We start from the raw sequence: 71,574 nt of genomic DNA, 5'->3' as shown, positions 1-71,574 counted from the left end.
AGATGATGAAATCCAGACATTTGTGACAACATGGATGGACATTGAGGGTATTATGCAAAGTGAAATAAGTCAGAGGGAGAAGGTCAAATACCGTATGATTTCCTTCATTAAGTAGTAGATAATAACAACAATAAACAAACACATAGAGACAGAGATTGGATTTGTGGTTACGAGAGGGGAAGATGGGAGGGAGGAGGGCGAAAGGGATAATTCGGCACATGTGTGTGGTGATGGGTTGTAATTAGTATTTGGGTAGTGAACACGATGTAATCTATGCAGAATAGAAGTATAATGATGTACACCTGAAATTTACACAATGTTATAAACCAATGTTACTGCAATAAACAAAAAATTAAAAAAAAAGAAAACAGAAACACCAACAGCACATCTGCTGAGTGTGTGTGTGTTATGTTTGTGTGTCTCAGTGTGCACCTGTGTATGCATGTATTTACAGAAAGGGCAGGGTCTGAAGTGAGGTGGGAATCGTTTATTCAGACACATTCTTCTCCAGCTCGTCCAGGAGTTACCATCTCCGGAGAAACAGTGCACTAACAACCTGGTGTGTGGGGGCAGGGGGAAGTGGGTGACTTGACGAATGCTGAGCAGGCCCCCCAGCCCGAGGGTTAATCAGCCCTTCAGATGAGAGCCGTCCTGTTCCTCCAGTTTCTCCTTTCACCCGCATTGTGATGAAAAGAGTCCAGAAAAGAGATGGTGGTGACTGAGCCTGGCAGGTGGCAGGTGGCAGTGAGGATGGAGAGAAGTGGATGGATGTGGGACATAATTTGGAGGTAGAATCTACAGATTCCATGGTGGCATGAATGTTAGGGAGGGAGATGAGGGCGAGTGTCAAGAATGGTTCCCAAGTTATGGATTGGGCAAATGGGTACTTGAAGGTGCCATTCACCACGACAGAGATCGCTGGGAAAAATTAGGCTTGGAGAAGGAAAGAAAGAGATAAGCTGCTTTAGACTTGTTAAGCCAGAAGAGGATGTGAAATCAAGGGAGGATTTTTTTTTTGCTGGTGATAGTAAACACTCTGCCATGTTTGCATGCAATAGATGGAGAGATTGAAGAGGATGAGAGAGGCAACAGCAAAGGGAATAAAATTCTCGCAAGACTGAGAAGGGATGGGATCAGGGACTCCATGCGGAGGGACTGCAGCTGAGAGACTTGAGCCCAGAAAGAATGAAGAAGACGAGGGTCGAGGCAACAGGTCTGCGGCTTCAGTAGCCAGAGCCTCATCTGACGGCTTCTGCTTTTCCAGGGGAGTGTGAAGCAAGGGCATCAGTGGAGAATGAGTGTGGGGAGGTGAAGCTTTAGAAAACACTCAGGTGAGAAATAATCATTTTAGAGAATGGAAAAGTCATCCTACTGGAAGAAATAGTAGGACTGTAGGGCAGTGTGGAGTATTCATTTGTGTTAATGATTATGAATTTATAGTGACACCAGTCTGCCTTGTTTTCTCCAGAAATATTCTACTGAAATAAGAGGATTAAATGAGTTGATTCATATAGAGTGCTTACAGCTGTGCCTGGCCCACAGCCAGCAATCAGTGTGTATTAGCTGTTGAACAGTAGCAGCAGCAGGGTAGCAACAGCAGTGTAGTAGTGCATTAGCTCAGGCAGGGAGAAGGCAGATGGTGAGGTACCCAAGCTTGTGTGATGAAGAGAGACAGGGGCAAGGGAGTTGAGAATATTTGCAAGAAAGCGGTGATAATGATGGACCATGGAAGAGAACTTGAATAAAAGGGTTGATGGATTGGAAGAACTCCATAAGTCAAAAACTTTCACAAATAGAAAAACGCATCTTAAAATGTATATGGAATCTCAAGGGACCCCGGATAGCAAAGACAATCCTGAAAAAGAACAAAGTTGAAGGTTTCACACTTCTTGATTTTAAATCTTACAAAGCAAAAGTAATCAAAACATAAACACAGATATATAGATTAATGGAATAGAACACCCAGAGATAAACCCTCACGTATATGGTGAAATGACTTTTGACAAGAGTGCCAAGACCATTCAAGGAAGAAAGGACAGTTTTTTCAACAATTGATGCTGGGAAAACTGAGTATTCATGCAAAAGAATGAAGTTGAACCCTTACCTTACACCATATACGAAAATCAACTCAGAATGGATCCAAGACCTAAACATAGGAGGTAAACTATAAAACTCAGATGAAAAACAGGGGAAAAGCTTCATGACATGGGAGTTAGCAATGATTTTTTTGGATGTGACACCAAAAGCACAGGCAACAAAAGTAAAAATAGATAATTTGGACTTGATCAAAATTAAAAATTTTTGTACATCTAAGGATACTATCAACAAGTATTGATACATGCAGCATTATTCACAATAGCTAAGAGGTGGAAGCAACTCAAGTGTCCATCAACTGATAAATGGCTAAACAAAAGGGGGTACATGCATACAGTGGAGTACTATTTAGCTTTAAAAAGCAAGGAAATTCTGACATATTCTACAACATGGATGAACCTTGAAGCCATTATGCTGAGTGAAATAAACCAGACATAAAAAGGACAAACACTGTATGATTCCACTTATGTGAGGTCTCTAGAGTAATCAAACTCATAGAGACAGAAAGCAGAATGGGGGTTTCCAGGGGCTAGGGGGAGGAGGAATGGGGAGTTAGTGTTTAATGGGGACAGAGTTTCAGTTTTGCAAGATGAAAAGAGTTCTGGAGATGGTTGGTGGTGATGGTTGCACAACAATGTGAATATACTTAATGCCACTGAACTGTACACCTAAAAATGGTTTATTTTTTAAAATTTTTTATTGAATAAATTTCACATGTAACATTGTGTATGTTTAAGGTGTACAGCACGTTGCTTTGTTACGTTTGTTTATTATAATATGATTACCCATGTAGCGATACTTATCACGTTACATAATTATAGTATAATATTATTGTCTATATTCATTATACAGTGCATTAGATCTCTATAGCTTTAGAAATTAAACCATTTCTAATAGTAAATTTTATGTTGTGTATATTTTACCACAATAATTTTTTTTTAACAGTGAGAATCAATAAGCTAGTGAGCTAGAAAGAATAGGAGGTTGCAGCCAGATGTTGGCTTGTTTGGTTTTATTATTTTGGAGCTGGAACAGTTTCAGATAATTAGAGTCTAGGGTGTGGCCGTGGGAGTGGGCGGCTGAGGGAGAGCAGAGTAAAATGTTCTTGAGGGAAAGAGATCAAGGAGCTAAGGCTGCAGTGTTAGCATCCCTGTGAGTGAGGAGAGGATGGGATGGGAGGAATCTGACGGCCCTGGAGGACAGGGATGACCGCGGGGGTGGAGGAGCGCCAGCCTCTCCTGCAAGGGGAGGGAGGCTACCGTCTGCCAGGGTAATGTGCAAACCGGGAGTACATGGGCTGTAGGAAAAAGAGCAGCCTCCGCTGAAATAGATGCAAGGAAAGTGGGGTCCTGGGCAGAACCAGGTCTCTGTTAGGGTGAGGAGGTGAAGTCAGGAAGGGGAGGGGTGCAGGGGCGAGGAGAGGCTGCTCCGCCATCCCATCCTGGTGGGATATCTCGGGAGATCCCAGCCACCCCGTCAGCTGAAGGAGTCCATGTTCGTCTTGGGATTGAGCTCCCTGTCCTTGGTTCTGCCAGCTTTGGATTTCGCACACTGCACACTGGGACGAGAATCTGCGCCAAAGATCTGTTTCATGACTGCTCGAGAACACATTTCACGACGAGGGATCAAGAATGCAAACACATGTGAAATCTTGGCAGAGCTACCACCAATTTGAGATCAACTATAATCTGGCCCCAGGAGCCACATTGGAGGACAGAGTCCTAAACACGCTTCTCCTCCCTGCCCAGACAGCAAGTATTGGCCAAGTCTCTCCTCACACCAGAAGAAAGCCACGTCCCGAAGTCAGTGTAAGTCATCCCTGAGTGGACCCCGCCACCCAGACACGGATTCAATCCTCCAGGAGACAGCGGGGCCTTGTCTCTCCTGCCAAACACCGTTCACACAGCCTCTTGGTTACTAGTAAACCCACCCTGCATGTGCCAATTCATCGTCTTGAATAATTAATCCAGCACATATGAATAATTAAGGCTCCGTTGACACCTATAGCTGAGAAATCGTACAGTCAGATGGCTTTTTCACGCAGTGTGACAGAAGGAACCAAGAATTCTTTGACAAAGCTACCATGACAGAGTAGAAAACATTCATCCAGGTGTCCAGTCCCTTGGGAAGCCAGATGAGGCCACAGCCACCTGCTACCTACCTATTGGCTAAATTACTCAGTTCCATGCTGTTATCATTTTATAGGCCACTCCTTCTGGAGCTGGTGGTTCCTCTCGCTGTGTGGGGCTTCTGGCTTCCTGGATCCCTGTTCCTGCAAAATCTTCTAAGTTCCAGACCCTTCACTCTTTGTAAGGAGAGCAAAATTTACGAGGGCTTTACTATTAAGAAGGTGGGTATTCACATTTCTTGGAAAGAAGAGAACCATGTGCCAGTGCTGTGCAAGTTTCGCTGTTTCCTTTCACTCATTCCTCTTGAACAATTTTGGGAAGAAGCTGGTAAACAAAAGCGTGCCCAAAGGCTCAGGGTCGAGCTCCTTCCTGCTCAGGGGCTTTCTTCATGTTGTTCCCTCTGCCGGGCTGCTCTTCCCTACCACCCACCCCTCACTTATCCTCCCTCCACATTTCAGCTTAACTGTGGCCCACTCAGCCCCCCGGGGCCACATGGGGATTCTCCGTGGTCCACGCCCCAGCTGGACAGGCAGCCCCATTGTAATTAAACCCTGCATGGTATGCCACTCTGCCAGAATGCCAGTTCCCTTGGGGTTGGGGGCCTCGCCTGCCTTTTCAGGCTGGTAACCCCAGGGACCAGCACAGAGTAGCTGCCCTACACATACTATGGGATGGCTAAATGTGGGCAGGAATGAGGGTTTAAACCACATCTGTCAGACTCCAGAGCCTGGGTGCTCTGAGCACACCGAATCGTTGCAGAAAGAAGGGAGGGAGGAGGAGGAGGGCCTTCTGAGGTCGTGACCGCAGCTCCACAGTGCTCTATACAAACTGAAATCGTAGTGTCCTCCTGGAAGCTTGCAAAGGCTGCAGCTGGAGGTGGCAGTGCTGGAGGCCGGGCTTCCTAACAGGCTCGCCCTAAGGCCACGTCCAATCATCAGGGACAGTGGTTTCTCAGGAGTCCTGAGGCGAAGCTTGTCATCCATCTCGTCACAGCTTTGCTAAGACAATTCAGCGCTCTATGTCAGGGTCAGCTTCTGGGTGGGATCAAGATGCTGAATTCCCCGCTCCTCCCCTGTCCGCAGACTGAGCCCTGTAGCTCTACCGTCAGAGCCTCTCCCCTTTGTTTGAGACTTCCATACCCAAGGAAGGGACGGCTCCCTCCGCTATCATGAGGCTTTGGTACCTCAGGGTAGCAGGCAGTCTGACGGCAGATTTCACGGAGGCGAAGGGAAGCTAGGAGGCCTGGAGTGAGTGACTGTGCCTGTGAGAATGGGGTGGGGAACGCGGGGTCAGAGAGCAGAGGTGCCGAGGTGCAGAGACGGCGCAGCCAGCGTTCACCCACGAGGCTGCAACTCCACACAGCGCCGGAGGCTCTTCTGTGAGCATGAGCAGTGATGAACAGAAGCTGGTTAAATCAAGACAAAGGGTCGGTCGCCCTTTCTCTCCACCGCATTCCTCTCCTGTTCCTCGAGCATATTGCTCAGACACATGTGAGCGTTTTCATCTGAATTATCCGCCACAACATAAGAAACGCCCACCCAGTCAGGCCGACGGTCTGTCCAGCCCCAGGTAGAGCACAGGGGGACCCACGAGAGGGCAGCGTTTGTCCCAACCTCAGAAACCAATACTCTCTTGTGCCCATTTTTCAGTTTCCCTCTGAAACCAGTTGTAGATATGTAGACTGCAAATCGTTTTAACCCTTCTTATTCTCATTTAGAAATATAAATTTGTATTTATGAATATGAACAGCTTGCTTCATCTTTAAGGAAATAAATATAAGTTATTCTAGACCAAACTGTAAAATAAATTGCTCCAAAAATCAGTGTCTAGTAACAGAATCTATCATCTATTGACCACATATTATTTTCCAGACAGTGTGCTAAGAGTTTCACATCCCTTACTTCATTTAATTCTGGTAACAAACCTGTGAAGTAGTTATGATTCTCCCTGTTTCCAGCTGAGTAAACTGAGGCTCAGAGAGGCCATGTGACTGTTCAGAGTTCCATGGCTGTTCAGCAGTGTAGCCAAGATTTGAACCCAGGTCTGTCTGGGTCCAAAGACTGTACAACTACTACACTCTCCTGCTGCTTTTGAACGTTATCAAAGCAAATTTGACCCTTATCATTAACACACAACTGTGAAAGAAGAATTGTAGTAATAACTACTTCAGCACTAAAAGATAATCACAATTATGAATGTTGACTAAGTGACAATAGAATAGCACTTGAACTATTCTAGTTAGGGTAATTAGGAAAGAGCGTGAAAATAAGACTGGGCCTGGTGACTTTGTATATGAGAAGAAAAAAAACCAGGCTCAAGAAAGAACAGGTGGTCCCCCAGCATCAGCCTGCTCACAAACCCACCGAGACCGACATAATCTTGGCGCTGCTCAAAGACAAATTTTAAAATTGATTATCAAAAAGATAATAAAGTAAATGGTGAAGTCTAATTAAGCCTCTTGGATTTTAAGAAAAGATTTGTGAAAATGGAATTTCCTAGGGGTGTTCTATTTAATTCATCACCAAGAGTGGTTTTTACCTCACTGTGACAGAGCCAGCCACACAGAATGGATTACGCGGGCTCTAAGCTGTGTGTTTGGGGGCTGGGGGAGACACAGGCTTGTAAACAAATCACACGAAGTAATAAATCTACTGGAAGTCAGAAGCCCCACTCGTGGCAATGCAGTGTTCTGAGGGTGGTGGACGACAGGGCAGCATCTGTGGGCCGTGGGGTTGCAGGGGCCCACGAGCCACAGCATGAATTGTGGCAGCAGGGTGTCTTGCAGGAGAAAGGCAGGCTGGTGAGGCTCCACACAGAACAAGCTGGATTCAGGAAGGTCCCCACCCTGTTGGGGGCCTGGATGTTCCAGCAAACCCAGACTCAAGTCCAGGCTCCCCAGTGGACAAATGTGGGAGGGGCTGGAGCAAAGCCAGCAGCTCCCGGCCCGTGTGTTCTCCTGGGCACCGGTCACAGCCCACCTGCTGCTGCGGGAGCTTCTGATATCCTGATGCTCCCCCGGGATGAGCTGGCACCTTGCGAATCTAAACTTTCACCTTGCTTCTGATGGCCCGAGAAGCACACCCAGGGCCCTCGTCATCCTCAGGTGCCACACCCAACTGTTTTCCTTTAGCCGATAAGCCAGACACAGGGAAAGTATTATTTACACTTCCTCATTCTTTTTTTCTTATTTTCTTTCTGGTGAATGAGAGGAGAAATTCTTTCTGATGAGGGACAGGTGCAAGTCCTCCTCCACCTCTTTACCCCCCACTGGGACTATTGCAGATCAAGTTGAGCCAGATTCCCAGAGAGAATAAATATTCCCTGGGGGCACTGTGGGTGTTTAGGGAAAAGATATCAACCGGCTCAGGCCACAGTGACATGCTCTCTCAACAAATCATTGTTAGTGTCTTGCATGTGCAAGTATCTTTCTAGGACTAGAAGGATGGAGGCGAGCAGGACTCACTAGGTCTGCGATCTCATTTAATCACATCCAAGGGGCCCTGAAAGAGTTCCTGGACTTTCAAACTGCTCAACTCCTGCCTGGATGCCAATCACACACCAGTGGAGTCGAGCTCTAAAGAAAGAAGCTCCTGGACCACGTCTCAAATCTGAGCTGGGAGCACAGACCAGCCTAACGGATAGAGCACGCAGACCTGTGTATCCCGCCTCACCATCAGGAGTAGATTGAAAGCTCAAGCTGGTCTGTGAGTTGCCTGCTCTCTGGAAGCTAACCAGAGACAGCAATAGTCAGGGGCTCTTTCTACAGTGGTCACAGAACACCTTCAAGTGCCCTCCATTTCTCCTTTTCCTCCTTCACACTGTGTTTTGTTTTGTGTCCTCAAGTGATAGCTGACGTCTACTCAGGACCAAGACGGCACCTGACACATCTCTGCACTCAGGGCCTGGGGCAGTCCCCTGGACGTAGCAGATGCTCAATAAACGTTCCTGCTCTTTCTCCTCCTCTTTCTGCTCCTGTCAAGGTCCCTCCATGGTTTCTCAGGCCTGGACGTGGGTGCCAACAGTCATGTCACGTCAACACTCATGCCTCAGGGGCTGGGAAGTCATTGTCAGCTGTCTGCCTAACTCTCAGAGGACTAATTTCATGGATTTTATTGCAGGCTTCTCTCTCCAAAACAGCAGACTCCCAGACTGACTCAATCGAGTCAACTCCACTCATGAAATGAAAAGAATAAATTGGGTGGGGGATAAGGATCAATCAGACTCTTCTCAACCAGTCAAAATTTCAAGTCACTGGGGAACTTTTTAATCCAATCATCCAACTGTTCCAGTGTGTCTCTGAAAGCCCTAGTTTTGAAGTTGTCCCTGTCCATTTAAACACATTAGCAGCTGAAATTGGCAAAAATCAAACCCTCCCTACTGGGTTGCGTGGAATGCCAGAGGGATACCTGTCATTAAGCTCCCTTTGAGGGAGAGAAAGCAAACTGTTCAGAAAATGAAAATGTACTTTCCAAACCACAACAATGAGGTGCATCCTGTTGGGCAGCAGCCCTGCCCGGGACCCACAGGCTCCATCACTCTCACTAGCTCTCTCTCCAGGAGAAATGGACTTCCGTGGAGAGAAGCTCATATTCTAGACCTGAAACTCGGTCACCAGCTGCTTCACACTCAATCAAGGGCCTGGAGACCATAACTTATTTATCTCCCATGCTAGCACACAGCCTTGCTTTATCAATAAAAGGGAACAGAGTGATAATCTCAAGTACTTAAAACAGAGAATTGAGATTAGGCCTTTAAGAGATGTGCTGGACTGATTACAATAATGGCTCCAACTTGTTCCTACCTCCCCATACCCATGTCCTTGGTAGTATCTTCCCACATTGACTTTGGGCTTAAGCCAATGCGACAGCAACAAATGTGATGGAAACAGACTTGAAAAGTACCTGCACACTGGGGCTTGTCCTCTTTCTGCCCTTGGAATCATAAGTTGCTGTGTGAAAAAGCCTAGGCTAGCCAGCTGGAGGATGAGAGAGCCCGTGGAGCAGAGACGATGAGCCATCCCACCGAGCTCTCCTATACCAGCTCTGCCCCAGCGAGCTTAGCCAAGATCAGCCACTCCTGGTCCCAAACAGCAGTTAAGCCCAATCCACATTGCTGGCCCACAGAACTGGAAGCTAAGTAAACAGCTATTCAGCCATTAATTTTGGAGCTAGTGTTATGCAGCAAAAGCTGGTACAAAGGCTAATTTCCTTCATAAAAAGAACTCTTACCTACATTTCACATCCAAAAACTCCTACAAATCAATAAGGACCTTAGTCTACAAATACATTCTCATTCATGAGAAGTTTTGTATGCTCAGGTATATGCTTTCTTCTTATTTTGCAATGTCAAAATACTTGAAACAATCTTTCTTTCCATCAGTAGAGGCCTAGCTATATGTACATGCATTGTTGGTGGGTATGCAAACTGGTATGACTCCTGTGGAAGGCAATTTGGCAATATCTACCAAATTATAAATTGATTTACCCTTTAACCCAGCAGTCTCACTTTGGGGGAATTGTCCTACAGATATACCTACATGTGTACTGTAAAAAGGTTATTCTCTGCAGTATTGTTTGTAATAACAAAAGATTGGAAACAACCCACATGTCTAGCAACAGGGGACAGGTCAGGGTACATTCACAGTGAAAGTTGTGCAGATGCCAGCCAAGAATGAGGAAGGTCTTTCAGAAAAGATAGATAGAGGTCCTCATGATATCCTGTTAAGTAAAAAGCAAGGCGTAGAGAAGTGTGCATAGTATGTTAACTTGTGTATAAAAAAGAATAAGAAAAAATTTGTATATAATCATGTATGCCTATATTTGCATAAAAACTCGATCCCCAGATGACAAATAAATAAAAGTGGTTACCAGGGTGGGGAGGGGATTCTGGAAAATGGGCAGATGGTTGACAGGAGCAGGAAGGAGAACTTTTACTCTACACCTTTTTATCCCGTTCAGGTCTTTGCCCTCATTGTTCCACCAAAACTGCTCCTGTGAGGGTCAACAGTGATTTCTGCTGCGCTAAAATCCAAGTTCTTTTCTCCATCATCACCGTTCTTGATTATCAGGAGCATCAACACACTTGATCCTTTTCTGCTCCTTGAAACACTCTCTGTCTGGCTTCCGGGACCCCACATTCTCTTGTTTCTCTCCTACCTCACTGGCCCTTCTCCCTCTCCTTTTCTGGTTCCTTCTCTTCTCTCTCTCAGTGCTGGAGAGCCGCAGGGCTCAATCCTCGGAACTCTTTCTGTCTATACCCACTCTTGCAGTGATCAAATCCAGTCCCATGGCTTTAAAAGTTCCTCTTTCATTTTGAAATTCCCAAATCTCCACCCTCAGATCTGTTCTCTCTCCTAAACTCCAAACCTAAATAATAGTAATAATCATCTCAAATTTAATATATCCCAAACAGATTTCCTACTCTTCCTTTCCAAAACCTGCTCTGCCTTCAGCATCTCAGTTGAGAGAAACCAACTGATCTGGTGCTGAGGCCCAAAATCTTGTAGTCAACCTTGAGTCCTCTCCTCTCCACCCCATGGCCAATCCGACCACTGCTGACTGCTTCCCATGTTACCACACGATCTACCATCATCTGCCTGGAGATGCAACACCTTCTAACTAGTCTCCCTGCGTCCACTCTGGACACTCAAGCCTATTCTCCACCCAGCAGCCGGAATGACCCTAACATAGATCAAAGCCTGTCACTGCTTTGCTCCAGTGGTCCCTGTCTCAGAGTAAGGCCAATGCCTTATAATGGCATACAAAGTCCTCATGGTCACCCCCAAGATGTCCCCATGGCTTGCTCCCTCACCTTTGTTCCACTTTCACCTTCTCAGGTGCACCTGCCTGACCACTTTCAACCACCTTCAAACTCTTCATCCCTGTATATCTTTCTCCAGGTTTTCCAGTTTCCTTCTAACAAACATTCTGTATAATTTACTTATTTTGTCTATTGCTGGCCCTCCAATAGGAATAAGCTTCATTGTTCACCGCTATATTCCTAGCATCTAGAACAGCAGCATGTGGTGGGTGCTCAGTAAGTATTTCTTGAAAGAACAGTCAGTGGGTGAATGGACTGATAATATTTTGAAATATGTGAATGGTTTACCTATCTACAAAATTAAATTAAAAGAGAAACAAAAAGAGAGAAAGTTTTATGGGGAAATAAAAGAAAAAGAAAAAAAGTTGTTTAGCTAAACAAGTGCATTTAGGTAAAAAGAATGAGACAGCTCTATGAATAATCTCCAGACTAAATCATTGAGTGAAAAAGTCAGGTGCATACATTTAAAAAAATTATCTTCATATATGCTTCTGGAGTGTATCCAAAAACCTGGCTATAATAGTTGTCTCTAGGTCAGGAACTGGGTAGTGTGGGACAAGGGTGGGCAGGAACTTGCTTTTCAAGGAGCATTCCGTATTTTTTTGAATTTTGTACCATGTGCAAATAATACCTGCTCAAAAAATAAAATAAAATTATAATAGAAGATTGCCATTGTGAGTTATATGCCAAAATTAACGCTTAATTGATTAGAACTGGGTTATATAAATTCTCCTTGAATAGGAAGAAGGGATTCCAAGACTTCACTGTAAGACATATCTGAGCGTATTCAAGTGTCTGAAGAAAGAATGTGTCTGGGAGAAGGGCAGTCAGCCACAGTAGCGCTGCAGAAGCAAACTTGTTCAGTGCACCATCCAGTGGAGAAATCTTGACCAACCCAACCAACTTTGAGTGCTTGGTCCCGTAGTAAGCCATAGTTGTTCCATCCAAAAGGACATAGAGTATGGAAACATACGTGCCCCATCCTCCCACCAACACACTTCCTGGAGAAGCGTTCCCCTGCTGAGCAAGGACATTGTAGGACTGAGAAGAGGGTCCTCCATCCCACAGCCCCCATTTGAACACTTCAGTCACATACAGGCTGCCTGCCGATAGGCAAGGCCATCCTGATGTTGGAGATGTTGCTGCTCAGATGCCCACTGGTGAGGTTGTCTGTATGGTCTCTTCATTCAACTCTGGGGATTCCAATAAACTCATTGTCTGTCTACGACAAGTTTTCACTTGGCCTTAGAGAAATGAGAAAAAACACTTTTTTTTTTTTTTGAGGAAGATCGGCCCTGAGCTAACATCTGCCAATCCTCCACTTTTTTTTTTTGCTGAGGAAGACTGGCCATGGGCTAACATCCATGCCCATCTTCCTCCACTTTATATGGGATGCCGCCACAGCATGGCTAGCTAAGCGGTGCGTTGGTGTGTGCCCGGGATCCGACCAGCGAACCCCAGGCCGCCACAGCAGAGTGCTCACACTTAACCTCTTGCGCCACCTGGCCAGCCCCGAGTAGTCACTTTTTTAAACTGTTAATTTGTTAACTTTTTGTGGTGTCAAAATGCCTTCCATAAAATTCTAATGGCTTGGTACTGATGATATTTCTAGTGGTATTTAATGAATTCCTTCTCTTCTCATTTCCATATTCACAGAGCCAGCTTAAGAGCATTATTTGACTTTTCCCACTTGTAGGGAATGAATGCACTGGCCAGCCATGACTTCTAAGTATTCTGGTTTCTGGATCAGTTGTTTCTACTGTAAATAAGTAAATGTTCCGGCATTGTGGTGTTTGGACATCTGCCTCAAGACTGTTTAACGTGAATATGCCCACAGGAGAGAGATTTGCTCTCAGGTTTACTATTCGTAAGACCGAGAGCAGCCCCTAGCTTGCGGCAAATTCACAACACTCTGCCAACTCCCACTGCTCCTATGCTCGCCCGCACCCCCAAAACAGACAGGAGCAAACGATAGAAGGCCTAACACTTTGCCCAGAAGTCTAATAAAATTCAGCATGTCTAAGATATGATATGCTGCACATCAGCCAAGCTCTTTAGTCATTCACACTTTCTGATTAGAAGGAAAATTTAATGAGTTTGTGCAGATCACCTATTTCTGAAGACACATTCTTATTGACCACGAATGCTAAATTATACAGACTCCAGAGGAATTCTTTAGTTATTGTCTAAAAAGTATATGCTCATATTTGTTTGGTATTTGCATAAAGAAATATTAGAAGGATACACTAGAAACTAATCAATGTTGGGAGGGATAGGATAGGGACAGGAATAGGAGTGATACTTTCTGTGGAAAACCTTTTAAATCATTTTGATTATTGGACTGCAGGAATATATTACCCATTCAAATAAGAAAACTTAACGTCTATATCTATATGGAGCCTTGAGGCATACAGACATGCCACGTTTTTGGTTTCCTCTGTGCCCTCAGCAGGGGATACATCAGATCCCTCCCTAGACCAAGGAGTCATAGGGATTAGTACGTGTGATAACCACATCTTCTAGTTCTGTATTTGATGCTTAGGTATCATGGGACCTTGCTGACCTTGGAGGGACTGCCCCTCCCAGGATAAGCCAGTTCCTAGAGATAGTAAACAACTTGCCTCTGAGTGGGCCTTTTGTATGCAAACCAACCAATCCAGAGCCCACGCCCACCACCTCCTTTATGGGCTCTCACACTCTGACCACTGTCCACCTGCCCTCATCACCCCAGGGCCAGGTACCAGACAGCTAGGGGCAGCCCTGTGCCCCGGAACCCACTGAAGTTCTTCAACCTTCCCCTGCCTCACCTGTTTCTCCCTATAGAAACGACAGTAAAGTGGGAAGTCCAGAGTTCCTCCCTCTCCCTCTGCCTCCGTACTGGCTCGGTGCTTCCCCATGTGGCCCTGCATGGCGTGATGTGCCCCCTCCTCTTGGGATCTGTGAATAACAAACTATCTTTTCAATGGCAAGCATCTCCTGACCTGTTGGCCTTGCCATACCTGAATAATAATAAAACCTACATTTTAAAACAGGATGAGCCTAGAGTAAAATACTGAGCTGCTGGAGGTATATTAGCACAGCCAACCTAGGACACAAATTTCACTTGCAATAAAAATGCTTGTAATTTGACAGGACACCCTTGTAAATGAAGACCAAGAATGCATTCTGTTCTCAGGAGGAGAACGTGGGAAGCTTAGGACACACGGCTCAGGGCAGTCTGGCTGCCAAGATCCCTGCGTGTATTTCTATTAATGAATGTCAGCGCCCTGAGAACTGTGCGTTTGTTAATGAGCCCCCAGCCTGCTCAATTACCAGGTAGCTTGTGCTTGTCTGCTGTCCCACGAGGACAAGCACTGCCCAGCAGCTCTATTCTGCAGGCACCATCAGAGGGCAGACCTAGATCATGTCTTCGTTGCGCATCTTGCACTTCAAGCAAGCCTCATATGCGAAATCCAGCATCTACTTACAAAACAGTCAGAGAGAGGACGATTCCTCTGTCTACACATAGCGTTTGCTGAAGGTTCCTTTTAAACAGAAAACCTAAGCGACTTAAATTAGATTTGCCAAAAAAAAAGAAAAGAAAAAGCTGTTTTAATTGCCCACCACTTTGCAGGAGCCTACTTAATGTAATAAATGAGTTTCAAAAGTGTAGTCCTCACACAACGGTCGGTAATAAAGTGTAGGGTCGGGACCACCACTGCCAAGGGGCTCCCGGTCACCAGAACAGCATAAGGGACGTGTCACTGAGCCAATAGGGAGAGAAGCAGTTTGTTCTAAAGCAGTCTCTGGAGACATGTGTTGGCCAGAGTGTAAACTTCATGCAGGAACTGGAGCGCCTCTGGTGTGGATTCTCTGGCCTCATGGCTCAGAGGCTGGAAATTCCTGATTCTTTTACTTGGTCAAGTTTCTTATTATTGTTTTTTGCAACACTTCAAAACTGGGATGTTTCACATAAAAAGTCAGATTTCTAGCTAGTTATTGAAAAACCATTACTGAAAAACTGGGAGCTCTGGCCACACTGGGCCCACATTACCAGGTGAAACAACCAGCTAAGCTGAGTGGCTATGCTATGCAGTGCATGAGCTCTCCGTTTGCCACAGTCCCCACTGCTCCATATTGGCCTTCTCACAGTGAGGAGTGATGAATAAATGAAAAGCAATAAGATATATTGGAGTATATGAGAAAGCCGTTTGGTCTAAAACTACTTCAGCCTGACCTTGTTTTCCAGAAAGGCCTGATGTGGCCTGTTGAGCATGCATTGTACATCTGCTTTAACATTCACAATGTCCCAAAGACGAGAATGATGCCCTTAAAGATAGGGGATTGCCTCCCCATCATATCAGCATTTCTTTAAGGATAAGCATCTGTTCCCAGAAACTAAGGATTGATAGCCGACCTGCCGAGCTCACCTTGTGACCACTGACCTGCTGATCACTGACCTGCTGCGCTGCAAAGCTTCTCCTGACAGTGGTGAAAGAGATTCTCCATCACATGTGATGTGTGCTCTTTGTTCCAAGACAGCACATAGGCACTCTGTACACTCTGCTTCTTCCGAGGGCTTCCTTCCTTGGGGAAAGTTGTTGTCTCCCAGGCTACAGTCCTCAAACTGGCTCATACAATAAACTCACCCCAGTGTTGATTTATGGATTATGGATTATTTGCATAGACACTAGTAACCATTTATCACTGCACTTAAAGAAATATTTATCTGTACTTATGGTTCTTTCAAATGTGGGAACTTGAAGAATGGGTGTAGAAGACCACGTTTTTCCAGAGACAAACAGAAGCCAGATAATGCTCTTTATGTGTTATATAGGAAAACAAATACCCAAACCTCTGACCCCTACTTCAGAGACCTCACTGTGCACTGACTGGAAACAGTGAAGCTTCCTGAGTGAAAGCCAAGAGGGGGCCTGGGAAGCCGAGTGTGGGTCCCGACGGCAACACAATCCAGCAAGCAGACGGCTCAGGAAGCTGCCATCATAGCAGCCAGGGAGAAGCTCCCCTGTGGACCACGGATAACGAGGACAACTCAATGACGAACAACGGAAACTTCCGTGGCAGTTAACTGAACACGGTGACCGAGTCCAACGTTAACTGCCTGGCAAGAAGCCCTATCCTTGTGCAGAACTGAACTTCACCCTTCAAGAGAGGAAAGACGACTAGTCAACCCCCATCAGCTACCCAACAGCCTGCGTGAAAGCAGGATGCATTACATTTAACGCAGCTGAAGGCAGAGGGGAAATGCAAAATCCCCGGGAACCGCATGTGCCTGCAGCTGGGTCACAGCAGAGGTTCCCTGCGGCTGCCGAAGAACAACATGGGGATGGGCAAAACCCCAAGTCAAAAAACACCCGAGCTGTCTGTTCACTCTTCGGTTTGGATAGATTATTCCCCAGGGTGAGAACAGAGCACATTTCCTAAATAACCATGAGACAAGTGTGCCCAGTGCCAGCCCTGAGGGGGCAGTGTCTGGTTTTCACCCCTCCCCGAGCCACACCTCTATACAGGAACACCTCAGACTGATAAAAGTAGAGTAATGTATTTTATTTAATTAAAATAGATTAAAAAACAGACTGTGTAAGAGAATTACGATTCTCAATAATTTACCATTATTTACACTAGCAAATGCGGGTCGTTAGTAGACATGGGAAGAAGATAAGCAGGCAGAGCTCAGACCCTCCCCCAGGACAAAGAGAGACTGAGGAAGACTCCGGCTTCCCTCCTGACCCATCCTTTCAGGTCCATATGGCCATCACGTCAGTGAAGCTTGCTGAAGAGCACAAGAGCGGAACCTCAGATGGCCCGGGTGGGTCACAGTGCTGTTCCCCTCACTGGAGGCTAAAGGGACGCTGGCAGGCCAGGCAGGAATTCTCCTCTTGAAGAGAATCATTACCTCAGTCCAGGCTCAATGGGCCCCCGACCTCAGTGATCTCCCCTGACCCCATAGTCCAACTCCCCATTCACAATCAACCTTCTGTAAACACCCCCTTCGGCTGACACAAAGCCCACAGTTTCCAGATAGAAGATGAAAAACAGAAATGAAAGCCCCATGTGCTGGTTCCCAGGGAAATCCTGGATCACCTAACTACCCTGTCTATGCCGTCCAGAACTTGACGACGCATCCAAATCTCCCCAGACATGTTTTGTGCACTTGTGTGAGGGAGCGGTGGGGAGGGAGGGTGCCGGGCGGCCCGGGGCCACCATGCCAAGAGGAAGCTTCCTCCCCAAGAAACAGTAACAGCGAAGGAGGAACCCAGGGAGGCCCTGGGGGTCCTGCAGGCACTTGTGGCTCTCCCACACGAGGTGGGAAGCGTCTCAGGAAGGCAGAAACGGGCTGGTGGTGCCCCATGGAGAGAAGCCCCCAGTGAAACAGCAGGCTGCGTGGGACTCCAGTGACCTGATCCTGGCTGCTGGAGACCTTGGGGTCAGCTTGACCCGGGTAAACCCCGTGCTCCGCTCGCAGGACACCCGGGCCTCCGGCTGCGGCTGCTGGGTGGGGCCTGGGAGCAGAGCCAGCTCGTTCACTGCAGGCACCGCCTGACGCAGGCCTGGGGCAGCGGCTTTGGCCGCTGGGGCCAGTGCAGTGGACTGCAGCAGAACCAGCAGTCAAGGGCTGGGGAGGTGGGGGCCCAACGGAGACTCAGTCCAAAATGTCCGTCTCGAAGGGGACCAGGTGGTAGTAGGACAGGTTGGTGACATAAGCTGCTGGGTCATCGCCATCCTCCAGCTCTGAGGTAAACTCACCGCCATTCTCAAACCTGAAACAGGAAAAGAGAGGTGAGGGCTGGGGCTGCTCAGGGACCCCTGACCCCCACTGAAGGGGAGAAAGAAAGGGCAGAAGGTCGTTGGAAGGAGGGTGTTCAGGGATGAACGCTCTCACAGTGCGCAGGCCCAGCGGACCAAGGGGCGTGGTCTCCTCAGTGCATGTGTAGGAAGAACCATGCTTACAAATCAATTATGTGACACGGACTGGACGTTAACGTCTGTTACAGCTCTGGTTCCCACTGCCTTAGAGACCGCTGTCTGTATTCCTTCACCGATTTTCATGGAGACATTCATTCACTCATTCCCAGGGTGACTGTTTTTCTCTATCCACGGATTGTTCTGTGTCACGTTTGGGACACAACCGTGAACGAGACAGGCAAGGCCTGCCTTTGGGAGCAGGAGCCTACCACGTGCTGGGCCCTGCACACCACAGCACAGATGAGGGAGAAAAGCCACTGTGATCCTGGGCTCATCACCGCACTGCATCCTCGGGACACGTGCACACGTCACTGAGGAGACCAGGACTCAGGAGTTGGAAAGGAGCTGGGAGAGTGGTGGGGGGCAGCGGAGGGAGGGTTCCTTCTCGGGGGAGCCTTCATTTGGGTGTGTGTATTCAATGTGGGGGGTTGACGGTGGGGAGGGGAGGCAGGAAGAGCTCAGGGATGAACAGTACCCCAAATGCAAGGGACACAAATACATTCCTGATCTTGATTGCCCCACGAACTGAAAGCATTTCCATCCCGTCTAACCCAGACGTGGGCTCCTATGCTAAAAAGAAGACTCCAAATTTTTAAAAATGCATAACAGAGAGAGAAGCACATGAAGGACATTCTCCCCAGGAAGAGAAGCAGAGATGCTGCTGTGCTTTTGCCATTTTCCTCAACTAGGAAGCAGTCCAGACAAAGCGGCCAGCAGGGGTGGGCGGAGGAGCCTCAGTCCCACAGCCACCTGTCCCTGCACTGATGCCTGGCGCTTGAAGGCATCGCTGACTGTAGACAGTTGTAGGAGCTCAACTACATCTGGAAGGCTCTAGAGTGACCAGGAAGGACACGAATTTACCTAACCTCACAGTAATGGGTGTCTGACTCGGCTACACCGGCCGGGAGCCGCCTGCGAGCAGAGACGTGGGCCCTGCCCCCGCATCCAGGGCACCCGGGGCAGAATCCCGCTGACTCGGGACACGGGGCTCCGAGGGGGGGCGCGCTGCCTCGAGATCCAGGCTGCAGGTTAAAAGTCGAGGACGAGGTGATTATGGCTTTGAAACTGCACAGAAATGGCGGCAGAGGTGGGTTTTCCTCTAACTTCACAGTGAGGGGTGTGTGTGATGTGGGGGCTCCCTGTGTTTGTGCCCCACGCGGGAAGAGCTCAGGCCCAGCTTCCCTCCACGCCTTCCTGCCCTGGTGGCCCGAGGATTTGGAGAAGGAGATCTAACTGGACAGAGAAGTGTGTGCAGCCTGCGAGGTAGCGTGTCTCACGGAGACAAGACCAACTACCCAACTTTATAGAGGACATTACATCCCTTCTCTCAAACCAACACTGGACTGAAACCACAGCGGGACTCGTGGGTGCGGGGAAAGGCTCAAGGGCGGCAAGGGCCAGGGCCAGATGCTTCCAGGCCCCGTCCAGACAGCTTCCTACCCCTGGCTATACCTCTTGCCCCTCAGATCTGATGACCCTGAGAACTGAGGACAGGAAGGGAAGCTGGGATGCTCAGGAAAATGCATCACCAGGCTGAGTCCGGGGTCCTTGTCCATCCCCCACGGCCTTTGGCAGGCTTGGCAAATACTCTGCTCCTAAGCTGTAAAGACAGTGTGGGGGCTCGCCTCAGCCCTGAGGTGAATTTCTGGGAGCCGGCGACCCCTCTAGCCAACCAGGATTGTCAGCAGGCAGAGGCCCCACTGTCCGCTGAACCACATCTCCATCAGGCACATACCCATTCCCTGAGTGCAGTGGGGTCTCTGGTCCTGGGTACTGGTTCCTACCCTCCCCGGGGACAGCGTGGGGACTGCCTGCTTGGCTCCACGGCACAAGTCCTAACAGCAGGACAACGGCACTGCACTCAGCCTCGGGGCTAGGCAGTCACCCTTGAGTACCACTGAGAATGGCTGCGGCCAGGAGATAAAGCCTCCAGTTCCTCAAACGTTATCTCTCTGTGATCCCATCCCCATCGCCCCCCGCCCCCACTCTCCTTACAGCCCTGTGGACTGTGAACAAAGAGGGCTCCTGAGATAGACAGCGGCTGACCAGGCCATGCTGCCCTGTGCAGGCTCCCAGGGAGATGCTGGGCCCCGGGGCAGGTACCCGCTGACCGCTCCCGAGCCACTCAGGGGCGGCCGTGTCTTGTTGGGCTTTCCTGGGCTCACAGAGGTTCTCCCCGTTCTTTCTCTCTGGCCTGCAGGCGTCCAGGCGCAAGCCGCTGCAAACTGAGGAGGTGCCGCCCCATCCACGAGGGCCCCAGGCTCGTGGGGAAAGTCACATTTCCGCCCTTGCTTTCTCTCCGGTGTCTCTCCTCAACAAAACTGTTCACAGTTGAACTGACTTCTTACGTCTGGCCTCGTGGCAGGGTGCAGAAGACCCCTCGAGGCCCCTTGGAGATGGAAAGCGTTCCCCTGGGAATACTGGGGGGGTCAGAGCTAGGACCTGCAGTGACTGCTGATGAGGGCAGGTCTTCACCTGTCTTCTCCACCAAGATAAGCAGCTCCTCCCATGAAGCTGAAGGACCTCTCCTTCCCGCCATCCGTCTAATACACATCAACCTTGTACCACCATGTGCCAGCCCGTGTCAGCACGAGGACCCTCAGGTCATGAACGAATGAGCTCTCTACATACACGTGACAGGTACGATGTCGCCTGGTGTCATGGCAAGGCAGGCAAAGGGACAGGGCACTACAGAGGAGGGCCACCCCTCAGGCTTGCCAGCACTCCGTTTACACCCGCATTTCATGACATCTCCATTGTGAAGGATTCTTGTGCCATCTACCCAAGAGACATCTGAGAAACAGAAAGTGGGAGCTGCTGGCTAGAGCCAGGTCCATGGGCCTGACAGGGTTCCCACAGAGCCTCACCATGGAACAGGGTCCAGCAGAGGAGGCTCAAGCCCCTGCCGGAGCCCAGGCACATACTGGGGTCACGCCTTGTCCTGCAGTCGACTGGCCTAGGTGTGTGTCCCGGCACGTGGGTCTGTCCTAGTCTATTTCTATTTGTGGCTGAGAGGGTGGGACAGGACCTGAGGCTCCCGGAGGCCCCTGAACCCCGGTTGTGCTGCTCATGAGCCACAGGGAGACTGTGCGAGCGCGGAGCTTCACACTCAGCATCTGAGCGCTTCACATCGGCCGCGAGCACAATGGTCCCACGTGAGGATGAGAGACGCCAGGGGAGGCGAAATCACTTCCTGACGCTCACACAACCAGCAAGGGCCCGGGCTTGGCCTCCATGGTCACAGAAGCCAAGTTGTGACATCACTCAAGCTGCCGCCTGCTAACTCCCAGGAGACGACCCGGAAGTGCCCCAAGGATAAGCGTGGCTGCACCTCATGGGGCCCTGGTGTCAGGCTTTCCCAGAGCTCTCTTCGTGTCAAAGTTCTGTTCTCGGAGGGAGGAAGAATGGAGGAGGCAGTGGTGTCTCTGGCTGTCCCGCCTTCACTAATCAGACACGTCCTCCTTCCCTCAGAACAGCCCAGCTGGGCCAGGCCCTGCCCATGGGCGTTGGGAGAACCTCCAGCCCTGCGACACCAGGCTGATGTGCAGGCGACACTTCCCCCCTCCCAGGAGACCAGGCCCTTGGAGCGAGGTGGCTTGTGGCCCCCACACCCCTCAGGGCCCAGCACAGACCAGTCCCTGAAGCCTGGCAACCTCTCCTCAAGGCCCCTCACAGCCAGCCACTTAAAGGAACTCTGTTCCCACACGCTGATGAATCAAGGATCTCGCTGTCCTCTAGAAAAGGCAAACACCCTAAATCAGCATCCAAATACAGGTAGGGTGGCTCGGTGTTTGGCCACATCTGCTTCCTTCCTACAGAGCCCCGTATGGGCAGTGACCCGCAGCCCCTGGCACCAGCCGACAGCTCGGGATCCTTCTACAAAACTATATTCAAATCACTGTACTTACAGGTGTTCCGGCGGGTCCACACCCAGGTGCTGGTCTTTTCCGTTTGGTATACTGTGGTCGATAACGATTGTTTCCGTATTTGCTAAACAAAATCCATTGGACCTCATGATTTCTGAAAATGAAAGCAATAAGGTAAACATTCAGGAGGGGTCAGATTTTGAAGTTTGGGGCTTACACCAATCTCCCTACCTCCGCATCCACCTACTGTCCCCCTTTCTCCCCTACACTTTAAGAGAACGCTCTGCACCCCCAAGGCCCAGTCTGGAGCTCTGCCACACAGATTCAGGGGCCAATGTCCCTCCACAGGAGCCACATCTGCTCACCCTGTGCAAGGCAAGAGGTGCATCTCTCCCCCAGAAAGATGCTCTGGTTGTCCGAACGCCCTCTCCATGCACCCTTCCCCGTGGGTTTAAAACTGGGGTAAAAGAGTACTGAGCTCATGTCTGTTGGTCTGTGTTGGAGTCCAGGTCCGTCGCACACTGCCTTGGGGCTCTGTACCAGTTACCCGATCTTTCTAAGCTCTCACCTATGTCTGAGACACATGGGATAACACCATCTATTGCCCTGAGCTGCTGTGAACATCAAATGATATCCATGTGCATTTTAAACCAAATAGGCAACTTCACTTTTTCACTTAATAACTCTGTAGATAAATGGATTTTTTACCAAAAAGCACAAGTTCTGGTAATTTAAAAAAGCCAACAAAGAAAACGTCTTCATAGGTCCATGTTGGCTGTATGGTGTTAGCTTCCGAGGACGGAAGTCTGCTCACCCACTGCTGGAAGAAGTGGGAACAGGGGTGCCTGAGCAGCTGAAACTCCTGGGCTGGAAGCGCAGACTGCAGCTCAGCCCACCAATGAGCCCCATGATCCTGGGACTCAGTATCTTCAACTGGGAAATTCCAAAATTGTATTGAATGATATCCAAGGATCCTTCCAACTCTAAAATCCGATGAGCTCCCAGATTCCATCACGTCGTCTGGTCCATTTAAGTAGAAGTAGCAAGTGCGGCTTGACTCGCTTCTAATGTCTGGTGTAGCTTTTAGTTACATTTCCCGAGGGACTGACTCTGTCACTTCCCTCGGCAGATGACAGACACTCCAGGAACAGATCTGCAGCCATGACGGCCCTCCCTGGTGTTGCCATTCTCCAGCTCCCGGAGAGGTGGGCTCACCTCCTGACCTCAGCTCTTAGTCAGCTCAGGCTGGGACCCTTGTTTGTCCTCCCAGATCAGGCCCTCTACTTACTTCATCTTAAAAAACATGCCTAAAATATCCTCCAAAGTCCTGGTGCATTCTCAGATCCAAACGATTGTCATCTTCCATTCAGGGCCTAACACACGGAAGCACACAGCTCACACCAGCCCGTCCTCCCCTCCCTGCATGGCACCGGCGACAAGAACGTCCCTCAGGGCCACGGGCTCAGCGGGCACTTGATGCTATCGCTGCATGCGGGACTGTCTTCTTTACTTTTTCTCTTACCTCTTACCATAATTGAGATTATTTTATTCCCATGTATGGATTTGCTTTTTTGTTAATAAGTGAAATTAATCTTCTGTTTATTGTTAATCTTTCTACGTATTTGGTTCTCAGTTCTTCGAATTCCTCTCCATATGAAGAGAATTAGGGAAACTATACAAAAACGAACAGAGAAAAATCAGATTTCCTCCTCATCCCACAGGATTAAAATGACTATTCATCAATCAGATTTGCCAATTAACTTCAGAAATTTCCACCTGATTTTCTGAAGAAGTGACAGTTCATGTGTCCTTGGTCTTTTGGCATCACCAGCCTAGTTGGTCACACTCCGCGTGACATCGGCACGTGCTCTCCTCTGTGGAGCCCCCCGGAGGCTCCCGCCTTCCTGCTCGAGAACCAGCACAGAGAGCCTGCCAGTCATGAGAAGGAGCATGAGAACCAAGCAGAAGTCAGGACTCGGAACCTCCGGGGTCGACAGCTCTAGGTGCAGGAAGTGCAAAAAGGTGTTCACCAAAGTCTGAGTGGACAGACCGACTCTGAAGATGACCAGATCTGAACAGGAAGGATGAAGACCCCCTCGCCTCTCAGTTTAAAGGATAGGGCAGCACAGAACCACTTTCTTTACTGCTTTTATTAACCGACCCAAATCTGTCTGTCTCAGGAAGCACATTAAACCTCAGCGGACCTCAGTGCAGCCAGCTGACAGCCCCCGCCCCTTTCCCCCACCCGTTTGCCAAGGGAATTTTGGGGGAAAACCCTACAAGTGGAAACAAATGTCAGTGCTGCAAAACATTTCTGACCGTTATGAAGAGTTACCTTGTGTAGGAACTTCCTAATCTTTTGTAAATTTGGAGCTCTAGAAATGGAATCTTTACCAGTCTCCAAAACAGATTTGTAACAAACCATTCCTTAATTGCCTATGCAAAGAAGCCTCTGTGCACTTGAATCCTTTGCAAGGCCAGCTGGGCCCCGGCGGAAACTCCAGCTCTGTCACTCATGCCTGGGGCACAGGCTACTTCTTGCTCAGTTTCTTCATCTGTAAAATGGGAATGACAGTATCCATCCTGAAGGGCATAGATATAGACTAACTGAGATGGTATTTGTAAAGAATCTAACAAATGCGGGGGTCTCCATAAATGGTAGTCATTACTATCACTGTTGCTAATGTCTTCCTATCTGTTGTCTCATGCAAATAAAAAGAACTCAAGGAAATGTTATGATTATAGAAAAACTATAGCATCTGAAGCCTATCTTCAAACATACTTAAAATGTGAATTTCTCAGAAGTCAGTTTAGTACCTACAGCAAAAATCACTGGCCAATTTAATTACTTTAATCACATACAGGACTGATTCTATGAAATAGTTCATTTTCAAGCTACTTTTTTACATTCATTTTTTTTCACATGAAGAAGAGTCCTGCTTTGCCATCTCTTATTTTTTTTTAATTTTTAATTTTGAGCTAATTTTAGAATTACAGAAAAGCTGCAAAAACAGTATCGAGTTCTCACATATCCCTCACCAGCTTCTCCTCACATTCACGTTTTACAGAACTATGGTAAAATGATCAAACGCAGGAAATTGACGCAGGCACAAGACTACTAACTAACCCCCCTCATGGCAGTCTCACCAGCTTTCCCACCTGTCCCTTTGCTGTTCCCAACCCAGCCAGGTCCCTGGTTGCATTAAGTTGTGGTGTCTTGCCTCCTACGACCTCTGGCAGTCCCTCAGTCTTTCCTCTTCTCGTGACCATAACACTTTCCAAGAGGACTGGTGAGTTACTTCAGCGCCTGTCCCTCAACCCGGCTGATGTTTTCCTACGCTTCCACTGGGGGGCGCATTCAGGGCAGGAACCCTGCCAAGCGACACCTAGCCTCCTCGCACTCCCATCGGGGGAGGGGCCTGTGATGTCAACAGGCCTGATTCCTGGTCTGGATGGTCGGGTAAGGAGGTTTCTGCCCGGTTTCTCCTAAGTAAGGTTACTCTCTTCCTCTGTGTAGTTAAGAAATATCTCGGGGGAGACGCACTGAGACTGTGCAAATCCCATTTCTCCTCAAACTTCCGCCCACTAACCTTAGCATCTACCGATGGGTCTCTTCTGCAACAATTACCACTCTGGTGTTTGCCTAGGGGTGATTTTTGAATTTTTTTAAGTGCAGCCATGTTTTCACATGTCCCATATGCCTCTGTTCCTTCAGTTCATTAATTCACATATTCCTTTCTTTCAGCAGACATTTAGTCTTGGCCCTGAAAGAATTCACAGCATAGCCTGCCTCCCTCTTGAACCCTCCCTCAGTTTATGTTCACTGTCCTCCAGCAACAGGACAAAACCCAACGCAACGCCTTTTTATTAATTGGCTAACTAGACTGTTACCCCTGCATGGTGAAAAGTAAGGTTGAGATTGTACAGATGCCTGGTTAATGAAAAATGAAATTATAATTTATTTCCAGGCCCCTCAACCCGAATAATCAGATTTTTGTGGCTGATATTGATTAGTCCAAGCAGCCAGATCAAGGCTGATGTTTATTCTTCCTTTAAACTGCACAGACACAGGTACAGAAAACTAAATTTAAGTTTTCTAGATTTGATAAGCATTTAAATTAACATGGGATGGCTTCTCCAGCCATGCTGAGGCCGCGTCCCACATACAGCAACTAGAAGGATGTGCAACTACGACATACAACTATCTACTGGGGCTTTGGGGAGAAAAAGGGAAAAAAAGGAGGAGGATTGGCAATAGATGTTAGCTCAGAGCCGGTCTTCCTCAGCAAAAAGAGGAGGATTGGCGTGGATGTTAGCTCAGGACTGATCTTCCTCACACACACAAAAAAAATTTAACATGGGATGAAGAATGTTGAAGGCTGTATGGGCCAAGCATCAACAAAGAGGCCACTAAACCTCTGTGCCGACTGTCCTTGCTGTGGCCCCAGGATGCGGCTGGTCCCCACACTGCTGGCACCTGGCGCCATCTGGTGGAGCCCCTGACCACTCAACGGTCTCAACATTTGAAAGAACAGGCTGCGCGTTCAGAGCCTGGAGAGAGTGAAGGGAAGCCTCTGACAGCCAGGACGTCAGTGCCCGTCCCCACGGCACCACCTCCCTAAACGCCACGTCAGTGGCACAAGAAGCCACTAAGAAATCTGAGGGGAGAGGAGGACGAGTTGTGGTGAGGTGGAAGCAAGCAAGGGTGTTTTCACGAATGAACGGAATTCAGCAGGACAGGAGGGGACATGGAGGCAGGGTTTGTGTGAACAGGGAGAAGATGGGAGGCCCCACACAGGCAGAGCCCAGCCAGGAGGAGGCTGAGGGTCTGGGTGGAGGGTTCTATGGTGATAAAATCAAAAAGCTAGAGTCAGCCAGACTCTGCCATGCCTAGAATGCCTAGGGACGTGGGCTTTATCGTGAGTGTAAGGTTTTGAGAAAATTAATGCGCCCAGGAAGTCCGAGTCCTGGATGACCAACGTTGGTATTCAGGGTGGATCCCGGGGAGACGGTAAGGCTGACAGAGAGAGAGGCAGATGTTCTCAGGAGTTGCGAGTGCTCTCCAAATCCTGAGGTTCAGAGCTGGGATCCTCGAACCCAGCAACATCCCAAATAGGGGTCCAAGATGAACAACACAGCTCGTCCATGTGTGGACTTGTTCTTCAAAGGGATGGCGATGTTATTGCAAATAACAGTTTCATTAAAAAGTAATTTTGAATTTACCATAGTTCCCTGTCTTAATATACTTATTTCTTCACTCGGTGAATAATCAAAGTACATCTTACCTGTCGTGGGAGCACCCCCTCACCACTTGCACATCTACACACTAATTTATGTTGGGAAGCACCCACTCAGAGTGAGGGCTGGCTAGTCCGGGAGCCAAGATGGGAAGGTCGGGAGGCTTCAGAGGGAGAACCCCCAGACTTGGTGCCTAACAGATGAGATCAGACGAAGAGGAGCAGACCCCCAGGAGGCAGAGAATCTCAGCTCTGGAAGGGTGCCAGGGGTTTCCCCCACCTGCCACCTCTGCAGGGATGGCTTTGACAGACCCCAGCCTCCGCACCCAGGCTTGAGGCTTGAGGCTTGAGGCTTTCAGCAACAGACTTGCCACAGACTTGCAATCGATGTCTGCAACCTCTCCTGTTGGCAGCCCGGGTTGTTCTGTGCAGAGCCAGAGTTGGCTGCAGCCATTTTCACCCACTGCAATGTCCCTGGCCAGGCATGAGACCCCAGAGGACCTGAGCTCCCGGCTGGCACAAGGAGGTCAAGACCCCTACCTTCGGAGGCTTGGACGCTACACCCCTAGTCATGCATGCAAGGCCTCACTGAGGCTCACGCACAGTAGCCAACTAAAACCTCTGTCCTCAGTCCTCATAAAAAGACACAGAGAAAGTATTTAAAACCTCAGCGCAGGACTCTACAGTTATCCCTGTTAAATCTCATCTCAGCCCTTTAGGATAAACATGGGCCATGTGTTTATCCAAGTCACTGATAAAAATAGGACAGTAAGACAGAGGGCTGGGAATGCTCCGAGTTGTTGCATTCTAGGAGTTATTCAACCCGAAGCAACTCCATGCAGCTCGAGTCTGTCCCTCTCACACTCAGGGGCCTCCGGGGTCAACCTGAAGCAACGGTCCAGCTCCCGCCACCACTCAAGGCCCTGAAAGGATTCTGCTGCTCTTTGCTCTCCCATTTGCACAAAACAGCAAGAAACAAAGCAAAACAGAGACACCCATGCTGGGACTGATCCACTAAGGACCAGAGAACAGAGGCTTGTCCACGCTCCAGGCGACAGCACACAAAACCCAACACAAATGGATAATTAGGGCTCTCTCTGAGCCCAACGAGACTAGGGTCCACGGGCACCCAACCAGGACAAATGACTGCCATCTTTGCTCTCCTATAAAGAAGGTTCTGGATACTAGGTGTCAGCTAAGGAGGGGCTCCTGAACTCCTCTGCTGTTCTGTCTCAGAAACACAGGAAGCTATCCTGGGCAGATGTCAAAAGCAGCAGACACAGACAAACCTCGACCTAACACCCATCCTGCTCACACACAATCATATCTAAAGCAGCTTTTCCATTCCAGGTTCCCAGAACTTGCATACCTTGTCCACCTCACCCAGCGTGCTATTAGGAATCTCATCCCTGATGTGGCACATAAGTCAACAAGGACACTTTATACCATTGACATCAGCCAATTTGTCCTCCTCTGTCTCTCCATCACCACGACCCAATTCCTTCTTAGGAGGCAGTTCTGGGCTCAGCTCCCCTCTCATCTACTGACCCACTCTTTTCGTCATTCTGTGGGATTGTCCCTCTGGATCCCATGGGTAGAAGCCGTGCCCAACCATGCAGACAACCACCGGGAAAGGTTTCTGGAAAACCCAGCCATGAAGAGCAGCCTTCCCCCACACCCTCCTGTAAGACTCACCTGATATTTTCACTGGACTTTGAAAGCTGGGTTGAATTTTATGTACATTGTCATTTTTTAACACCTGATCCAGAGGAGATCTTTCAAAGAAGGTGAGCACAACTTCTGACCTAGAATACTGGGAAGAAAGACTCATTACTAAAATTCAGTCCTTCCACAGGGCGGCTCGTTGATGCTCAGACCCCTGAGTGTTCAGACCTCTGCAGACTGACCACACGGATGAGGCTGCAATTGCTGACGCTGTTCATTTGTTTATGGCCCCGTGTGCTAAAATGCAAGGCCCAGGGACAGATAGGAGGAGGTTAATGGGAACAACAGCTAGTTTTTCTGAGTTCTTCGTATGTGCCAGTGTTTCACACACATCTCCCTGCACTTTACAATAAACTGTGAGTGCGTCAACTTCCCCATTAACAGACGAGGGAACGGAAGCTACAGGGTTAAGTGGGTCCAGGTTTTTAATCGCTACTCCACACGAAGCCTGCAACTTCATTTAAAGGCTGCCTGCTGAGGTCCACACTAACGTTCCCCTTGGCTCCTATCCGCCCTCTTCTAAAACACCCTCAGCAAGACCATTGGGTTTCTGAGCGGAGGCAAGAAAGCAAAGACCACTGAGGTGGAGGGGCCACGTCCCTTCCTAGTCAACACCTCCTTGGCCCCTCACTTCCACTTCTTCCCCAGGCAGCAAAAAAGGAGCCACTAGAGCCCAGAAAGGTCTTCCTTTCCCCTGGTTACAGCCACCCCGCCTATGGCCTGATACTTCCAAGGAGGGCATGAGCGGCTACGGGAGCAAGCAGGTCAGCTGTGTGGAGGCTGCAGGACGCGTCCCGACAAAGGACTCACCTTACATGGCATGCTGATGACGGTCTTCAGCAGCTTCTCCACCTCATTCAGCCTGGTCTCTATATCGTGGGCCTCCTTTATGGCAACCAGTCCTAGAATTGAGACAGAAATGCCTGAAGCCAGGAAAACAGACCAGGACACATGCTCCTACACTAAACACAGAACTACAGGCATCCCACGATGAGGACGGCCTCCCCCCACGTCACCCTCTGTGAAAGAGTCTGGGAACATTAACCCAGCCTCGCGTATGCACAGCCCTGCCCCGAGAACCCTGCTCGAAACCTCCTTTTAAGTTTCAATGACCCGATGAATGATTTACGTGTGCGCTGGGGTGGACGCTGTCCATCTGAAAGGAGAAGTCTGGCAGGCTGGCGACCGTGGAATGAGTGGGGCAGATGTAAGCCACAGCTTGACCAGAAAAGACCCCTTGGAGCAGGACAGTCTGGGTCAGCTCCATAAACACCCTGGACACGGCCCGTGCTCGGCCGGGGACCACTCGGCCCCTGCCAGCGTGGTGGCTGCAGCCAGGAGAGGCTGCCCAGGACCCACCCACCCCCAAGGACACAGCAGAAGGACATGCTCTGCTGGCCATGGCTGACCTGACCACAGGGCCCATGTAAATGGAGCCCATATTTAGACGAGTCATTTAAATGCTGGGTTTGAAAGGGAAAAAATCAGATCTTTACCCAGAGAAAACCAAAGTGGAGATGGCCCAGGGCACTTTTCAGGAATTTAAGCCTCTATCCCTGTTACAGTTACCAGAAGTCCTGAGTGGTTGTTGGAAAGGGCAGTATTTTGTTTTCAAAATACTATCGCTGACAGCGTGGAGATTCAGAGTGCGCTTCTGTCTCGCTGTGAGCAGAGCAGAACACAAATCCTCCCATTACAGTTTCTGTACATCAGCTTTCTAGGGATGGGGAATGAGATCAAGGACGCTGGCCTCTGTCCTCGACTCTGTGTGACCTGGGATGACAGTCCCTGTGAGCTGTGACCAAACCACAGAGGCTGAGTCCCACAACTATCATTAGCTGCTGAATCTAAGTTTTTCAGAAGTTCTGGTTTCATTTTGTTTTACAGGAAAAAGGGTTGTTGGTTTTTCAGGCAACTCACTGACTAAGTCTACATGAGGCCCAGGGCAGATGGTCCATGGACACCAGGGGCGCCCCCGACACAGGGCGAGGGCATTTCTGAAGGCCTGGCATAGGCCAGGGGGCCTTCACAACGTCAGCTGCGGTCGGGAACAACTTCTGCTCGAGGCCAGGAATCGTTCCCTCAACTCCCTAAAGCACAGGCCACCTTCAGGGCGGGCGCCCCTGCTTGTCAGTGGGGCTGCTGGGCCCTGCCCACCCTCCTCAGACACAGGCCCCGATGGCCAGCCGGCAGCTGTCCAGGGAGCAGGAGCCCCAGAGGCCGCAGGGTGGGCTGTGGCTCACCCACTGGGAAACACTGGCCTCTGTCCATGAGCCTGTGCATGCACCTAGGCACGACGCACCACAGGCATCACTAGAGACAGGGAGTCGGCCACCTCTTCCTCGCTTGCCCAGGCTGCCTGGACCCTCCACACCACCCTGCATGCTGGGGCAAGCAGGGAGGAGAAGGAAGAAAACACCAGAGGGTCAGATTCTCTGCATGCCTCTTCCCCAGGCCCTGATTTCCTTGCTTAGAATTTCAGATACACACACTCACTCACTGACACTCACTCACACACACCCTCACTCACACACACACAGGCATGTGCGCTGCTCTTTGCACCAAAATGCTCTGATTTGCTTGCTGTAGGGATGTTGACGGAGGGAAAGAGGCCGATCAAAATCCTCTGAAAAGTAGTTTTAAAGAGAGAACAATTACATAAATCATCCCACAAGTGCTGCTTTATTCTCAGATTAGCAAAACTATTATTGTAGTTCAGCTTTTACTACAGCTAGAAGAGTAGTTTTAAGTCAATCGAGTTGATGACACCATAGTTGTATTTTCATGTTCTGTAGGTGCATCTATAGGAAGACTGGCCTCTCATATGGCTGATGCATACAGCATATTTATACCCATTTTACAGGATGTAAAGCATAATTTAACAATCTTAAATTAGTATACAGGTTTATAATTCTTGCATTTTTGCTTTAATGAGACATTTTTGGTTACATCTTTGATTTAATTAATGTTCAGCCCATGAATGGGTGTATAACCTCCAAGGGTAAGACTTAGATAAACACCTTCTGTTCTATACTGGTCTTCTTTCAGGGTGGCCAGATTTAGCAAAAAGGACACCTAGCTAAACTTGAATTTCAGATAAACTATGAATAATACAATAGTATGGATAGACTTACACTAAAAAATTATTCGTTGTTTATCTGAAATTCAAACCTAACTTGGTGTCCTGTATTTTATCTGGCAACTCTATCTTCTTGGTGACCCGTTTTCCAGAATGAAGTGGAGAAAGGCCAGAAGTACGTGGTCAGGCGTCGGAAACAGTATCAGCATTCTAGCTCAGGGCACAGTCCCTCCCCCATCTGCCCCCGCCCACCTCGCCGCTCGGCGCCTCCCCCACCCTCACTGCATCCCCAGGATCAGGTCTCCGCTACCCACGCCCAGCCCCACTCACGCGGCGCCAACCTCCCCCCGCTCCTGGCTCTCCCGGCGTGGGCACGTGTCCCTGCTCTGTGAGGCCTTCTCCACCCCCAAGAGGGGCCTGGCCGGCCTCTGGGCTCCCCGGGAACCCTCGGCGGACCTCTGCGGCATTCGCCGCTCTGCACGGGAAGGGGCCTTCACCTGCGGGTCTCCCCAAGTCCCCGGGCGAGCCTGAGAGCACAGGTGGCTTCGGCTCCTCTCACTGCTACCAGCAATCAGCACAGGGCCTGGCACGTGCAGGGGTTCGGTGTGTAAAGCTGCACGCGCACGGAAGTATTTGCTCTCTTCTGGGGGTGCGCTCCACCCTGCCTGTGGGTAGTGACCCTACTTCACGCTTCTCGGCATTACGCTCAGCCAGACCCCAGCCAGAACCTTCCGGCAGCTGGCTCTAGGTCAGAGGCCTCCCAGGCGAGCCGCCCGAGGACAGCGTGGCACAGAGTCTACCGAGTCCCGGCCGTTCTGGGCTGACCTTCTCTGCGGAAGCAGAACCGCACCGCCTCCCTTCGCCTGTCTGCGTTTCTGAACGGAAGCCACAGGGCCTGCTCGGAAATGCAAACTCGGGCAAAACCAGAGGGGGCTGAGGAAAGGAATGGGGAAGGAAGGTGCTGGAATCCCTCCCTGCAAGAACAGGCATACAGGTGATTACTTTTCAAGGTCTGGACTTGCAGTTCGGGCACTTCTCTGTCACTTACTTCCCCATCACGGCTCCCTGGTGACAATCAGGCTGGCGATCTGGACCAGCTTTCTTTAGGTACTATCCTCCTTTCTCCGGGGAAATCCGTCCACGCGAACCACCAGAGCACTGGCCTTTTCCCCAGGAGGGCACCAGCTAACCAAAGGCAGAATGCTGAAGTGATGGGCTGAGCTGAACTTACTGGAAACCCCCAGAGCGGCAGGACTGGGCTGCCTGAAGCGGCCGCTGCCACGACCGCAACCAAGCGCACGGCGCTGGGCCAGCACCGCCCGCAGGGCCGGCCCAGGCAGGCTGGCTCGCTCCAGCAGAGCCGCCGGCACCCCAGACGAGAGCAGGAAGGAGTGACCCCTCTCCAAGTGCCTTCCGACAGCCTGGCCCTCTTCAAACCCCAACATTCACATTTCCCTTCCCTCCTGGGCCCTCGACATCGCCCTCCTTCAATTGTTTTACAAGTGTTTCCCATCAAATGATGGGTACACTAAATGTGTTGGGAAAACATTAAAAAAAGACAAAACCAAAACTGCTCTCTGGGGCCACAGTGCAGAAATGAAATAAGTCTTCATTTTTAAATTTCTCAATGTTTCATACACTGGGGTTCCTCCTGTCAGGTTTCTCAACTTCACAGCTGGTGGAAACCTTAAACTCCTGCTGGCAACACCCCAAACTATTATAAATTCTCAAAACGATACAGCGCTGAAAGGTGAAGTTGTGGGCAGAACACAAGTGTGGGACATTGTGTTATTTTTCAGGGACAGATGACAAGAACTATGAGCCCACAAGTACTGCTACCCCAAACAGGCTAATCATATGCATTAGGGCTGCTTTCTGTCCTATCTTGTATTTTTCCTTGGTGACCCAAGAGCTTTGGCTCTTAATGGCTGGTACAGCTTTTCCAAATATCAATAGTTTACAGTAAATATCAATTTTAAACCTTATTTTCAAAAATGTGCTTAAATACAATAATTTAGGATTATCTAAAACTTTTAAGTTTCAAATTCCAAATATTGTTTATGGAATAAAAATTCTGTGGGGATCTTGTTTGACTCATTTTTACTACCTGAGATCATAATAATAAAAACTGCAAGTGGAAAATGGTTGTGAATTTGCACAGTTGAATAGAAAAACTCAAACATCTGTTGGTTATGAGACTGTCATTCCAGGACTGACCAGCAGAGAGTGCTAGCACTCTGCGGAAGCCACGGATTCAGTCTAGTTAGGACCATGGGAAGGGACAACCGTCCACCAGCCACATTTAACCTCTTCTAACAGAAGTTGACTCAGAAGACTTCACACCCCCCAGAAATTCTTCTAATTTCTGATAAAGCATAGTCACTAATATAACATCAATTTTTAAGATTTCCTCTACACAATTTGTGATGTGAAACTTTTAACTAGATTTACCCCAGAACAGTTAAAAATTTGAAACCAAAGGATTGATAACATGATTGCATATAAGTTTCAGTGTGCCAATTTTACATATATTTGGGGGCTAAAACTCAGCCTAGAGCATCCAGGGTGCCTTTTCTTTCTAAACTAGTTTAGCCTCGAAAATTGAGAACACAAAATGTCGTCAGTTTCAGGACTGGCTTCTTTATGCAAACACAAACACCTGATTTATTCCTGGAAACCATACTGAACACGCTGGTATTGCCACCAAGATCTATCAGTGAGGGTTCACAGCAGCAAACCAGCTTCCTGATCTCAGAAACCTGGGTCCAAAGTCCCCCCTCCCAGTAAGTGCAGACTCTGGGCTGAACACCTCTGTAACTGTCACAGGCTGCCCCATGGACGGACCCAGAGCAGGAGTCTAACCTGAATACCTTCTGCCGCTACAGTTCTGGGAGTAATGACAAGATGCTTTTGGGTCAATTGAGAAGGAAGACTGTCCTTTTCAAAGCACACTAAGGAGTGTCCATGATCCAAGAACACAAGTCTCTTAAGAGGAGACACACAACAGAGCCCTAGGGAAACTGTCTGTGAACTCTCAAATTGAGTCAAATAATAAATGATATTTAAAGCGTTCCTCTTCCATTTAACAAATGTGTCCATCAACACACTGTACAGAGAAGCAGGTTGCTTGGGTGAGGTGAGGGGTGCAGGGTCATCTTGCGTGCATAAGAGAGACATATTCTTTAAAGGTTGAGCACAATACAAATTTTGGAAACAAAGTATTTTAAATTTTCTAGGAAAACTTGCAATGCTTACTTCCTAAGTACCTGCTTTCTAAATAGGTAGTCAACATTCAAGAAGTAGGGAGTAAGAAACGACTGGCTTGACATAACCGAATCGGTTATTTTCTGCCTACTTAGGCATCCCAGTGGAAGTCCTAACTCCCTGGAAACCTGAGGCTACTCTACTCCACGCAAGTCCTGCATGCTCCCATCTGTGGGGTGTCGCACAGCGTTGATGAAAGAAGCGAAAGCCTGTCTGCCCCTCAGTCCCACCCTGCTCCACACAAGGCAGTGCCCAGCTGGTCTTCCTCCCTCCATCGGCTGCCTCGCTCAGTGATGCTCAGGCCCCACCGTGCGAGTTGGGAATGCTGATCGACACTAATTTCTCCTCTGCATCTTTCCAAGAATGAAAAGCAGGACAGAGAAAGGAGGAGAAGACGGAAGAGGGAGAGATGAAATAGCACTTCCTGAGGACCCAGGAAGGGGCTGAGAGAAGGCGTTCTCCCTCCACTGTGAGATGCTCGCTTGAGTCTGTTATTCCATCAGTGTGAGGAGAACTGTTTGACGTAAACGTGCTGACCTTTACTGTGTCCTTCCCCTACTCCCTCCTTTTCTAGGCCTCTTCTTTCTTCTCTCCCACCGAGAGCAGAATTCCCTTACTAAACTTACACTTGACATGTTTAAGAAGCCATGCACTTAGCCAGTCTGCCTTAAAACAACAAAGGTAACCTGTTCTAGGCTCTCAGACAGGAAGCACTTTTTGTCCACTCATCCCCAAGCACTGCCCACACTCCTGCTCTGCACCAGGCACCCCGTCAGGTGCTGGGGGTACCGTGGCCGACAAGACGGCAAGACCCCGCCTCCCCAGTGCTTTACACTAGCCACGAGGATGGACGTGAGGCGAACACTGGCCACAAAGAATGGGGTGTCACCTGGAAGGCTAGGAAGACTCATAGCAGGGGACCTACCCCTCCAGGGTAGGAGGCCTGAATGGTGAGCAGATACAAGGGGGCGAGAGAGGGAGGAGGGGACAGGGAGTGGGATCAGGATGTGTGGGGGCCCTAAGGAGGCCCAGAAGGCAGGGGCAGGGAGGGCTGAGACAAGCAGCGCCTTACAGACCACATTCAGGGGTCTGCCCATGGGGGTCTCCCCGTGTAGGCTCTGGCCACGAGAACTCCACCCACTTGGTAATTCTCTCTCCTATGGTGATGCATACCTCAGCCCCAGGATTCCACAGTATCTGCCCCTGGAGCACAGGCCCCGAGCAATTTAGTGCCACAGCAAGCACCAAATTCTAGTTTCTAGACCAGCAAAGCCACAGGCCAGGTCTGCAGGGGGCCCACTGAGGTCGTGTGGTGACCCCTTTGTGGGCTCTCTCTCTTTAGCCCGGGTGGGGGCTATTGCCGTCCTTAGCTCCCAAGGACGGGAGGACGGAGGACCACGCCTGGAGAGGGCGCTGTCAGGGGCGGTGAGGGGACTGTGTGTTTCAGAGCAAAGGGCAGGAGCTCCAGGGTCACATGGTCCTGAGCCCAAAGCCAACAGCTCTCATGTGTCCAGCACGGTGCTGGGCACTTTGTGGACATCACTGCTTCAGTACCCACAATAGCCCGGCCATGCAAGCGTCATTATTGCTATCTTATCAATCATGTACCTGGGGCCTGAGGAGCTGAGCAACCTGCCTGAAGTCACCCGGCAAGTAGCAGGTGACAGAGCCAGGATCTGCATCCTCATCTGTCTGCTTCCAAACCCGGTGCTTCCAGCCACGTAGCCTGGCCCCTCCCACCGTGACTCTGTGTCCCCTGGTGGGTCACCCAACCTCGCAGGGCCCCAGTTTTCCCATTGGGAAACAGGGTGGGTTTGCGGGATCAGGAGACACTGTAAAATGTAAAAGTGTTAATTACCGTTCCTTCCTCTCTCCTCCCTTCCCACCCTGTCCGACTGCTGCTCATCGTGTTTCTCCTACTGAATCTAAGTTACATCAGCAAAGAATGATTCAGATGTTTTGTTCTTAAAACAAACGTGAAGTCAACCTTTGGGTGTAAGCTGACAAAGCAGCTGTGTGGTTGTGTCCACTGTGCTGCCTCAGTTAAGGGGGGCAGGAAAGGGATGGCCTGGAGGTGTCTGTCTGGAGAATAACATCACAGCACGTGGGTCTGCACTCCGAGGACATGCTCATGCTGCCGTCACTTAAGGGATGAATGGAGCACACACCCCTCGGCCCCGCCTCCTCCCTGCCCCCCGATCAAGGAGAGGGAGAGGATTCAGGTCCAGGGCGCCAGGTAGGGGTGGGGGGGCCTCTCAGGCCTGTTCTGGGACAAGAGGACCATCTTCTTGGTGACAAGCAAAAGTAGCCAGTGGACACCTACTGTCACCCAAGAAAGTAAAAGTGAACAAAAATACCAATAAAAATGGATTTCGGTGGGAGGGCGATGCCAACCACTGATAATGACAGACTCTCCCGTTCACTGTCTCCGCTCTGCTGGGCACCTGCTCCCAGAGCCAGCACTCTCACCAGATGCCCCACACAGAGGCCGTGGCCTGGGGCGTCTGTTACAGATGCCATGTGGGTAAAATGCACATCAGGTTCATGACTCACTAACCCCTCTCCCCGGTCTCCCGACTCCCACCCCGTGAGCATTATGTAAGTCCAAGCTGAGCTTCTTCGAGAAGTGGGAAACCGATCAAATCTCACATTATTAGCTTTGTGTGGCACTACTACCTTTCACTGGTACTTCACCTCTTCCCTTGACCTCACCTTCATAACGCAGAGATCTCTTTCACCTTTTGGAAAAGTGTTTGTGAAAACAGACAGAGAGAAACATGAGGCCCTGACTTGTTTTAAAAAGGGAAGAGGACCCGCGTCCCTGGGGCCAGCCTGGGGCAGCCAGGATGCTACCAGGGAGTTCACGGTGCTGTCTGATGGAGAGGCAGAACCATGCTTCTCCTTTGAAATTTGGCGGAAAGTAACCACGACCTAGAAGAAGGTACTGGACCACCGATGTACGTTTCTGGCCAGCTGCTGCTCCAGCTGAGAGGTTAGCTCAGATCACCAGGGGCCCCTGCACAGTCTGAGATCTGATGGCATGAGATCCCAGGACCACGAACCAAACTCAGCCATGTGGCCACTTAGAGAGGAAGGAGAGGACACCAGACAGAAGGAAGAGAGCTGAAGAGCAGGCTGCACGGAGGCGGATGGTCCCTGCACTGCATTGGGACAGCAGAGCACGCTGCCCTGGGGGCCTGGGGAAAGCGTGCCAGCCCAGGCCAGGCGCCCTGTAGGTGGAAGAGACTCAAAATAGGTCTACAAATCAGAAAAAACACCCCAAATCCCCCTGAGAAGTGAAACCTGCCCCTGTTAGAAGAGGCAAGACGCCCTAAGGTGGAGCTACGCGTGGGGTGGGGGCTGTGTCAGAGACGGGGGCTGGCCCACCCAACACCTCCCCACAGGCCCACCAAGCCGGGCTCTGTGCCCTGACCCGCTGCCCAGGGCTGTGCGGCCTCTGCTCCTTTTTCAGCCACTTTCACTAAGGAAGCGACCTCGGTGCCTCTGCATTCATCCCCTGCATCAGGCGGCATCCTGCCCCTTGTCTCGGGCAGCACGGAGCTTCTCAGTCATGAGAACAGGGAGGCGGGTGCCGGCCTGGGAGCGGAGCACACGTCTTTCTAGAGCTGCCAGGGTGGAGGGAGCCTGGCGGGCGGATCTGTGTCTGGGTCTTTCTGGTAACATCCTGGATCCTTACCTCCCGTTCCTAGGATCTCAAATCTCAGACAGTCTTCGAGCACACAGGTAGATTAATGTGCTCGGTGACAAAGGAGAGCGGTCGTGTACACCAGCACCACACACAGGTCTCTGTCAGGGGCCTTACTTGGTGACAAGGCTAAAACACGGCATTCAAAGCCAGGCCCTGCCCCAGCTCCTCCAGGGCCCCCCTCAGCAAGCGGTGACTTCACCGCTCAGGCTGAAGGCTCTGGTGTTGGCCCCGACGCCCGTTTACACCACGCTCTGGTCTCCCAGTAAACCCTGGGGCTCTCCCTGCCAGACATATCAGTGTCTGACCACTTCTCACACCTGCTCTGCTACACCTGGGGACGCCCCAGCACCTCTCTCGGCTCTCGCCGCTCCCCCAGTCTCTCAGCACAGCAGCCAGAGCGTGTGTCAGATCGTCTCTCCTCCACTCAAAGCATCTCGGAATAAGAGTCCGGGTCTGAGCGGGATCTGCCCACTCCCACCTCCCTGACCTCCTCCTACCACCCCCCACCTCCTCCTCTCCACTCCAGCCACAATGGCCTCCTCACCACTCAAAGCCATGAGGCACATGTGGCCTCAGGGCCTCTGCTCTTGTTCTTGCCTCTGCCTGGAAAGCTCTTTCTTCTCCAGGTATCCACCTGGCTTACTCTCCCTTCCTTCAGGTCTCTACTCAAAGGTCACTTCTTCTGAGACCCTCCTCCACCCTCTCTGACAGTCAACCCCTCCCCTGCCCCTACAGGTCATGGCCCCTCTCCTTTCTTTCTTTCTTTTTCTTTTGAACATTTACCACTATCTAACATGTTTTCCACTTATCTTGTTTATTATTGGATTTCTCCCAACCAGAATGTAAGAACCATGAGGCAGGGATTTTTGTGTTTGTTTTGTTCTCTGCTGTGTCCCAGCACCTAGAATGATGCCTGGCACATGGCCGGCATTCAGCAGATACTTGCTGAATGAATGAAGGAATGAATGACCAAATGTTGATTTCACAGTAATCAAGAACCAAGACCAGCCTCCTACTTTGGAAATAGAACCTGCTGCTGCAGTGGTGACCAGGACGTTCGGCCTTCACAAGGCCTGAAATAGGTGCTATAAAAAAGGGACCGAGATAGCCCAGGAGCCCCAAACAGTCGACAGGGAATTCTGCATGTTTATGATTTAAAGTGTGAACCTTCCCAGGTGTGAGAGATGTAATAGGCAGGGGACCTGGGCCACGCTGTGGTCAGGAAGGCCCGAGCACATTAAGTACTGCACAGAGGCCATTTAAGTGAAAGACTCGGCCCCACTGGGGTCAGAGTGGGGGAAAGGCAGTAAGGGGGCACCTTGGTGACGCAGAGATAACATCCACAGGAAGTAGCTATCTCCACCCCCTCGGGCTGGGCCACAAGAAAGGAAGAGGTAGGGACAGCAGGTCCAGATGAAGAGGGTAGGCTGAGAGGCCAAGCTTCTAAGGAGAAAGGAAGACAGAGCAGGACAAGTCCCGAGGTGGGCCTCACCCAGACAGAGGACCAGGCAGATGAGCTGAGGGCAACGCGCCTCCACTCCACAAGGGGTGTAAATACCTCCGCACGTGTGTCCCCGTGGCTGTGAAGCACACGAGGCCCGGATGGTGACCAAGCCTGATATCAGTGTGTGCGCAGCAGGGAGAAAAGGCACATCCTCTCCACGCAGACATTCTCCCCCACTGTGACACTAGAGGAGACAAGGGCTCTACACCCCTTTAACTGCCCACAGACTCAAAATGCAAGAGGGGCCAAGGCCTTCACCCCGAGGGGTCCCGTGAGACATTCACAGGAGCTCCCCGCCTGCTGTGGGCACGAGCTCAGAACCAGACTCCCTCACGAGCTCTCTAATGAACCTGGAGAGCACACGCCTCACCCAGCCCAGAAACATTTCAGTAAAGGTAAACCGAGGGAACCTGATGGGGAATCACTGTGGAAAGCAGCACTGACGATACAACACACGCATCTGGCTGCCTTTTGTATTTACAGCTTGTACATCCAACCTTCTTACGCAAATAAATTTGCATGGAAATAAGTCGGAATCTTCTTGTACAGGACTGGGATGTATTTTACTTAGCAAACAATTTCCCTGGACTTAAAAGGATCTAAGAAAGGAAGAGGACTTCCCCTGGGATGTACCACAGAAGCCAAGCGGTGCTGGGGGAGGGACCAGCCCTCCAGCGAGCAGACAGGACTAGAACCAAGGCCTCCCCTCCTCGGGCTCCAGGCCTCCATCTGCTCCCCTCCAGGGGCTGCTAGGCGGGCCCTTGCAGGAGGTCTCCACTGGACAGGACCTGGCAGAGGCAGTTCCAACAGTTCCAGCATGGGCTGTTGTGAAGTCCTTCACGCCCACTCCCTGGTCCTCATCCTAACCACCCCCGCTGCCCCCGCCCCCCACCATGTCTAATACCTATTTCTGATTCCCCTCTTTAGACACATGAAAGCAGCCATCATATCCCTTCTGAGTCTTCTTTTCTTCCTGGTATTACCCTCTTCCTAAACCTTCTTCACCTGTAGGTGGTCCACTCTTCAGAGGCACTCTCTGTGTGTCTACACCTCACGAATCCAGAATTGACCCAGCACAACTCCCATGAGCACAGGAGGGACAGAACCAGGGCGTGTGCATGGCGGGCGCGTCATGGGCCTCACACTCACCTCCCTTCCGCTCCAGGTAAGGGGTCCTCACTACCATATCCCAGGGACTAAAGCCAAACCCTCCTCCCCACTGGCTACAACCCTCCCCAGAAGCAGCTGATGCTGAGGGCAACCAGCACAGTGAGCGTGTATGGAGGGCTCAGTGCTGCCAGACACTCTACCGTGAATTCTAATCCTCACACAGGAGTAGGCAACCGGGGCTAGTTACAGGGGAGGAGCGACATGGGGAGACAGTTCCAACGCATCTGCCTGGGGCCACAGCTGAGCGGGGCCACCTGACCCGAGCGAGACCTAGAGGGCAGAGGAGACGGCGCCCTGCCAGCTCTGAGGGGCTCCAACTTTTTATGGCCCGCCTTGTTCCAGAAAGGATGCAAGTCATAGAATAAACTGCTGTTCCTTCATCTAAGCTTTACAGAGTTGGGCACTCATTTGTTAAATTAAAAAATACAGTAACACACACACTCAAATAATAAACTCAGCAAAACTGTCGCCATGCTTGAAATGATACACTATCCCCAGAAAGGGCATAAAGATGAGAACCGGAGCGGAGACACGCCGGAGAGGCCGGCCTTCTCACTCAGGGCCTGCAAACTTGCTGGCTTTGGGAGCCTTTTCAAGTAATGTGTCTGCTAGAGGATGTGTCATGAGAACTGGGCTAATTACCCATATAACTCACACACCGGTGCGGGGGCTATCACCAGGGGCAAGAGAGGTTATCGCAAGACCTCAGGCAGACGGCAGCTAAGGAGACTTGCCGGCCACCCTCAGCTTCAGGAAATGCCCCCAGAGGTGCTGCCAGGTGTCTGCTTAGAGGCTGCAGAAAGGAAGGCTTCCGGGTAAAGGGTCATCGATTCTCAGAGCTGGAGGTGGTCACACACCAAGGGGAGGTAGGAGGCCTGCCCGGAAGTCCTACAGACTTCCTGGCCCCTTCTTGCCCACTCCCTCCTCTGGCCCCTCCGCCCAGGAGGCCCACCCTGCTTCAGCCTCTCCCTGCTTCCTCCCCTCTTCCAGGCTCCCCTCTGCCTGGCCTCCAAAGGGCAGCCCGTGGGCTGGGCGTCAGCCGGGCGGGAGGAAATGGGAAGCCACACCAGTTCTCTGAAAACTCGAGTCCCCAAGAGCCAGGACCAGTCACAAGGCCAGGGAGGAGGCGGCCGCAGTTAATCAAACCCGAATGTGGACCCAACCCTGGGGTGGGGACCCGAGCTCTCCCCTGCGGCCTCCGGCGGGGCAGCCCCTCCCGAGAAGTGATAGAGGCCTGCGTGGCACCTCGCCCTCAGGCTCTTCTGTCACCAGAAAAGAGGCGCGGCCCCCCGGTGAGGACTCTGAGGGGTGGCAGACACGACGCGACCCCCAACTGGACACTGTCGTTAATTCTTCCCAAACGTTTCCCCAGCGCCCTCCTGCAGCCGTCCGGGCGGGGCGGGGTGGGGTGGGAGGCGGCCACCACTCCCGACCCGGGCTGGGACTGAGCGGCCTGGGGCGCAGCACTGGTACCGGTCAGGGACTCGTCCTTGGTGACGGTCAGGGCGCCCGTCCCGCCGATCTCGGCCGCAGGGCCTCGGGGCTGCGGGGGCGACTTCTCGTCCTCCCACCACTGCCGCCCGGGCGCCCTTCATCTGGGGCGGAGGGTCCAGTGTGTCCCGTCCCGTGCCGCGGACGGAGGAGACAGCCGCAATCTCGATTTAACGAACTTCCCCTCCTTCCTTTACCGCACTCTAGAACGATCTCGCAGCCCTGCCTGCCCAGGAGCCCCTCCGAGGCGCCCCCGCCCCGCCCCCCGTGCCCCGGCCCCGAACCTTGCCGCAGCGGCGCGCGCGCCAGCTCGGGCCGGTCCTCGGGGAAGGCGTCGCGGAGGCGCTGCCACAGGCGGCCCAGGTCGGCGAAGCTGCGGTGCAGGTAGAGCACGCTGCGGTCCGACCACTCGGTGCGGATCTCGAAGAACTCCTCCTCGTCGCCGCGCCGGCTGACGATGAGCCTGCGGATGCCGTTCACCCAGCAGCCGCGCACGAACATGTTCACGAGCGACGTGCCCTCAAACACGGCCGAGGCCATGCCGGGGGCCGCGCATGCCCCCGCCGGGGGGAGCCCTCCGCCCCCGCCGCCCGCCGGCAGGAGGCGCCTCCGGGCGGGCCGGGCTCTGCCGGGGGCTGTCCGGAGCCGGCGTCCGTCCGCTGGCTGTCCGACCCCGGCGTCCGTCGGGGTCTGGCCCCGGCCTCCACGCGCACTCTCGGCAAAGCGCGGCGACGAGTCAGCTGGGCCGGTCAGGCGGCGGCTTTATAAGGCCCTTCCCACCGCGGGCGGCGCGGCCGTCGACGTGAGCCCCGGCCGGTCCGCCCTCCGCCCGCCTCCGGGGAGAGGACGCGCCGCGGGCCGTGCGGAGGGAGGGCCTGGCCCGCCGCACCCCGCACCCCCCACCCCCGAGCGCGCGCTGCTGGGGCCGCTGGGACCCCCGGCGCCGGGAGCGGGGCCGAAACCCGAGCGCTGGGCCCCGCCTCCGCGCCCCGCCCGCCGCCTCCTTCCCCCGGACCCGGAGCCGCCGGCTGGGACTGGGCGCGACGCGGGAGGGAGGGCGGGGCGGGCCTGCGCTCGCGGGGCTCCCGGGGAGACGTCTCTCCCTCCTCGGGGGCTCTGCGGTCTGCGCCTCCACCCTGCCCCCCAGCCCGGCCCGGCCCGCGGCGGGGTTGGACACTGCACGCGTCCGCGCAAGGGGCAGGGGCGAGGGCCGGCCGAGCGCCAAGGGAGGCCGGGGTGTCGGGGCTGTTCGCTCGCCCTCGTCTCCGCGCCGCCGCCCGCCCACCCGGGCCGGACCGGGGGCCGAGGGCTGGGGGCCGAGGCCAGCCGCCCCACGTCCCCGCCGCGCGTCCCTCGCTTCCCCGCGCGCGTCCCCCGCCCGGCGGCCTCCCGCGCATTCCAGTCGTGCCACAGCCCGGCCAGGGCCCGGACGCCGCCGGCGGACAGACGGGGACGCGGCGGGACCGACAGACAGGGGGGCAGGCCCTGCCGGGGAAGGGGCGTCCCCTGGGACCTCCGCCAGCGAACAAGCAGTCGCCCTCCAAAAAGGAGGAAACCCCCTGCTAAGAAGTGGGACAGCGGTGGTGGGAAAAGGATCTCCCCGGAACCAGCGTCCCCGAGTGAGCCAGTGGCCGGCTGTGACACAGAGGATTTCGGAAGTCAAACTGGGGACGCTGCCCACGTCGACCACGGGGATTCCCGGCGGCGGTGATTCACGGCCTCCTGTTCCCTAAGCTGTTCCTGAGGATCATTTCAGCGATGGTGTAAGAATTGGAAGTTGGTTCCAGAAGTGTCTCCAGTGACCTCGCATCACCCTAGGCGGGGGTTGGAGCGCCAGGGCGAGGCCCCTCAGCACTGTGCGGTTCTAGAAAGTCTTGAAAGCCCAACTAGGGTAGGAAATCGTGGAGGCCGAGGGCAGTTTGCAGGTCACTTGTCTCAGTCCAAACGGAGATGCCCCCACCCCACATCACCACCGCCAGGTTTTATTCAGACTTGTGAATATCAGGTCTTCAACGTTCAACATCTAGGTTCATCTTTACCTCCCTGTGTTGGTCATTCTCCCCATTTGCCCTGTGAAAAATCTGGAACCTCCCTCGTCCCCCATGGTGGCGGGCGGTGTGATTGACAGACTGACCAAGGGCGTCGGCTCTGTGCAGGAGGAACCAGAGGGCAGAGGATGAGCAGCTGAGCGGAGCTGAGGTCCACCTTCCCCAAGAAGCCCTATTGAGGCCTGCCCCACGCTCATCCTCCCTGGACACACACAACCCTTTTCTCTTGCTGCCCCTGGGCTGAGCAGCCTCCCTAGGAGTTGAGAGGACAGATTTAAGGTGCTTTTATGCATCCTGGTTTTTGGGCACCCTGTGCTGTGTAAAATGTTTCCTAGGAACAATCAGGTCTTCATTCCCGTGTTGCATAAGAGGCCTGACTTTCTGAAGCTGCCCTTCAGTTTGTGCCAGGCATTCCTGGTCACTAAAAAGAAGAAAGTATTTTCATATCAGTGATGTTTCTTTAAAGATACTTGGAACTAGAGAAAACTAGATGGCCAATTAAAAATAACAAGCACCCAAATGCCACTAATAATGACAGAAATTCAGATTAAAACACAATGAACTGCCATTTTTAAATCTGTTGCATTGACACAAATTTTCTTAAGAAAAAGTATCCAAAATCTGAAAACAAGGCCAAGGGAATTGTCATCCTTTCAATGTCATTTTGAAGTATTGTTTAAAAGCCCCAGGATTGTTTAATTTTTTAGGAGAATGTACCATTGTTTGATGTTGCTCTTTATTGTCAATGAAAGGCTAAGACTCTGTAAGATTATATATTAACTAATAGATTTGTACCTGGTAGAGGTGCAAATATTTTTTGTCCCAAAGAAAAGATAACCTCAAAGGTTATAATTTATTGCCCTGTAGGGCATTAACCATTTTTATATCTAGCCTAGCAATCTTATTTTAATATTTTTTAAGGACTATAAAAACCCATTTCTCCAAATGGTCTTTGAATCAGCTTTTTCATCTTACAAATTTCCTCATTAATTAATGAGTTGAGTAAATTTTTGACACGTGCATTCCATATTTGTAGGAACATATTTGAAAGTCATATTTTTTAACTTGAAATTATACTTGGACAAGTCTGACAAGAGCAAGAGTTTTTCCGCAAGGTGTGTGGAAAGGCTCTTTGGAAGGCAGTTTAGCAGTAGTCGTTAAAACTGAAAATGTGCATAACTTGTGATCCAAGGATTCCTCTTCTAGGATTCAATCCTAGAGAAACATTTCCACATAGGCACTAAGAGAAATATACAAAGACATTCATTGTTGCAGTATCTGCCACAGTGAGAAATTGGAGATGACTTAAAAATCATCAGAAGTGGAATGAATAAATTCGTAGCACATGTATGTGATGGAATACTATACAGCCATAAAAAATGAATCCATTCTGAAAGTATGGATAGATCTCAGAAACAAAATGTCAGTGGAAATGACTGATGGGTATAGCATGGTAGTAGAGATATGTATGGCAAAACAGTATAAAACAGTTTGTAAAGATTCCTGCCATACCCATACAGGTGCCTTTGGGATGGTGAACAAGTCAAGATGGGAGGGTGTCAAGAGGGACTTCTGCATTGTCTATAATGTTCTTACATACATTTCTGAATTAAAGGAATGCACAAATTACTTGTGTAATTTTTCAAGGGATGTGGGTGCTGTGGGAGGCTGGAAGTAAATAGCCAGAGTGCCCCAGCATTTGACTCTGGGTGGTGGGAATAAGCACTATTGAGATTTTCTTCTTAGTATTTTTCTATTCTTTAAATATTTTCTGATGATGATGATGAAAGAATCTCTGAACTAAGCACTAGAGCCTCTGACTCCTGGTCCCGCCCAGCCGCTGACTGAGTCCAGCCGTATAACCTCAAACCGCTCACCTGAACTTTCTTTGCAGGATTTGCCTTTCTGTGAATTAGGAATTTAAAACAAAATTTTTAAAAAGCCCACATCTGTTGTGAGGACAAATAAAATGATAGATGGCAGAAAGGTTGCTGTAAGCACCTTTGTGGACCTGTTGTGTAAATGTTAGGAGCAGACACAGAGGAGGCAAAGCAGTCTCAGCTTGTAAAATCAAGCCAATCAGCCAGTTCAGTGCCTGAGGCTGCATAAAGACTGTGAAAACAGAGAACCGAGAGGAGCTCTGGGTCACCAGTCCATCTTCCAAGCCTGGGGTAGAATTATACAGATGTAACCAAGGAGGCTGGGGGTAGGTAAGAGCTTTGGAAACCAGATACTCCAATCCGATTAATAAGAGTAAATAAAGGGAATAAAAGACTTCATGAAATTCAAGGCGTTTACTTTTGAGGGGATGCTTATTTTTCTGTTTGTCTTTCTTCTGCAGTTTTGTTTTGGCTTCGTTTTTTAAGTTCTGTCCTTTTTCTCTAGAGATAGTGCAGAGGTCACCCTCTGTGTCCCCTCATTCTGCACCTGACAACACAATAGGGAGCTGGGGGCTACAATCAAGAAGTGAGACTGGCGGGGGAGGCAACCCTGGCCTCCACAATTTGTGACCACCCCCCCAGTCTACATCCACCAATCAGCACAGTCAGAGCTGAAGAGTCTTTTCCTCACTGCCTGTGCTTGGGCTCAGGTGGAGAAGCACTCCACACGAGCGCCATGCTTTGCATTTGAGTTTCGCTCACCAGATGTTGTGGACACAGTGAGGTAATGGGGTGAGCATGTAAGTGAGCATAAGAAAGGCCGTCGTGTTACACCAAACGGCCCCAGCCCCTCCTCGTGTGACTACTCGCTGCTCTGCACGATCTCCAAAAAAGTTCACATGCTCTCCTGATTTATGGCTTCCGCTTACCTATGTACTCCCCAATAGCTTGATAAATTAAAACTTTGTTCTATGAGTTTCTCTCCAGGAACAGGCTGACCACAGGCGGGAAACACACCTATCAGGTATCCATCACAGCTGACAGAAGCATGGAACAATGTGATGCCTAGAGCCCATCACGCCTGGAGACCAACATCCCTGGACCCCCTCCTTACTGCCCATTTTCCCTATATAACTGCCTCAAGATTCTGTAATCTTTGAAGATGGGTCTTTGAGACATTAGTCACCTGTCTTCCGATTTGCCGGCTGATCTAATTAAACTTTGTTTCTCGATCTCTAACTTGTTGTGATTAATGGGCTCTGATTGCTGCAAGCAGAGCGAGCCCATTGCTGGGTATCAAGCACCCCACAAACCACAGCTCTTCTCGCCTCTCTTCAGCAGAAGAGCGGCAAGGGGGCCTCACAGTTGCCAGCATTTTCAGATGCCGTTAATTAATCTGATCCTCACAAAAGCCCCATGGCAGGTGAGGAAACTGAAGGCTCCAGGATGGTCTGAAGGGGTTCCAAACCCACGGCTAGCCCCAAACTGGGGGCCTCCCTGCTGATCCCACCAGCCTCCTCTGGCGTTGGTCCCAGCCGCAGGCTTTCCTTCACTGTCTCAAATTGCCCAGCCCCTTCCACCTGAGCCTGCTCAGGCACCCTCTACCACCTGCCTGGGACGGCTGATTCCCACTCATCCTTTAGACCACCGCTTCTCAAACCCTGATGTGCCTGCGAGCCCCCTGGGAGCTTGTTAAAAAGCAGGTCCTGATTCAGTAGGTCTGGGTGGGACCCGGGAGTCTGCATTTCTGACAAGTTCCTGGGAGAGGCCGGAGCTCATTGTCTGCAGGCCACTCTGAGTAGCAAGGCTGATTCTAGCGTAAACCAGACAGAGTCTGGAGAGTGTCCAGAGACCCTGTTGTACACTCTCACAGCGCCTGCATTGGTTCCTAATTGTAACTGAGTGTGAGTTATGTTTTCCTGGCTAGAATGTACCCTCCACGAGGACAGGGACTAGAACTGTCTGGCTCGGAGTTGTTTGCCCAGTGCCTGACACAGGGCTCGGCACGTGGTAAATCCTCACTAAATATCTGTCAAATGAATTAGTGAGTGAAGGAAGTGAATGATTGAATGAGCCAGAGAGCCAACACTGCTCTTCCCACCAAAATGATGTCATCCATCGATTCCAACAATTGGACATTTGGGAAGATTCCATAACCTATCATCAAATCCATATTTTCCTGGAGGCTGAGATCCCAGGCACTGAACCATCTTAAAAGGGGACAGGCCAAAATGTTCATGGTGATGGTCTCCCAGGAATAGGATTATAGTCTTTTATTTTCTTTTGTGTCCTTTTTGTGTTTTCCAAATTTAATGCAATAAGCTAGCATGACTGCATTAATTCAAAGGTAATTTAAAAGTTCATCTAAGCAGATTTTTCTTCTACTATCTACATGGTCACTTCTCCTTTGTCACTGCAGATGCTCTGCCAACTGTGTAGTCAATCACTTGTGCTCCCCCGTTTCAGTTTCCTGACTACAAAGTAAGGCTGAGCTACAGATGACCACTGAGACTCGCTTGGGTGTGAATTCTCTCTGAATCTGTCTTTTTATGCATGTGTTCCTTCTCATCCTTGTTACTTCCTGGATCCTAACCCAGTCCTGCCGACCTCGTCTCTGCATGTTCCTGCCAATCTGAGTATTGTCTCACGCTGCCCCTGTTCTGAGGATGGAATTTGGTTACTGAAGGCCTGGGTAACAGACTTCACCCTTAGCTGTAGCTGAGGTGTTTGCATAAATTTAACTTGCTATTTTTGAACGTGACTGAAAAATCAACGAAAACCCGAGACTGTTTGTGGCCATGAGCATTAGTCACAGCACTAATTGATCCCATTGCTAGGGGCTGCTGGAGTTTTACACTTTTCAGTTCCCTGCATTCAGTAAATGTTCTTAGAATACACACACAGCCTGTGTGGGTTTCTCAGCAAACAGCCAGCCTGTGGACAGACGAAACACTTTACCTCCTCCCCACATCCAAGCCATTTTCCCAATGGTATGAATACATGAAGTGATTTCACGTGATTTTTTTGGTTTGAAGATAACATTTTAGTTTTCACATTTATTAGCTCATCGAAACATCCACTCATGCTGCTTTCTGCAAGCTGCCACGAGTAGAGTTAGTGAACTTATTAAAATAAGGAAAGTTTAAAGATCAAAATTGAAATATTTAGGATCAACATTATAGCTTGAGACATAGTGCCTGCCCATAATATTTGTACCAAGACCATATATTATAATGGTCTGACAAACATTAGACGTCCCTGTATGGTTAGATTAAATAAGGGATCATTGTGACTACTAGGAGTCTGCATTTCCTTCTATTCTGAATAGAAATAAAATGTCCATGGCTCAACTTCATTCTTAGTTTTGAGCTAACTTAACTGCTCATATTAACCAGCAATGTTAGCTCAAAACAGGTAATACAATTTTTAAAGTTTTACTGCATAGATAGATAAAGAGACATAGATATATCTTGATTCCACAAAAGATTTAAGATGACTTAATATATATATAGTTACATATCACTAAATATATATACAATAAAAATGCATAAATTTAAATCGAAGGCCTAGGAAATACAGCAGAAGAGAAAAAGGAGTGGAGGAAAATGCGTAGTCAGATACGTAGGCCGTAGAGCCTGACTCAGTTACTAAGTGTGGATTGCAGATGGCTTCCCTCCAAAGGCTTCTCATCTCAGAGTAAACTCCAGAACCTCAGTCCAGCCCCCAAGACTTCTACGGAACCTGCTGCGTCACCCCTCACCCCCAGCCCTGAGCCTCACCCCCACCGCTGTCCACTCCCTTAGTCTGCTCCTCTTCAGATACGCCTGGCAGGTCTCACCCCAGGGCTTTGTGGTTACCGTTGCCTCGGCCTGAAGCTACCATGTGTCCTCCCCGATGGCTCCCTCTCTGGTCTCTGTGCAAATCCGTCACCTTATCAGCAAGGCCCTCCTGGACCACTCTTCCTGAAACAGCGTGATCCTGCCCATCACCTTCTCCTTCTTGTGTTTATTTTTCTCCAGAGCACACGACGTTGTATATGTTTTTGAATGATCTGTCCCTCACTAGCATGAAGCCCTGTGAGAGCAGCAAATAGCTCAGGTGCTAGACTCTGGCCAGGGCCAGAGTGCAGGTATCTTTACATGAAAGAACGTCCATCCTACAGCCCAAGTGCTCAGTTGGTTTTTTGTTTTAAAGTGCATGGATATGCCATCAATCAACAAATCAGAATTCTTGTCTGGATCTGATTAATCCTCACGACAACAATATCTGAGGAGAATCCAGCTGCGTGTGGTGCTGGGGCAAGGAGAATCTGCAACTGAAATTTTCTGAAGCCTGGGAGCTGCTCTACTGCATCCCCATAAGAACAGGCAAGACCCCGGTGTTGTCCACCCTAAAGTCAGTCCATGGTCATTTGGGTCTGGAAAAATGTCCAAGTAATATGTACTAATTGATGCTGCATGTCTGCACATATAGACAAATAACCAACATAGATTCCTGGTGGTCTGGTCAGGCTGACTTCATTATCAAATAAAATATCTTCAAGGAACTGAGTTTGACAGCACATTTACCAAAAATGAGAATTTGGCTTTAGAACACTCACACCATGCTTTCTGACAATAGGTAGAGTGAAACCAAATTAGGTCACCCCTCGTACAGAAAAGTAAAGCCATATAAATGAGCATAAGGAATAATTCTTAGACCACTGGGAAAAACTATGAACAGGATAATAAATGTTATTGTTTATTTTCTTCAGTGTAATAATGGTATTTTGTAATGAAAATGTCCTTGTTTTTAGACTTTGCATGCCGAAGTCCTTAGTAATGAAGTGTCATAATGTTAAAAATCGTCTTTCAATTGGCACCACAATAAACAGATAGATGATAGATGAAGTGAATATAGCGAAAAATGTTAATAATTGTTGAATCTAAGAGAAGGGATGTAGGCCTTTATTCTACTATTCTATTTTTTCAACTTTTCTGAATATTTGAACATTTTGACAAGAAAAAAATTGGAGCGGGAGAATAATATTTTTATTTCTACTCCTGTATAGTATCTAAATAATCTAAACATGATTTCAAATCAATCAGCCATAAATTAACAAGAAGAAAGGGGAAAGTCCTGTCTCCTGCCTTGAGAACCCATTTATTTCTGCTGATATTCTCACAGTGATATTAAGGCTCAGGTTCTATATAAGCACCAGTGGCCAAGGACTTTTATCAAGCCATTAAAATTATTCTCAAACTGGTTACTAGTCACTGAGTTAAAGGTCAAGGAAAAAGCAAAATCAATCAACACTGTATCTTGTGTATAGTTGGTAGAGTTATGCACAAGGTGATGGAGAATGTGGCCACTGCCATTATTTAAAGGCTTCTTGGTCCTGAGATGCCTAGGCTTATTGCACACCACTGTCACTACAGAACATAAGAACCTCAGCAAATTAAGTCCAGAATATTGCATTGTATGCCCAAATTCCCCAAGTTAGATATTAAACTAAACTGTAATAGAATCATTTCACATGCTGGTTAAAAAGTTCTTTAATGATCATTTCATTGTAGTGAATGTTGGTGGTAAAATTCCTCAAGCTCCTGAGGGTAGAGATATTGTCCTGAATGTATTTGCATTAGTTGTGTCACATAACACAGAGACTCTAGATTGGTGCCCAAGAAACATTTTCTTCTTCGTGTGAATGAAAAGGAGATTGAGGTGCTTCAGGCTTGTTCAAGAAATTATGGGCGGAGATCTGTGTCCATGTTTACTTCATCTGATATCTGCTCATATCTATATGCCCAACATCTTGTCCCTTTAGTGCAGTCTCAAGCTAATCACATCATCAGCCATTTAGCATGAGGGGAGCAAGAACTCTTAGTTAAGAAGACCAAGGTTTTGAATTCCATTGCCCCTCACTATATGGAGTAGATATACTTCTGGTAAAGAAAATGTGGATTGACTAAATTTCTATAAATTTGATTAGAATGAGCAGGAATTTCTAGTGGGGGGTGTATTTTGCCACTCGACCTCACCCACATACAGGGGCTTGGATTTGTCCCCAACAGCATCACTGAATAGAAAAGACTTTTGGGAGGAGTTACATGATTTGGGCTATTCAAGGGAGGAAATATGAGGCAGTTCTGGGCTCAGCATGTGTTCGGAGAGATGGGCACCCTGTCCATAGGCAGTGGGCAGGCAGGTGTCCATGAGGGTCCTGGCCCAGCAAGGACAGGAAGAACAGCTCCTCACCACCTGCAATACCACGATCGCCAAGTGTGGCTTGGCTTCCATGCAGCAGCATGTGCTGGCTGCCAGTTGGTCCTTTCCATTCCCATTTCCTTCCCACCCACCTCCAAGGGCACCCCTGCCCCCATGTTCTCTGCCATACCCCCAGGAAACTTAGGTTCTTCCTTTCCTCTCTTTCCAAGGCGTAAACCCTGTTTCCTTCCCCCCTGTGACCTTCCTTTTGGAATCTCAAGAGCATCATTCTAGGGTGGGAAACCCTTGTTTATTTCTCTTTGCCTTCTTGACACAACAATTCTAGGGTCAGTCTAAAGAAATGGGGTAAAATTCACTTCAAGATAATTTTGGAGATATGTTACTACAAGTGAAGAGAAATTTAAAGAGGCTCAGGTGACCCTCCTTTCTAAAGCAAATAATCACATCCTGATTTCCTTTTTGGCTTTTGTGTATATTTATATTTTCATCCTCAGATTTGTTCAATGCAGGTATGGCCATATTAATGAAAGCCTCTGATTTTACTCGTCTCTTTCTCTCTGGTTGGCCTGAATATTTACTTCCAAGTAGCAGCCCAAATTACTTAACTTAGTTGTCTGCACATCCAAAGTATTTCAACTAACTGTCAAATTTCTGCTATACATTGTCTCCTGACTGTGAATACCTCACCAGTGGGGCTTACATTCTGCCCAGACATAAAGGGTTCAGTGAACTGAAACCAGAAAAAAGCTCAGGGCAATGGAGCAAACGCAGCATCTTGGTTCAAGGAGTTGACTTTTACAGAAGTAAACACATTTGTATTAGCCGTTATGATGGATTGTTCTGACACTGCCCAGACAGGAACATAATTGAAGTTTCTTTTCCCAGGGGCCCTTTAACTCAAACATTCAAAATGACCTGGCCTCAGCTAGCCCAGAGCAGAAGTCATAAGATTGAAAAAATAAGTTAAATAAATGTTTGAAGCAACGGAGAAAGCACTGCTTTCCAAAAACTTCCAATTTGGGCCAATGACTGAAGAGGAGCTAAGAATAACGGGAATGTTTGCTTCCTCCTCACTTAAATTTTTTTTATAATGCTTATATTGTACCTCTGAGGGAGGAGAGTGTGTATGGATGGAAAGTTTACGCTTGAGGGACTTTCTTTCCAACACCACTCCCCAAAAATGTATATATATAATCTAGAAAACCAGTGCTAGTTCTGCTGAGCCAGTTGGGCTGCAGCGATAGTACAGAAGCTGAGCAATTGTGGACTACTCTGGCAGGTTTTCCTTTCTGTTAATAACCCACTTGCAAGCTCAGCGGGCTGGCATCTTTGATTCTGATTATACTCCTAAAACTCCACTGCAAGTTCAGCGGCAGCAGAACTCTCAGCCTGACAGCAAGTGAGACTGCTTTCTTGGTTTGCTGGTGCTTGAAAAGACAGACTCAACACAGAAGTAGCTGCCGTGGCCGTGGAGCCCACACAACCCCTCAGACACGTTGGAGGACGGTTTTCCTTACAGGCAGTCTCTCTGAGATAGCTGGTCTATCCGAGGCCGCTATGTGGGCTGCTCCGGGCACACGGCCAATGTTCCCGTGCTTCCACGTATTTCACACCTGTAACCACACCCTCTCGTAGTTTAAGCTCTGTCTAGTCTTCAGAAGCCTTTACATAATTTTATATTCAATGATAGTTCTTGGTGATTAATTTTGCTGCTTTTGGTCACTTTCAGGGAAACAGGTTTTGACACATAGTCAGCTTCAAATTGAGAGAAAATGGAATTGAGGAGAGTGTTTTCAAATTAATTTCAATGATTCTAAGTCCCGTGTTAGAAGAAATGTAATCTTCCTAGAATGCAACTGCACACATATTGTTCAATTATTTATTATAACTATTTCATTCCAAAAAGGGTTTGAAGTGGCTTTCAAAACAATGAATAAAAGAATGAAATTAATAGCTAAGGATATTGGGCAGAAACTGAGCATATCTAAATTTTTTCACTTCCCTATTGCTCTGGCTGTTCATTTCACTTCAGGAGGTCTAAGAAATGGGGAAGTGTGATTGGCCGGGGAAAATGACACTGAAGCTGGCAATACCCTGTTCAAGTCATAGGCTTACAGGAAAACGAATAGGCCTAAGTGTATAATTTTGTCCATTTTTTCACCATTTAACTGTTACATACAAATATAGAATTAAAAGCATTTTAATAAGGTGGCTAAAAATATTTACACATACCCCAAATTATCCAAAATTAGATACTTCGTTGTACAGGAAGCTTGCACTATCTTCTCACAGCCTGTCCACCTCCTTCTGCCGCCAGTTTATTTCTTAAGGCTGGACTTGTCCTCTGAATTGACTCCTCACTGGAGATGCTAAGAAGGAGGGATGGTCAGTGTTTTCAAACAAAGCCACCTCCAAGAGCTCTTATGTCAAAGAAAGGACTAATCGGGAGTTCTTCTGGTCGGGGGCGTGGCCAGGAGGGTGGTTCGAGTGGGATGGGACTTGCATATCTCATGGTTCAGTGCTTGGTGGTCTCAGGAGTTCTTCACCGGAACCACAGAATGGCCGGAAACACTCACGGGTTCTCGGACAACGTGGGATGCATGAGAACTTCCTAAGGAAATGAAACTCCTAATGCCTCTGTAACTTTACTGGTGATCTCAAAAGAAGGTTTTTTGTTTTTTTAGTTCGCTAATTATTAATCCAAGTTCAAAACCTATGACTGTTTACCCAATTAACCAGTTATGATTTTTTTACATGCATAATTGTTTTCACCCCTCCAATTTAATTTTTTCAAATCTATTCATCCCACACTGTTGTTGTCTCCCTGTAAAAGTCCCTCTTTGTCTACATTTTCACCCTTTCACCACTCATTCATTCATTCATTCAACATATTTTTATTGCCAGGTGGTAAATCAAGTGAGAACAGCACCAATAGGAGCAGAGAATTCTTCTGTACTTTTGGCTGCTTTTTTATAAAAGATAAACAATCCCTCTGGGCCTTGAGAAGTAACCAGGTAGTCAGAGTTTTCATTTATCATTTTTAAATGTAGATTTGTTAGCCTAAGAGATCATGAATTACCGGCTCGTGGAGACTGTGAGGAAGGAAACATGATATTCTAGAAGCTGGTCATCTGGTACCTCTAAAAAGATCATATATCAATTTTTAATTCCATGATGGTTTAATTTCCAAAGGAGAAGAAACTTACAGCATAATGTAAGCAGTAGCTGCCGCATCCCTGACTGTAATCAACGTGAGCTCTTCAGAACGTTGATCACATTTCACAGGTGGCCATGCGATCCATGCCTTCTAGAGAATGCTACCTGCAAAATAAGGTGTGGGGGTTTTTCTGCACACCCAGACATCAGCCCATTTATTTCTGCACCAGTTAGTTTTCTCACCCATTTTAAGGGCACTTTCCCCGTGGTAATGAGCTCACTTAACAGATAGAGTATACACTTTGAGAGGCCCCCGTTTTGGACCTCTCTAGTACGTTCAAAACAGCGCATTAGATTTGTCATAGCAAATATCTCATGTTCTCTTTATAAAATTCACATACACATTTCTTGTCCTGGATGTAGGTAGCCTATGGACTAGGGGAAAAAACCATCAAGGAGGCAAGCTGTGGATGTGTAACTTTATGAACAGCGATGTCCCAAACAACCAATTTCATCCTTCTGATGAAAAGAATTATCACAGTGTGGCATAATTCTGCTGTAAGAATTTTTGCTGAAATATGCTAATAATTTTCAGCATTTGAGAGCATTGTGTCTGACGGAAGGTAGAGCTATGAACACACGATTAGCTCTAACAATAGACTGAGAGTAACCATGCCTAACCACAAGGGGTAAAGATGGAAATAATCATTTCATTCTTTTCCCTCCTTTTCTCTTTAGTGCTCAGTTCCGTCTGCATCTTCAGCAGCAGACAGGGTTCATTTGCATGTGTCTTCCCGGAGTGGCCCCTCCATATTCCGCAGAGCCAGCCAGGGGCCAAGAGAGGGGGCACCCTTTCAGGGGGGCAATTCTGAACCCACCACATCTTTTTTTTAAGGAAAAGAAGGGTCTCAAGATTACAGTCTTTCTATTTTTCATCACTTCCCTGACTAATACAGACACACTGTATTTGCATAACATGTTTGGTCCACACTGGGACCCCATCTCCGGCTTCCTGAATATGTATTTTATTCTGTGTGAAGTCTGAGAGCTGAGCCTCTAATCTCATTACCAGCCCGTATGCTTCCAGTGAGTTATTCTACAGTCTTTAGAATTGCACCTCCAATTTGTAAGCCTAGGTAACAATTATATTTTCATCTCTGAAAGATGTTAAATGAAAGAATGCTTTGTGGTGAGAATTAAATCAAAGATCTCAGCATGTGCAGCGGCCCCGCCCCCAACCTGGCTTCTTTGCTTGCTCAGTGGTTGGCGTTATAACTCCTTTTCTCTAGAACACTCATCCTCACCCAGAGGACTTTGCAGAAATGATGTCCAAAGCACAGCGCTATATAACTTTCTTCCCCACACGCTCTAACTTGATCACCTGGAGAAGGATCATTTCTAGGCCCTGAGACGGTGGTCAGTGATTGAAGCGCCAGGGAGTGAAATGGCAGGGGGTCCCAGATTGGGGGGATTTATGAATAAGCTGTCCATCCCTGAAAGAACAGGACAACAGACAAATTACAGTTTCAAAACATCTAATAATTTTGCTGAGACAGATCAAAGGCAGAGTCAAAATCACTCTTCAAAGTCTCTCCCAGCCTCTCTTTGGGTTTCTGCTCATGTTTAGCTGCTTTTGGGGCTGAATGCTTCTCCCAGAGGACTTCTTTTAGCCCTTACCACAGTCGTGGGAGGCTGAGGTTTTTAATCTTCATTACACAGGTGAGGGACTTGAGGCTAGTGGATTTCCCTCCGTCACGTGGTGGGAGACAGACCTGAGACAAGTGGTTGGATAACCTACAGCCCTAACCCTCACCAATCCTGGATCTCTCCTCCAGGTCTTCCTGCCCTCACTCTGGCTTTCTTAGATCCTCCAGGGCAGGACCCGCTCAGACCTAGCTGGCTGTGCTCTTTTGCCAGCTGACACATTTGCTCCTCTGGTTTCCTTTTCCATTGGGGACCTTCTTTCTGACAACATGAGTGTTTCACAGACCAGGCTCATCATCAGAATCCTCTGGGTGCTCATTAAAGATAGAGGGGCCCCAGCATCTTCTGGAGACTCGGATCCATGGATCTGGGGGGGGAACCAGAAGTCTCTGTTTAACAAACTCCCTGTCTGATTCTGAAAAAGAATCAAGTTGGGAAAAGATGCCATTTCCCCAAAGTTTTTGACTCATGCTCCTCTTTCATGTAATGTACAATCTGAAAAATTCCTTCAAAATTAAAAAAAAAATTATTATTTTTACATGTCGTTGACCAAAAGTTATTTTAATTTAATTTTATTTTGGATCAATATGATATCAAAAGTTGTCATGAAGTATTTCTAATGTAATGTTAATGATGGTCATAATTTGTAAGATGCATTTTTACTTTTTCCTCACTTAAGGAGTGGCTTATGCTATTTAACCTACTTTAATTTTATACGAAAAAGCACAATTTGTTGACAAACCAATTTTTAAATGACCTGTTATATTGTGTTTGGTTTGGGCGAGTAACAAATATTAAAAAGCAGCTTGAAATTTAACTATGTTAAGGGCATCAAAAGTGGACCATGGACTTAATGTTTTATAATCTTTATATTTTGTTTCAAAATGATAAGGGAGAAAGTATTTCTTTTGTTAAATTTATTTTCAATAACTAGAAAAGCAATTGGATAAAATACTGCATTTTCTCTTTTAGACAATGGTTTTGAGATACTGCATACTGATGTCCTTTAAGAATTTCAATTCAATAAATGTAACATAAAATTTTTGAGGCTTATTTGAAGAATGATTATGGTATTTTCTTCATAAACTTGTATTTAAATATCAGTATTCCAAACGCCTTGTTTATTCAACCAATGGCCCATTATGGACATGAATTAAACAATGTAAAACTAAGGTGAAGGATGATGTAAAGTTCCTAGCTGTCAGAAACACTAGCATGGATAGCTGTCTTTCACAAATTGTGCAACAAAATTGGAGCACTCCTCCAGGAACCACCATATGGGCTCACTCTCCGAATACTTAGAGGTGCAGGCTGCTAGGTTGTGAAGGTGGAAAGCTCTGAGTAATTATCTTATTCATTTATTATTTTAAAATGAAAATAGAAACAGGTACCATCAGCGCCTTCAACCACATGAACCCTCTTGGAACACTTTCACTAACGCTGGCTGGGAACTGAGAAGCTAATTGCAAAGCTCTGCACCTCCTTGTGTGTTAGCAAAGGTCTCAATCCTGATAGTCCATTAGAATCATCTGGGCAGCTTTTCAAAAACAAATGCACAGGCCCACCCCAGACTGTTAAATTTGAATCTCTGGTGGAAGCTTTGAGCGTCAGGACTGAGCTCCCCAGGTGGTTCTAATGTGTAGCCGGGGTTGAGACCACAGCCACAACCCGAGGGATGCACTGGGCTCTATGATAAGCTCGGGAGGGGAAGATATTTGGGGGAAATTAGGTCTTTCTAAGACTTAAAATCCCATCACAGGATCCTGGCCATCGCCCCTACCTGGTGCCTTCAGGGAGTCCACAGCATTGTGGATGGGCTTAAGGAAACCAGCACACCCAGAAAACATTTTGGATTTTGGAAACTTATCTTTTTTTTTTTTATTTAAGGAAGATCAGCCCTGAGCTAACATCCATGCTAATCCTCCTCTTTTTGCTGAGGAAGACCGACTCTGAGCTAACATCTATTGCCAATCCTCCTCCTTTTTTTCCCCAAAGCCCCAGTAGATAGCTGTACATCATAGTTGCACATCCTTCTAGTTGCTGTATGTGGGACGCGGCCTCAACATGGCCGGAGAAGCAGTGCATCAGTGCGAGCCCAGGATCTGAACCCGGGCCACCAGTAGTGGAGCGCGTGCACTTAATGGCTAAGCCACGGGGCTGGCCCTGGAAACTTATCTTTCATCTTACTTTTAAAGATTATAAAGTTGCAGATGCAAGTTTATGGAGGCTCACCCCCGCATCACTGAGCCCCACTATGGCCATGCCCTGCCCTCCCCCACCCACCCCAGTACAGGAGTGCTCCCCAGATCCTGTTCAGCTTTAGGAGATCATAGGGGCTCCAAGCCCTGCATGCACCTGTTTCTGAGAGCTGGCTCTGTGCCTGGTCCCCTGCTGACCACTGAGAACACACAGATGAAGACGTGCCTCCTGCCCCCAAGGAATCTCCATCCAGTTGGGGACAGATAAGCAAATCAGGGATCACAGCCCGCTGTGGTAAGAGCTGTGATGGGAACACCAAAAGTGGGCTTGCAGATCAGCATCTGAATCCACCTCTGCCTCCACTCCAAGAGTTACAAGAATGGAGAGCGGCATTTGAACAATTTCTCCTTCATATACACAGATATATTATATATAAATGTATATTTCTCATATGTGTGTATGTGTGTGTGTATATATATAGCTTTTGTTGTCTACAGAACAAATAAACAACTGGAAAATATTCCATTTAAAACTTCTTTTCACTGCTAGTGTTGAGCTATTTCCAATAGTCCCTAAATGTGTCATCTTTGGAGTAGGGGGCTAGTGAGAGAAAAGAGTAGATAAGTAGGTTGGAGTCAACTGTGAGAGCTTTGCATACCAGGCTAGGCATTGTTTAGAAGTGCTATTCTGAATACTACGAAAAGCTGTGTGTGTGTTGGGTGTGTTTTGGGGGTGTGCATGTTGAGTATGCATGTGTTGGGTGTGTGTGTGTTGGATGTGTATATGTGTTGTGTGTGTGTGTGCTGGGTGTATGTTAGGTACATGTGTGTTTTGGGGATGCATGTGCATTGGGGTTGTGTGTGTTGGGGGTGTGTGTGTGTGCACAGGCATGTGTGTATTGGGGGCGTATGTGACAGGAACAGACCTGTCCTGGTGGATACCTAGTAGTGGTGTGTATGTCATTACTGGGGGACAGTGTTTAGTGGGGTGTAGAAGGCATTGTGGGGGGATAGTCCCTGGCTGGGGCAGGGAGAGCAGGTAGGAGGCTGTTGACTCAGAAAGTACCCATGGAAATAGAAGGAAAGGGGCCAGATAGGGAACATGCAAAAGAAACTGATGTTAGGATTTGGCGCTAACTAGATGTAGGGACCCGGGAGAGGATAACAGTGGTTGTGAGCTGTGCTCTCCACCGTGATGGTACCTCTGACGGAGGCTGGGGGCACAGGAGGGGACGGAGGAGCAGCCCGTGAGTTCTGCTGTGGCTTCGCTGAGTTTGAGTGGCAGAACTTTTTTGCTCAAGGGAACTTGAAACTCAAGACACTAGTTAAACTATTGTCTAAGAGAGGAATGGGGGAAGAATGTTTGGGCGAGGGCAAGCGGCTCATTAGATGAGCTAACAGACTGGGAGGAAGAGCTGCCCAGAGCAGCTGTCCGGAGCTCTCAGGTTCGCCGTCCTGGCAGCTCTGCATCCCAGGCAAGCACACTGTCCTTTGAATGTGGATGGAGCTTGTCGTCAGGACTTTGAAACGGCCGAGAAACTCTAAGGAAAAAATGAAGAGTCGCCACTGTGCCCCTGAGAACCTCCAGGGACAATGTAGACCTGCATCTCAAACAGCCTCCCCTGCTGTGGGTCCCTGCTGGAGGGGTTTTCTCCAGGGTCCGTGCAAACCACCGGAACGTGAGTCAGGCCTGTGGAATTGTACTCGCATCAGGGTCCTTGCTCCTCGGTGCTCCTGGTGGTTGAAGCTCCTTTCCAAGGGCCTGTGGGAGGTCGATGCGAATGGCAGGGCATGCCCTCGGCCCCTCTTCTCAGTGGGATTCTGCTTCTCCATGTGCTGTTTTATTCAGCAGAACAGAAATCAGGAGAGAGCATTTTTTGTCAACTCTTTTCTCCTCCGAATAGGTAATCAATAAGTTGACGATTGCCAGCAAAGCAAGAAGAAGCAGTTTTCAGACTCCCATAGGACTTCTCTCCTATTGAGAGCGAGACAAGAAAACTGGTTTTCTGGGTTTGTTTCTTTTTTCCACCACTAACATGTAATTTTCATGCAGCAGCTTGACGTTCCTTCCAAGAAAACAAAATGAGATGAAATCAGCAAGGATGTGTAACTACACGCACGGCTAAATGCTGGTAGACGACACGCATGCCAGAGCCCAGCTCCTCTCACCTGCGGCACCTGCTTGGGGTGCAAACACAGCCCCTTCCTCACAGGGAAAGTGGTGCGTGTTTAAGTTAACCCCACTGGGCCTAAGGTAAGGTCATCTCAACTTCCATTCTCTTACTCAGAACTGAAATCCACCTCTACTTTTGAAACCACATTCACATTAATTTATTGTTTTATACAACAAGGCATGAACCTCTCAGTCTCACAGTGTGTGTGTGTGTGTGTGTGTGTGTATGTGTGTCATTCTTCATTCATCCCTGGATACTTTCTCTCTCAAACTTTCCACAGCTATGGACACCAGCAGTCCTGTCCTGCTGAACAAGCTGAGATTTGGATGATCAATTTAAGGCCCAGGAATGCATCCTCCTGTGGACTGTGGCATTGATCACTGGATACGATGTTATTCCTCTTCCTCAGCAATGGGTCCGAGGCCCCAATCACCTGTGCTGTGTAAAAATTAGCAAGGAAATCAATATCACAGGATCTGACAAATTGCACTGATTCGTGTCCTAATTAATCCTATAAACCACCTTTGCTGTTCTCTGCTTCAACTCCTGCATGTCCAAACCAGCCTGAATTTGAAGGTAAAAAGTGATGATCTCCTTCTTAAAATGCTATGTGCTTCATTTCTGTGCTGCTGGGAAAAAGAAATCCCTCAACTGATAATACCTGAGAAAACGCTGCATGCGCTAGAGCCTGCCTCTCTGCAGGGTGGGCACAGATGGGAAAGCTGCCAGCGCGCTCCTTCCAACACTTGGTTGCTCTGATTGCAGACAGCACTTGTCAACGCCGTCCTAGGCGGGTGTTTGGCAGAAGCTTTCCAAAGCTGTGTGATTCACTCCTCGTTGTCACGGAGCCAGGAGCACTTTTGTGCCCAGGAGGCTGCCGCCCACTCTCTGCCTCTCACCTGGGCTGTCCTACCTTCTCGTGGGAAGGGGTGGTGAGCATCCAGAGCTCGTCTGCCAGAGCCCAGGGCTGAATGGTGGAATGGGCCCTGAGAGGCTCAGGCCAGCGTATTCTGAACCTGTGCCTCTCCTGGCAGTAATTATTTTCTCTTCTGTTTGTTCTTACCTGAAACTATCAACACAAATCGAACTTTTACCACAAAATAGAGAACAGCACACAAGGCCTGGGCAGCAAAAGATCTGACTGGGCCTTTGCTGAGGGCAGGTCACAGAGGCCTCTGCTGTGCCAGTGGCTACCCTTTGGATGCTGTCTCACGGAGAGATTTAGGGTGCTGGAGGAGGTACCAGGAGGCCAGGGCACAGACAGGGTACCCACCGCTAGTTCCCAACCAGTCTGAAGGCACCGCAATGTTTCAACAACCTCGGGGGCCTTCCTGGAACGCGGTGGGAAATTTCAGCCCTGACTGTTGACAGGCCCCTGTTGCCGCACTCCCTAACCCCTCTCCATTCAAAAGGTGTTTGCTGAGCAACTGGAATGACCCAGGAGCTCTGCATGGTGATAGAAGACGCAGAGATGGATGAGCACACCCTGACCTGCATGCATGGGTCAGCTGGAGGGGCACTCCTCACTCACAGCAGGCACTGGGCGCTGACCATAGGCCACGCCTGAGGATGTGGCCATGCCCTGGGAGTGACGGCCCTGTGGAGGGAAAAGACACTGCACAGCGCCTTGCAGCTGCAGGCCAGGGGTGGGCACAGCATCTGGAAGGGTTTCCTGGAATGGATCATTTGAATGGGCCTTGGAGCCTGAGCGAGGCCAGCAGGTGAGAAATGGAAGGAAGGACATTTCAGAGAGGGAGCATTTTCCCAGAGCTGGGAAAGTAAAGGGCATGTTACAGAATGGCTGGTCAACCCATGGCCTTGGAGTGGGAGGTGGGTGGGGTGGAGGAGAATGAGACTGAGGACATGGGCTTGGGAAAACTCATGGAGGGCCTAATCATATTAGAGACTTTTTTTTCCAATTTTTTTATTATGGTAAAATACACATATAAAATGTACCATCTTAACCACTTTTAAGTGTACTGTTCAGTAGTATTAAATACATTCACATTGTTGTGGAACCATCATCACCACCTATCTCCAGAATTCTGTTCATCTTCCCCGATTGAAATTCTGTCCCCATTAAACACAAACTCTCCATCCCCTCCCCGCAGCCCCTGGTACCCACCATTCTATTTTCTGTCTCTGTAAATCTGATTACTCTAGGTACCTCATACAAATGGAATCATATGGTATTTGTCCTTTTGTGACTGGCTTATTTCACTGAGCATAATGTCCTCAAGCTTCATCCACGATGTAGCAGGTGTCAGAATTTCCTTCATTGTTAAGCCTGAACAATAGTCCACTGTATGTATAGACCACATTCTGTTTATTTGTTCGTCTGTCAATGGACACAAGTTGCCTCCCTGTTTTAACTGTTGTGGATAATGCTGTGAACACGGGTGTACAAACGTGTGCTGGAGACCCTGCTTTCAGATCTTTTGGGTGTGTACCCAGAAGTGGAATTGCCGGACCATATGGTAATTCTGTGCTTAATTTTTTAAGAAATCATTTTCCATTCCCACCCACAGTGCACAAGTGTTCCAATTTCTCCAAACCCTAGCCAACACGAGTTATTTTCTGGTTTTTGATAGTGGCCATCCTCACGAGTACGAGGTAGTACCTCATTGCAAGTTTGATTTGCATTTCCCTAATGATTAGTGTAGAGACTTTTTAACTCTACCCCATTTTATTGATTTACAAATGTATGTGAGAGTTGAAAAAGTAGCATGAACACCTAGATTCAACAACTATTGGTATATCAAGTGTAAGTTACAGCCACTAGGACACCTCCCTTCTGGGCACTTGAGCACGCATCATTCTAGAGAATCTGACCTTGGCTTGTTTGTAATGGGGGAATCGTCAAATGTTCTTCGCTGCGGTGGACAGTGAGTAAAAAATAATGCAGTGGGGCCGCCCTGTGGCTTAGCAGTTAAGTGCGCGTGCTCCGCTACTGGCGGCCCGGGTCCGAATCCCAGGCGCACACCAACGCACAGCTTCTCTGGCCATGCTGAGGCCGCGTCCCACATACAGCAACTAGAAGGCTGTGCAACTATGACATACAACTATCTACTGGGGCTTTGGGGAAAAAAAGAGGAGGAGGATTGGCAATAGATGTTAGCTCAGAGCCTGACTTCCTCAGCAAAAAGAGGAGGATTAGCATGGATGTTAGCTCAGGGCTGATCTTCCTCACAAAAAAAAAAAAAATAATAATAATAGTAATGCAGTGGAGAGAGATTGGTAATCAGGAGAGCAGCTAAGAGGCTATTGAGATAGGCCAGGCAAGCAGTGCTGAGGGCTGCCTGAGGTCACGTGCCCCAGAAGCAGAGCCTGAGACAAGGATTTATGAGCAAGAGGTTTATTAAGGAAGCAATCTTGGGGAGAGCTGTGAGGGGGTGGGGGACGCAGGACAGGCAAGGAGGCGGGCTCACAAGCTGCAATCGCAGGCAAAAGTCCTGCAGGTGGAAGCTTCAGCTTCATCCCACAGGGGGCCCAGGAGGTGTAGGGCGTGCTCAGTCTCAACTCCAGACAAGGGAGCGGGGCTCCCAACTCCCGCATCGACAGTCAGTGTTGAAGGCCCTGGGTGGGGGCGAGCAGGGCCCCGACGTTGCCTGTGACTAGGGCCCCAGTTAGGCAGGAGGCTGTGGGAGGAAGTGGAGCAGAAGAGCACATGGTGAGACCCTGGAGACTTGGTGCCTGTTGGTGAGGGCAAGGGAAAAGGAAGAGGGGAGCAACATTAGGCTGCTCCCAGGGTGATGGGAAGCCAAGGGTACCATTCTCACAGAGACCAAAGGGAGGAGAAGCAGGTTGGGGAGAAAAAATGATGATTCCAGTCTGGCATGTGTTGATTTTGAGGACTCTGAGGACATTCGGGGGAAGGTGGGACGCTGGGAGCTGGATGCTGGAGTGCAACCTAGGAGGGACACAGAGCCCTAAGTACAGCACGAGCAGACGCAGAGGCCCATTGAACAGGATGTCTGTGGATTCTTGGTCCTCCTGGCATTCAGGGCTGGGTCACTGGGGAACAGACAGCAGCCCCAGGAAGGCATGAAGCAGGTCACACTCATTTGAGGGAATTTATCATGAGGAAGTAATTCAATGATACGGTGATAAGAGCTGACAGTTGTCAAGGCCTTACAATGCGCTCTGCAGGGGGCTAACAGAGCCCTGTATAAGGCATCCTATTTTCTCTCTAAGAGATGCGTCTACTGTTACTATTGTAACTTGACAGATGAGAGAATTGAGGCTTAGCGAGATCTGCATCGCAGTCAAGGTCAAAAGCAAATAAGTGGATAAAACTCGTGCTTTAACTCCCTGGTTTTATTAATGACTCCAAAAATGTTTCTTTGAGGAAGCATTCCTGCATCAGGAATATCACAGGAGCATCTCTCTGCCGGGTTAGCTGTAGCCCCTGCTCTTTACACCTAGTAAACGTTCACCTGCCTGTAAAGGGTTCGTATCTCCAGCTTGTCCTGAGAGCTGAGTTATTCAGTCCCCTACAGCAAAACACACAGTCTATAAGAAATCATCATTAAGGGCATTTACTCGGCACTTTTCATGACGTGAGGCAATCTGGGCTGCAGTATCTTGTAAATACTAAAAAAGGCATTTTTACACATCCAAATGGCTCCCAAGTATGTCCCGAGTCAGCACAAACATATCCTGGCAGGCCTGCAACAGGGTTCCTACACTGCAAATCTTTTCTGAGCTGTCCCTGAGAAGTGCTTCCTCGTCCTCCAGGAGCCTGTAGCCTGGCACTGCCGCCAGCTCTTTACAAACAAGTTGTGTAGAGGAAGCGTGGAGTAATTCTTGTCTGGCACAACAGATGTGTCAAAACAAGACTTCGGTGACCCGTCAGTGAAACGTACCCAAGATGAAGCCTCACGGATGCTGTCTGCACTTTGTCCTGCCCAAACAAAGGCCTGCTCCCATCTTACGATCCTGCCGTGCAAGGGTGAGGCGGCACCAGGAAGTGACCGAGTGTCTGGTTTATCCAGAGCAGCCCCGGTTTATGCCTCTTGTCTCAACTTGGACAACACGGTATATTTTTTTCTCGCTTTGCCCTGATTAGGTTTCCCATGCTAACTGATTTCAGAGAAGGGATGGACTTCCTGTCCAAACCCGCCAAGCCACCCTCCTCCCAGACTCGGAAAAGAATGGGCCAGATCAGTCTCCCCAGGTAGGAACCCCCGAGCCCTCACTTTGGGCTAATTCTGAGACTGTGGCCACAAGGGTGTGTATTCAGTCTGTGGACACGTAAAAGAATGAAATCAACTCCCCACAATAAACATGGGTCAAGTTTGTGGCTGTGACTTTGTGGTCGAGGAAGCTTAGTAGAAACTTAATCATCTGATTTCAGGGTCCCCAAGCCATGTCTCCACTGGAGAAGACCTCAGAGGTCAGACTGTGTTCAAATGGGGGAGGAGCCAGTGGAGGAAGGGAGCTGCCTGAACTGCCCTTCCAACATCAGGTGAACAGGCGCCAGAGGAGGACTTCCGACTCCCAGTCCTGTGTTTTCCCGCTGTGCTGATCGGTCTAAGAGAAGTGCTCTCCCAAGTGCATTGGCTGCCTGCACACCCACTGGCAGTTCTTGTCCAGGAGACGACAAGAACAATAGCTGCCCCCCGGCACTGCCGGGGGGCATGCCTGCCAGCCACCTCGCACTCACCCCTCCTCGGCAAACCCTGCCCCCGAGGTGAACCATGCCTTCCGTTTGCACGCATTCTGTTTGCAGCATTTGCACCCTTGCACGGTTCTTTTTAGGGAGCAGGTGCAGGTGTTGGGTTTGAGGGAAGGCGCAGATTCCTGATCCCAACCCGACCTGGGCTTCCCAGGAATTCATCTCAGGTTCCATAGGAGCAGGTTTGAATGTCACCACCACCTAGCATCGCTGTCCTCAGTTCCGGTTGGAGCTTCTGCACAGTTAGCATCCTCTTTTATAATAAATTGTAAACTCTTGCTGATGTCTTGCCTCTGGTGTCCCCTCAACAAATCCGTAGTGTGTGCTGCAATGCCTCCCCACCCCCTGCCCCTAGGAATTTTAGAAGGTCTCCGTCTGGTGTTCAGCCTCTTTATGTTTGTTCTTTCTATAAAAATGTTCTATGATGAAATTAGGGGTTAGGCTTTCTGATCATGTGATTCTCCCTGACTTCCATAGTCATCCATCCTTTCTGGATTAATGTCATCGAAGTATTTCCACGTTTTCCCTGAGCTAAATTAAGGTGCCTGGATCCTCTGTGTGGCTGGGCCCAGCTCGCAGGGCGTGGCGTGCTCCATGGCCAGGTCTGTGAAAGCCACGCAGGAGCTGGCTCCAGATAACATGGATCAATAGGTGGCAGCTTCCCTCTTGGGTAGGGGTCCTTGCAGGTGTCATCCCAGGGTTAGGGGTGCAGGCCTGCTCCCTGCCGAGGGGAAGACAGAGGGGCACTTCTCTCCCAATAGCTGAGCCAGGCTGCTTGCTCAATGTTCCATTCGTCCTTCTGATGGGCAGTGTTCTTTGTTATTGAATCAGAATTAGGAATGCTCAGAGGACCATGGTTGTAGATTTGCAATTCTGGCCTCACATTAGAATCACCTGGAAGCTTTTAAAAACCCCCATGGCTGGACCTCGATCCCGTACCAAATAAATCAGAATCTCCAGGCATCAGTACTTTAAAAAAAAAAACTCCCCAGGTGATACCAGTGAGCAGCCACGCTTGAGAATCAGCTCTATAACAGGCTTCTCGACCTTGAAAGTGCATGCAAATCACCAGGGCATCTCACTAAAATGCAGATTCTGACTAGTAGGTCTGGGGAGGGGCCTGAGATCCTGCATTTCTGACATGCTCTCAAGTGATGCGGATGCTGCTGGTCCAGGGACCACACTTTGAATAGCAGGGGTCTGTAACAGGACTTGGCAAACCATGGCTTGCAGGCCAGATGCCTCTTTTTGTAGAGCTTTATTGGGGCAAGCCACGCCCAGCTGGTTAGTTAGATTGTATGACCTGAAAGCCTTAAACACTTACTATCTGGCTCTTTACAGAAAAAGTGTGGGACCCCTGGTTTATAATACGCTAATGCTGGCCTACCCATTATGAACTTGATGGCCCTGGGCAGAAGGCTACACTCCTAAGATGATGGTGAATCAGAGGGTCTCACAGGGAGGTCACGGCGGATTTTGAAGTCCAGTAATTATTAGCTCTTCTGACCTCCTTTTGAAGCTTTCAGATTTGGTTTACAAGTTTGGTAGTGAAAATTGCTTTTTTTGTGTGTGTAGAATGTATTGAAAAAAAGGAAGGATCATTCATTCTCCTTTGAAAGTTCTTTGGCTAATGTCTTAAGCTGCGCAAACTATTGTCTATAAAATTCTAACGAATCTTGTCATTTTTAAAAGTTATTTCCATTTAAAAATTACACAAGTAATGTATGTTTATTGAGAAACATATATACACACAGTATCTATAATCTGAACATCCAGAAACAACCTCTGTAATGTGTTAAACTTTTCTGGCCATTTTTGTACATGCATATACCACACACGACAGGGTAAACTGTGTCTCTAGTCTCAGTTTTCTCATCTCTAAAGTGGGGAGAATAACAACACCTCTGTAGATAATAGAAAATACATCTTGGTTTCTGTCCCTGGCTCCTGAAACCCTTGTAATTTCCTGGGTGATAGGAGTGTCTTTTGTTCTAATGAGTTGGCTCTGGGTGGGATCCTGGATGAGGGCTGGTCACCGGAAAGACCAAGCCATGATCAGAAGCTTGGAATTTTCAGCCCGGCACCCCCCACCCCCACCCCAGCCCCACCACTCTCTTGAGAAGGGAGAAGCGCTGAAAATGGGATTTACGATCCATCATGCCTACGTGATGACACCCCCATAAAATCCCAAAAGTATGGGGTTCGGAGAGCTTCCGGGTTGGTGAACTCGTGGAGGCACTGGGAGACTGGCATGCTGGGATGGGGCATAGAAACTCCACGCCCATTCCCGCATCTCTTCCATCTGGATGTTTATCTGTATCCTTTATCATATCCTTTGATAAACTCATAAACCTGTTTCTCTAAATTCTGTGAGCTGCTCTAGCAAATTAATTGAACCCAAGGAGAGAGTCATGGGAACCTCTGATTTACAGCCAGTCGGGCAGACATACAGGTAACAACCTGGACTTGAGATTGGCATCCTGAGTTGGAGGGGGTCATGGAACCTGCAGTTTGTAGCCGGCTGGTCAGAAGCACAGGTGATAATCTGGGGTCTGAAGTTGGTGGGTGGGGCAGTCCAGTAGGACTAAACCCTTAACCTGTGGGATCTGATGCTTTCTCTGGGTAGATAGTGTCAGAATTGAATTAAATTGTAGGACACTCTGCTGGTGTTGCAGAGAATTGCTTGGTGTGGAGAAAACCCCCACATATTTGGTGACCAGAAGTGTTGCAAGTGCGAATGTTCTGTGTGAGTGTGTTAGCAGTGTGAGAGTAAAGGAGACACACAGCAGAAACACAGGAAAAAAAGACACGGTCGGGAAGGACTGCGTTTTTCCTTACATAGGAAGGAAAAAACTGAAGTTTTTCTTATAACCTGCCTCGCAGGATTATTGGTAGGATTAAATGAGATCGTGTTTGTAAAGAGCTGAGCTCATGATAATAGCTCAATATCCGTTAAGTATTGGAAATCGGATTCTACTTTTTCACAAATGACCCGGGAGCGTTTGAGAGCCAGACATATTGGCCACTCCACTCCCATCCCTCTCTGCCTGAGGGAACTTGGCCGGAGACCACTCCCACCCCCAAGGAATGCTGGGAAATGCAGTGTGGCAGGAGGGGCAGACCCAGCACTAAGCCAGGACTGAGGTGGGGGGACAACGAGTTTTGGTGGAAAGCTAATCTCTGCCACAATGTATTGTACCCATTTTTCTATAAGAGTGTTCATCCTTTGTTTTTTGATATGTGCGATAAAGTAATAAAGTCTTTGTAAAGTAATGACAGTAACATTATGACATGTATATTTCAAAATTTTTCTTTGGCAACATTTTTCACTTAGCTTATGAGGTCTTCTATCTTAAAAAATAACTTGTGGTAATATATGCACATATACATATTGTAGAAAATTTTGAAAATAATAAAAAGGATGAGTTGGTAAATAAAAATTGCTCAGAATTCCACAACTACAGACAACCCTGTTAA

General features: G+C 48.9%; 1 protein-coding gene across 2 annotated transcripts; it reads right to left on the bottom strand.

Moving 5' to 3' along the window:
- Positions 1–16,568: 16,568 nt before the first annotated feature.
- On the bottom strand, positions 16,569–43,915 carry PXDC1 (PX domain containing 1). Of its 2 annotated transcripts, none has more exons than XM_058555354.1 (5): positions 43,338–43,906; positions 29,647–29,738; positions 28,807–28,924; positions 21,917–22,028; positions 16,569–17,803 (listed from the first exon to the last, which is right to left on the bottom strand). In XM_058555354.1, exons 1-5 carry the CDS (start codon positions 43,591–43,593, stop codon positions 17,686–17,688), a joined length of 696 nt encoding a protein of 231 aa, XP_058411337.1. In that variant the 5' UTR covers positions 43,594–43,906; the 3' UTR covers positions 16,569–17,685. The 2 variants fall into 2 exon arrangements, with proteins under 2 accessions (XP_058411337.1, XP_058411338.1); XM_058555355.1 differs by lacking the exon at positions 16,569–17,803 and adding an exon at positions 24,297–24,429 and having other exon boundaries at positions 21,970–22,028; positions 43,338–43,915.
- Positions 43,916–71,574: the final 27,659 nt, after the last annotated feature.

Source organism: Diceros bicornis, chromosome 14 (assembly GCF_020826845.1).
Source record: "Diceros bicornis minor isolate mBicDic1 chromosome 14, mDicBic1.mat.cur, whole genome shotgun sequence".
Taxonomy (NCBI): domain Eukaryota; kingdom Metazoa; phylum Chordata; class Mammalia; order Perissodactyla; family Rhinocerotidae; genus Diceros; species Diceros bicornis.
Note: the sequence above shows the minus strand (reverse complement) of the source record. Positions and strands in the feature narration are given on the sequence as shown.

Excerpts from the sequence above, each read along its gene's own strand:
- PXDC1 (XM_058555354.1), bottom strand. The coding sequence starts at position 43,593 with ATGGCCTCGGCCGTGTTTGAGGGCACGTCGCTCGTGAACATGTTCGTG. Across the intron at positions 29,739-43,337 it reads GCGCGCGCCGCTGCGGCAAG|GACTGGTTGCCATAAAGGAG; the intron begins GTTCGGGGCCGG and ends TCTCAATTCTAG. Across the intron at positions 28,925-29,646 it reads TCATCAGCATGCCATGTAAG|TATTCTAGGTCAGAAGTTGT; the intron begins GTGAGTCCTTTG and ends CTTTCTTCCCAG.